Here is a 66,021-nt window from a genome sequence, read left to right as displayed (position 1 = left end):
TTCCTATAAGGATAAAGATGGGACCAAAAACTATTGATTGTGTTTTCATCGGTTATGCTCATAATAGTATTGCATATCGATTTCTAATTTATAAGTCTGACATTCCTGACTTACATGTCAATACTATTATTGAATCCAGGAATGCGTCATTCTTTGAGGAGATATTTCCTTACAAATCCACACAAGAGTCAAGTTCTCATAAGAGAAACTTTGAGTCTATGTCTAGTACCTCTCATGATCAAGAGTTAATGGAAGAGAGGAATGAGGTTAAGCCTAGATGGAGTAAGAGGGCTAAAACGTTAAAATCATTTGGTTTGGATTTTCTAACTTATATGTTAGAAGATGAACCTCAAAACTTCAAGGAAGCTATCTCTACACCTGAGGCGCCTTTCTAGAAAGAAGCTGTCAATAGTGAGATTGAATCGATCCTTCAAAATCATACATGGGAACTAGTGGATCTTCCACCAGGTTGTAAACCTCTAGGATATAAATGGATATTCAAGAGGAAATTAAAGGCTGATGGATCTATTGATAAGTATAAGACAAGACTTGTTGTTGGAAAGGGTTATAAACAAAAGGAAGGTGTGGATTATTTTGACACATATTCACATGTTACAAGAATAACGTCCATTCGGATGTTGATAGCTATTGCAGCGTTGCATAACCTAGAGATACATCAAATGGATGTAAAAACAGCATTCTTGAATGGTGAATAAAATGAGGAGATTTATATGGAACAACCAGAGGGGTTTATTGTTCTTGGTCAAGAAAAGAAAGTGTGCAGGCTTGTTAAATCTCTTTATGGATTAAAGTAAGCTCCAAAGCAATGGCATGAGAAATTTGACAATGCAATGATGTCAAATGGGTTTAGAATCAATGAGTGTGACAAATGTGTGTATATTAAAGATATTGCAAATGGCTATGTCATTGTGTGTCTCTATGTTGATGATATACTCATTATAGGTAGCAATAATGATATCATTAAAGCTACCAAGAGAATGTTGACTATTGAGTTTGACATGAAATATTTAGGTGTTGCAGATGTGATACTAAGAATGAAAATTTTTAGAAAATCTAATGGACTTGTCTTATCTTAATCACATAATGTTAAGAAAGTTCTTGAGAAATTCAAGAAATATGATGACAGTCTAGTGAGAACACCTATAGATGTAAATTTACATTTAACTAAGAATAAAAGGTAAGACATATCTCAATTGGAGTATTCGAGAATAATAGGTAGTCTTATGTATATAATGAACTGCACTAGACTGGACATAGCATATTTTGTCAGCAAGTTGAGTAGATACACTAGTAATCCAGGAGAAGACCACTGGAAGGCATTAGTTAGGGTTTTGAAGTATTTGAAATACACTCTAAACTATGGGTTGCACTACACTCGGTATCCAGTTGTACTAGAAAGGTATACTGATGCTAATTGGATATCCGACACAAAAGACACCAAATCCACGAGTGGATATGTCTTTACGCTTTGTGGTGCAGCGGTATCTTGGAAGTCTTCTAAACCAACATGCATTGCTAGATCCACAATAAATCAGAATTTATCGCATTGGACAAAGCTAGAGAAGAAGCGAAGTGGCTCGTCATTTCCAGGAGGATATGCCAATGTGGATGAAACCTGTGCCCTCTATTTGTATACATTGTGATAGCAAATCAGCTATTGGTAGGGCATAGAGTCATATGTACAACGGTAAGTCTCGACATATACGTCGAAGACATAATACCGTGAGGCAGTTGCTCTCTAATGAAATTATTTCCATTGGCTTCATAAAGTCGAAAGAGAATATAGCGGATCTGTTAACCAAAGGTTTAAGTAGAGAGTAAGGAAACTGCTCATCGAGGGTAATGGAGTTAAAGCCTATAACTTAAAGTTTCCATGACAGTAACCCCACCTAGTTGACTGGAGATCCCAAGATCTAGGTTTTCAAAGGGACAACAAAATTGTGGAGACTAGTTTTTATCACTATGGAGATAACATCTCCCACCCATTTGTATGATGAAATAGTGATTCCCGTAAGCGATGTTCAAGGTAAGCTTTGCTTTTAATGATTCTTATATCTTGGAATTCCAAGTGGGGTATTGCAAGATACTCTTAATAAGAATCGCCTATATGAGTGTGAAGTGGGCCGCTTCTATGAGAGTTTCAAGGCTAAATTCTCTAAAGCACTTCATGAATTTACTAAGATATGTTCGGGGCCAAAATGAACACAACTATAAGAATGAAATATGTCCGAAAATGAGTTGTGTGAATTCTATTGTCCTGGTATACACAAACGGTTGAACAGTTCAAAACATCATATTCACTGGTTAGTTAGTATATCCGATAGTCTTTCACAAAGGAAAGTTCAAAGTCACAAGCTACTTCTCCCGTTACAGTAACTTTTCTTCTACTCTTTGTGTGTCTGTATCATCATTTGTATTGTGTTTATCAATTTCTATTCATGTGGGGAACTGTTAAAAAGAATAGTATGGAGTGAATAAGAAATTGAAGTTTTCTATGTTCACTTGAAAATGTTATTATAAGTGGTAAAAATCTTGAGTTCCACATAGGAAAGGAAAGAGATAATATATGAGTTTATATGCTCATGAGTTGGACATTAAGTTGGGCTTTTGACATATGTGGACTGTGCCTACTTGTCTAAATAATAATAATTTATTATTTTAATTTGTTGAGTTAATTAGTATATGCACAACAGTTATTACTAAAATAGAGTGTCTGTTCAATAACATATAATTTTTACATAGTCTCTCATTCATAAAACTACTTTTTCAGAAAACTCTCCTAGTGAGAATATTTTGTGCATTTTCATTTTGTGTCAAAGAGAGAGTAAGAGACATTAACTAGTTCGCAGAGCATGACCTTGTGTACTTCATTTTCGTGCTGTAGATCATTTTATCCTAGGAGGCACACGTTTGTGAGTCTTAAAGCATCATAGTGATTGTATGAGAGACGAAATTTGCTTTAAGGCGATTGTGTCAAATACAAGACTTGATCTAAATTGTTCATCCTTCACGCATTTGGTCTGTGAATTTTTAATTATTTGTAGATTTCTTTATATATATATATATATATATATATATATATATATATATATATATATATATTCAGTATTTGTTTATTGTTTTTGCCTTTTACATCTATTTGTGTTATTGCTTATTCTTAGATCTGTATATTTTCCTTTTTGCTTTATCACAAAAATAATTTGTTGAAATATCTCCAACAAATACAAAGCCCGAATAAATGGGATTCTTTCTGTAAATAAGTTATTGTGACAATCACCTCTCTTGCTTAAAATGTATCAAAAGAAAGAAGAATTGTATGTATATAATCGTTGCAGTAGTTTTATTTCAGGTGATGCTTTAATGGATTTTCACTTTTTTTCCTGGCTGTTCAGGGATTATGAGGCTATCTCACAGTGAAATGGAGGGAGATTTCTTGATATGTTGGCTGCAAGGTGTTAGTTTTATTCATTTTTCGTCAGTTCTTCCTTGTGTAGGTGAATTAGTTGTATTTTGTGCAGTTCTAGATGGTATAAACTATTAGCAATTCTTACCTAAATTATAAGATGGAGTTTATTTATATTTATATATTTTTAAAATTTTATATGAGCAATTTTCATCTAAATTAGATTGTTCGTAAAGTTGTTAGTGTGTGGTAGTGAATTAGTGATAGGTAATCACATCATAATATGACTCTCACATACAATAACATCTCTTGGTGGATGGTCTTGTTTCACAAATGCTATATTTGTTTTGGGTAGAGAGAAACCAGTTTTGGGTAAGGTTGTTGGTTTTAGGGTTCATACAGATTTGTATATTTCCAAGGGATGCAAATTTGGTTATATATAAATACTAGGGACTCTCATTTGCATCCTGACACGATTTATTTCCTCTGTAGACACAAGGCTATAGTATGTGATTATCACCCTAATGAGACTACCATTCACGTTTGGGACCAATAAAAGTTAAGCGATTGTAATTGACATCACTGCTAGCAATAAGTGAATTTTCTTGGAATGTGGATTGTAGTTCTTGCCATGGGGTCTCATTGCAATGCAAATTTGAGATTTTACAATACAAAACGAAGATAAGATTAGCGATAAAGAAGGGTTGATATGGGAATGTGACACATGAAAATCAGAATTTTGCAACAATAAAATTGAAAGACATAGGAAACTAAAGGTTAGGAACTTAGGAATCAACACCTAGACTTGCTTGGAGTTAGCATCAAGCGAGAAAAACCCACTAAGAGTTAGTACCTAGATTTGGTCAGAGTCAGTATTATAAAAAAAAAAAAAAAATTGTCATTCATCAAAATCATCATTAGAAAGGAGTATAACAATTTGCTTATACATGTATACTAAACTCTAATTTTTATTGGTGTAAGAAACCTTACTTATTAAATTATAAAAATACCCAGGACTTTTGAAATAAAAATAAAATGGCCTAAAATAAAAATACAATTGATATCCAAACATATATTAACTGAAATATAATAAAATCTTTCTTGTACATCAAGCACCATAATGGAGCACATATTGAAATAAATGTGGGGAATGAATTTATGTGTTGTAAAATATCGTGAGGATACATGTATAACATCATATTTGTTAAATTATGAACGACATCAGTATAATTACCAATAGTTTTTTCGTTATCAATTCTCATCATGGCTGCCCTTTTTGCTCAGTAGAAAATTGATTGGTTTGAATAACCTTGTGCATCGATGGGTTTTGGGTAACAGTTTATGAACAATAAAATAAAATAGGCAATTTGATCAACTAGATTATATCAGTGGTTTTTTAAAGTGAACTCCAAAAATAATTTGCTAGGGGACCTAGGCAATTGTAATTAGTAATTATGGCTCATTAACACATCTAAAATTGAGTAATGAGCACTCACTCCACTTAACAGGGCTTTGGAAACCCACCAAGGGAGTTCCTTGTGAGGACTGGTACATCAACATAATAAGATAAGGCCCACTTTACTAACTAATGGGCCGTGCTATTGCTTCTTCTTCTTCTTCTTCTTCTTTGGTCTTTTAATCTCAACTAAACAAGGCACTAGAATTCTTAGTTCTTACTTCTTAGGGGATTTCCTAGGAAAATTCAGGTATTTACAATTAAATTCGATTATATATTGTGTCACCTTATTAACATTTAGATAAATACATATATGGACACTATTTATTTTAGTATCTATTCCATTTAAGATATTGAACAAGTGATTAAGAGTCTTATAGCTCAACTAATCCCCTTCTATTAAAAAAAAAGAAGAAGAAGAAGAAACTCAACTAATCCACCTCTTCCATTGCAACTATTAAATTATTAAAAAAAATTAAAGATGTGATAAAATCTCAACCATTTATCTAACTATTTTTTTTAATAAAAAACTATAAATTGTTAGTATTGTAACTTGTAAGAACTTCTAAAAAATCTTAATCCCAAAACTCGTCGTTTCTACAAGCTAATTCCTTAATTTCTTCAGTAATCACCATTGTGTCCCATTAAGGATTCCTGTAGGGGAGTACAATGAGATTGATTGTCGAAGCTGCATCTCACTCTAATTAGAGAAAGCTGGAAATTTCTAACTGGAGATGAGTTGCTCCCTAAAAAGTTAGATGTGGAGCATTTTTTTTTTCTACTCAACAATTTAGCTAAAAGAGCATTTGTAAACCCAGAGTAGTGAGTGCTCTTCAAATCATTTCCCCTCAACCCCGTCCCCAAATTTTAGGGACCACATTTCAAATATAACCTACATCATACTTTTTTATTTTTGTCAATTCTACTAAAATATTCATTTTTTATTCCATTTGTTGGAAAGTAACTTGTGCTAGCTCCATGAAAAGGATATTGCATATCAGGCATATATAACAATTCTCTAAAATAGGGTGGATTCTACAAACGTGAAATCCACTCCATATGAGAGGAAGTTACTTATACCCATTAGAGCATGCCCCTTACAAAGGATATGGATCTCAAACTTGTGTAGGCCACATGTCCGTGAGAGGCTTGTTACATAAAGCAGGTACAAGAGATAATTTTTGCAATTGTAGATCCTACAGAACATTGGACAAAAAAATGCAATTGGCCAATTTTATAAGAAGATGATATTGTGTATATAAATCCGGCCTGCCTCGAGTAGTACTTAGGCTTATTCTTTTAGCGTGATGCTGTCACATCACCTACTATCCAATTTTGTGGTGGAGATTAAAATACACTGCCACTTTTTTTTTACTTAGAAATTCACGGAACAAAGCACCTTATGCTGGTTAAGGTTTAAATAGTAAGACACATTTTTTTCCTGCCCAAGTTCTCCCCGGTCTTCTTTTTTTGGCCCTGACCGCCAAATCGTGGAACAACTAGAACTTAAAATTGCACGAACTAAATACAACCATGGTTGTAGACTAGTAGCATATTCCCATTGGAAAACACTTTTTTTTTCTTTGGTAATCAACAAGATCAGAAACTTCGCAACTTACCAACAAAAACTGATGATTGCAGCGTATTAGACACAAACCATGGTAATCCAAACTATCTCGCTCTAAAACAAAGTGCTGTAGTTGCAACAAGAACTCTTCACATCTTCCTACAAAAGCATATACGATATTGCTATAATCAAGGCCAAAATGGTAAAATGCACCTGGTATGCCTTTTTTGTAAACTCAAATTAGAGCAGCTGGCAATAACTTAAAAGTGCAATATTATCTTAATTTTGGTCAGCATTATCACATCTATTTGTATTTATTCTCATACTTACATGTAAATATGAGAGTTCAATATATTCATTATGTATATTTTTTTCTCTTGTAGAAGATTAAAACTAATGAGCTAAGCATGTAGACATGAAACCAAGAGAATTCAAAGGTGAAGATCAATTGAGAAGTGGCTTTCGAATAATTTAATGAGTCAAAGATGTGTGGAAACATAAAAAGAAAGAGAGAAATTCGTTTGAACTAAAGTTGGAAAAAATCCTGACATGGAAATATTCTGACCAGTTTTGGTATTTTGGTCTATCTTTTTACTCCGATATCGGATTGACTTGATTCTTGCAGCCACAGAAAGAGGACTTGAAAACCTAAAACTTTGTAGTTTAGCAAAACTTCAAAATCTTCGGTATTCAAGGCCAAAACTGACCTGGAAGTTGACCTACCATTGAAAAACGGAAATTGACTTTTTTTTTTTTTTCCTTTTTAGGGAGCATGTGTTTTTAGGGTTTTGAATGTAATATATATTAAACGGGTACAAGAGCAGCCACGTTTTTTGCTGCTGAGAAGCCTTATTTTTCATAAATTTTTATTGTTTTTATTTTCTATGGAAACTTAAGAACCTAAGGTAGGGTTAGAGGTAAATCTCAGTATTGTAAATTGTCCACTATTCAATCTAAACATGTTTTTTACGTTTTGATTATTAAAATCAATTGTTCTCTTTTCATAATTGTTTTTTCAGATTGATACTTAATTTCTAATTCTTTCATAAGTCTATTCTTGAATTTTCTTATTGTTAAAATAGAGTTTTACAATCTCTCTAGTAAAACATAATAATCTTGTTAGATATTACTTTTGTCATAGTACTGCCCCTAAGGTATGTGATATTCTTGAGTTTTTCTAGCAAAATTATTATTTTCTAGACTAAATTATTGGAACAATTGATAAATATAATCAACTAAAGAGAGTTTATTAATAAAGCTTATTTCTAAATCTTCCAATCAAATAGCATGTGTTTACTTATCAAGATTGTGTACTAAATTGGATTGGTAGTGAATGCTTCACAATATTGGTGGACAAACTCTAACACACTAATGATTTTAATTATTGAAATTTTACCAAACTTTCTTTGTACTAGTTTCAATCATATATTCTATATATTCTTCTTTGAATGTGTAATTACATTGTACCTATGGTGTTCCCTTCTTTATCATTTTTATTTTATTTTATTTTTGAAACGAAGAGGGAAATTATTTATTTGTCAATTCCTAATCTTATATCTATCTTAGGGTGTAATGAAAAATTATTTCACTACACATAATACTCATCACACCTATAGATTTTTTTTTTTTTTATGATTGAAAAATGTAGTACTCTCAAATTATTATAAATAAATAATCTAAATTAACCTTTGCCCAAATAATACTAGCCCCAGAGGCTAGTATTATTGGTGCCTTTGACGTTTTCTTTTTTTTCTTTTTTTTGGTGGAACGACAATTTTAGTTATATTACAATTTCAATTACAAAATTGGACGACATCAGCCCGCGCTTGCAAAGAGGACGCTACCTCGTTACAAACAACCAAGGAAGCCGTCATCATACAAAATAGACTATCCCATGTTTTTGGTTCTAACTTGCAGTTACATTACAGCGAAATTGAATCTTGAAGTTTCGGAAACCGCATAGTCGGCATTCTTTGAGGAGTGGATATCGGATAACGTGAGTGAGTGGCCCTATATATCCGCTACACTACCATACCATACCGCTTTATAGGGGTGCAAATAATGCGATATTAACTGCACATTAACAAGCCTCACAGTGCCCGACTCTCTACTCCTACCATCATAAAAACTCTTTCTTATTTTTACAGTTAACAGAGTCGAAGTTGAAAAGTTGAAAGAAAAGAGGAAAGGGGATAATCAGTATGGAACTCAGTTCCTCGATGCTGCCTGACGGCAACACAGGTCAGGTTAATCAATAATTGTTCTATGCTTATATCAAAGTCACTGTTTTTCATTCTTGTCAATTTGAGTTTTGCTTTCCGGTTTTGCAATTGATATGTTTTTTATTTTTCCTTGTTCTCTTTGACTGCGGTTCAAAGTAATTTTTTGAATGTGACAGTTTTTAGTGAGATTAGTTTTATGTCAAGAGTCTTGTAATTCAACCAATACCTCTTGATGATTCTAACGAAACGATTAAAGTTCAGAATTCAAATTTCTCTCCCCCTTGAAAAAAAAAAAAAGTTGCGCTATTCTACTACTAAATTAGAGAAGAATTAGGAAGTCAACCTTGAACTCCAAGGACTTTATGAGTTTATCATGAAGTATGAACTCCTAGGTGTAGAGCAACAATTGGAGTTAATTAGTATCAATTGGGACTCTTTATCAAAATCTACACTGAGAAATACACCTATTACATGTGTTTGATTACGGCTTTTATGTGAGTGCATGTGTGCAGATTTCTCTTAATGTTGATATATACATGATGGCCTAAACCTTACTTCCACTACAACAAAATGTATTTTTAGTGAGGAAAAAATTCGTTATTTGATACAACTTATTTTTTAGTTCTTTGAAAATGTGTTTTTTGAAATAAGTTATACCTAGAAAAAAAAAGTGAGGATTTTAAAAATGCAACAGAACTGAAACAAGAAGATATCAATTTATAAAATACATTTGTGGGAATGCCTTGATGCCCACAAGCACAATAAGTGTGTATATAGTATATTCCTATTGATTTGTGAGATTGATTTTGTTTTCCCTTTTTTACGAAACATTAGCGCACGCCTTAGCAATGATGAGTCATTTTTCTGCCATGAAGACTTTGGAGGATCTGAATTTTGAGAGCTGGACAAAGTGGAAAACTGATTTGCAAATTGTACTTGGTTTATTGGACCTAGATGTTGCCCTTTACAAAGAAAAACCAACCGATGCAGCTGAATATGAAACATGGGAGAAAAGTAATCGCTTAAGCCTTTTGATGATGACAGCCAAGACTGATTTTGGTATTCGTGGTCTTGTGTATGACAGTACTGGCAGTGCCAAACAATTTTTTGATGCTCTTGAGGCTTTATTTATGAAAATGGAGAAAGATGGGGTCTATTCACTGTATCGCAAGTTAGCAAGTATGAAGTTTGATGGTGAAGGGAGTGTCATTGAACACATTAAGGAGATGGCCGGTATTTACTCAAGGTTGAGAGCTGTGAATTTTATGGGTTTATCTGATGATTCTTATCTTGTTTCAATGGCTGTGGATTCTCTTCTTCCTCCACGTTTTTCATATCTGCAACATGAATATGAACTTAGTAAAAAGGATTGGGGATTGCGCGAACTCTTATTCTATTGTGCAATACTAGAAATGGATCATGATAAAGCTGAAGAGAAAAATGTTAGTGATGCATCTTTTGAAAGAGAGCAATCAGGATATACAAGTGACAATGACCGTAGGAAAAGGGCTAAAGCTCGATGTTTTTCCTGTGGGGAGATAGGGCACAAGAGGTGGAATTGCCCCAACTGATGGGAAAAAAGGTAACAGTTTTTACATTCTATTATATGTGACATGATGCTCAATTTCTCTAAATAAGTTATTGTGACAATCACCTCCCTTGCTCAAAATGTATCAAAATTAATGAAAGAAGAATTGTGTGTATATATATAATCATTGCAATAGTTTTATTTCAAGTGATGCTTTAATGGATTTTCACTTTTTTTTTTCCTGGCTGTTCAGGGATTATGAGGCTAGCCTGCTGACAAATGGAGGGTGATTTCTTGGTATGTTGGCTGCAAGTTGTTAGTTTTATTTAGTTTTCGTCAGTTCTTCCTTGTGTAGGTGAGGTAGTTGTATTTTGTGCAATTCCGGATGGTATAAACTATTAGTAATTCCTACCTAAATTATAAGATGGAGTTTATTTACATCTATTTGTTTTTCAATTTCTTATAGGAGCAATTTTCATCTAAATTAGATGGTTCGTAAATTTGTTAGTGTGTGGTAGTGAATTAGTGAGAGGTAATCACACCATAATATGGCTCTCATATACAATAACCTCTCTTGGTGGATGGTCTTGTTTCACAGACACTATATTTGTTTGGGTAGAGAGAAACCGGTTTTGGATAAGGTTATTGGTTTTAGGGCTGATATATCTATTTAGGGCTAGCCAAAGGCCTAGGCCTAAGGCCCCACCCAAAAAAAAAAAAAATCTTCTTAGGAAAAAAGACCCTACATCCCATGGTTAAAGACTCAAATTTTTATAAAATTATATATAGTTTTTAAAAGGTTGGGCATTTTTTTTATTAGTGATGTTAAGAATACTACAAATTTTACTATTGACTTAGAAATTGTCATGTTACTAAACACAAAAAAGTGATTTAAACATTCATTAGTTAGATTGATGAATTTCATCAATGAGAATCAATGTCACATCATATTGTGAACATTTTATAGTGCTTCTAGCACATTTTTCCTTTTCATTTATATTAAGACTCTCAATGTACGAGACCAATAAAACCCTAACCCAATTGAAACCCTAATATGTTTCAAAAAAATGTTGCGAATGTATTAAATCATCAATTATAGATTAATCTCCCCTAACAATTTGAGACTTTAATTTTGTAAACTCATATCTTACAAAGCCACACACCAAATAATATCTATTTCTTTCTCTTAAAAACAAGATATAAAATTAAAAATTAGATTACAACTTTACTTAACCATGCATCATCGTATATTCAAAATAAAGTATCTTTTTTAATTGTAATATATTTTTATTAATATTTATGGTTCAACTATGATATTCACTTTTCTATATGAAATTAACATTAGTTTAGTTGGTATTATTCGTCAAATTATATATTTAATGTATTTAATTAACCTTGATTTGACTAGTATTAAATAATTTTTTTAATTAATATTTACATATTAAAACCACTGCATAAATTTTTCACTTTAAGCCCCAAGCCCCAAATTACATTTGTCTATTCCCAAGGGATGCAAATTTGTCTGCTCCTAATGGTACTACCATTCGCGTTTGGGACCAATAAAAATTAAGATTGTAATTGACATCACTGCTAGCTAGCTAGCAATAAGTGAATTTTTTTTTTTGGAATGGGGATTGTAGTTCTTGCTATGGGACCTCATTGCAATGCAAATATGAGATTTTACGATGCAAAATGAAGATTAGTGATAAAAAAGGGGTGATATGGGAATGTGACACATGAAAATCAGAATTTTGCAACAATAAAATTGAAATACATAGAAAAATAAAGGTTAGAAAAATAGGAATTAGCACTTAGGCTTGCTTGGAGTTAGCACTTAGGAAAATAAAGGTTAGCAAGAAAAACTCAATAGGAGTTAGTGCCTAGAATTGGTTGGAGTCAGTACCATAAAATCAAAACAAATTGTTATTCATCAAAATCATCGTTAGAAATGAGTACAATAATTTGTTTATACAGAAATACTAAACCCTAATTTTAATTGGTGTAGAAACCTTACTTATTAAATGAAAAAAAAAAAAGACCTAAAATAAAAATACAATTGATATCCAAAAATAAATTAACTGAAATATAATAAAATCTCTTTTGTGCATCAAGCATCATAATGTACCACATATCGAAATAGTTGTGGGGAATAAATTTATATGTTGTATAACATCGTGAGAATACATAACATCATATTTGTTCATTATGATTAACATTAGTATAATTACCTAACATTTTGTTGTTACCAGTTCTCATCATGGCTACCGTTTTTGCTAACTATTAATTGATTGGTTTGAATAACCCTGTGCATCGATGGGTTTTGGGAAACAGTCTATGAACAATAAAATAGAGTAGAAAATTTGAGCAACTAGATTATATATCAGTGATTTTTTAAAGTGAACTCCAAAAATAATTTGCAAGGGACCTTGGCAAATATAATTACTAATTGGGCCTCATTAACACATCCAAAATTGAGTATTGAGCACGCACTCCACTTAACGGGGCTTTGGAAACCCACCAAGGGAGGTCCCTTTTGAGGACTTGTCCATCAACATAATAAGATAAGGCCCACTTTACTAACTAGTGGGCCGTGCTATTGCTTCTCCTTCTTTTTTGGTTTTTTAATCTCAACTAAACAAGCTGCAAGGCACTAGAGTTCTTACTTCTTAGGGGATTTCCTAGGGAAATTCCGGTATTTACAATTAAATAAATGATTATAAATCTTTTCACCTTATTAATATTCAAATAAGATATATGGACACTGTTTTGGTATTCATTCCATTTAAGATATTAAACATGTGAACAAGAATCTTATAACTCAATTGATTCACGTCTTCCGTTGTAACTATTGAATTATCAACCAAAAAAATATATATATATTAAAAATGTGATAAAATCTCAACTGTTTTTTTAAGTAAAAATTGTTTCTTTTTTTTTAATAAACAACTATAAATTGTTAGTATTGTAACTCATAAACACTTCTAGAAAATCTTGATTCTAAAACTCGAAGAAGCTAATTCCTTAATTTCTTCAGTAATCACTATTGTTTTCTATTAAGGATTCCTGTAGGGGAGTACAATGAGATTGATTGCCGAAGCTGCATATCTCACTCTATAGCTAGCTATCCTCCCTTACTTTCACCTCCAATTTCACAGTAGCCATCGCTTTACCACCTCTAGAAGTGGTTGACAGCTTCATGATTCTCATTTCCACCTACACTAGCCACTACAAGGCATTTTTATCTGGACATTGATAGCTTCATTGACTGGCCTACTCTATCTTTCTATTTATCATCATTTTTTTCTTGTCTTATTTTTGGTGGCTTTGCCATTGATGAGCCCCTGCAAGACTTTGCAGTATATTTTGACAAGTGGTGTGTTATGGGGAATGCCACGTGGTAATTCCGCTTATATAAAAAAGTTTCATTTTGCTTTTTCAACACAATTGTACTTTTACCCGAATTATTTTTTTAGTAAAATAAAGTAATCTATAATAACAAAAGCCTATGCATCCTCAATAAACAAATCAAAATCGCTCATTTGCATCCATTCGTGAAAAGTGTCTAAATTTTGCTTTAGTGGTCAACCTATCAAAACTTTGTTTATTTGTTTGAGCTTGACATTCACTGTGAACAAAAAAAAAAAAAAAAAAAAAAATGATAGTACTAGGCATGGCACAAGTGGATTTTTTTTTTTTTTTTTTTTATGGCACTTATTTCTGATAATAGTCATTTATTATCAGACTAAGACACTAATCGATTTTTAAGTAAGCAGGAATTGAACTCCAAATTACACAATACACTGTTTTGTTTTTTTTTTTTTTGGGCATTGAACATGCTAATACAATATAATTATCTATGATATACTGCCACGAAAGATTCCACCTTCCAGGTGGGCTTTTAAATCTTATACAGTTTAACCTCTTTCGTCAACTTCATTAATTATGTATTTGGATGAGTTTTTTTTTTTTTGAGAAGCGGATGAGTTTGTTTTAATTGGTTTTTTCTGTTTGAAATATATTTTGTTTAAATATGGTTATATGTTACAACACGTACCTTAAAAGACGGTGAAGTTTTATAATTAAAAAAAAATTGTAATTAGTCAAATTAACTAAATAAGTTAGATTCTTCTAAAAAAAATAAAGAACTAAATAAGTTAGAAAATAAGCTTGTCCAAACATAACCTAACCTAAGTCAAATAATTTTTTTTAGTACATACAAAATATAATTTCAATTGTTGGGCTTTATGGAGCCTAGTTATGTTTGATCCGGTTGACGACTCGACCCGAATAATGTTGCGTGATTTTTAATGGGAGATTTTTTTAGGCTTATTTTTTGTGAATCCTGTGCGCAGGATGTAGAAAACTTTGTTTTGTGATTAGGGTTTGTAGTTGTCGTTTTTTTGAGAGAGAAAAAAAAATTGTCTTGTGTGTGTAATTATTTTTCTTTGACTTGTGTTTTTTTTAATAGTGTCTCTCACAAGTTTAAAAATTCGTGAAAATTCCCTACATTAATAAGTTATTATTATTTTTTAAGTTAAATATTGTACGGAATTTAAAATGAGTTTTTATTAATTTATTAAATTGAATTTGCACTATAGAGTCTATAGTTATACAATGGCCTCTGGGAGAAACTTGGCTGGTTGGGGATTTTTTTTTTTTTTGAGGAATCTATTTTTTGGAAACTACTGTCTACTGGTTGAGGAAAATTATGAATTAAGTCATGAGTCATGAGTCATGAGGAATGAGTCCCCACTCCCCACCAGGTACCAGCCATTTTCAATTGAATAATGTAGTCCTAGAAGTGTGCGCACAAGGCCACACAGCTCGCCTCAACCATCAATTTGATGTAGATAATTAAAGATTTTTAACAATAATAATTGCTTGTGGGGTTTTTTTTGGTTGAGAATCCTTTTCGATCTGATTCAATTCGTACACTACTTATTCCATGGCTTCAGATAGATCATTAACATGGTTTTTACTCCTGAAAGAAAACATATTCTAAATTTATGATTTTGTTAAGATCGATAAAAGTTTGAAAAAAAGTGAAAGATTTTCACCAAAACTGTACAAAATTTATTTGAACATGAAATTCCGATAATAATTTCATTATAATTAATTATTAAAGGCGAGTTTGGACAAAAGCTTCTACAACATATATAATAAATTTTTAGTTTTTTTTTTTAATTTTTATATATTCATATTCACGTAATACTTATATACTGGTTCTCATGACATCAACTAAAGTACTCAACCATAATGTTTTTTTTTGCTAAATACTCAGCCATAATGATATTTTATTTTAGAACACAACTTTGATGTTACCCTTGAACAAATATATATATTTTTATAAATTTCCACAATATAATATATTGGTCAACTTGAATAGTTATTAATACTTTGTGTGACGTTTAGCAACCAAATTTGTGGGTCTAGTAGTCTGGTACCCGAAGGTTGCCAACTTCTCATTTGTGAAAACAATACCTATACAAGTGCAATTCCGATGACCATGCCCATGAGATTTACTGTATTTTTCAAATTTCACAAATGGGAAGGGAAGTTTTACTGTATATGATTATGAGTTTTAGTTAATTCAATTGAGAAAGTGAAAGTTTTAAAAATTAAAATGTCTTTAGCTTTTTAATTAGCTAATTAGTACTTTTTTTCTTGGTTAAATATGGGACTTAAAAAGTTAAAAAATTGAATTTTGCTTGCCTAATAGTAATTAATGTTTAAAATTGATGGTAAAGAAAAATAATCACGAAGTAAATGTCACAAATTTAAAACATATCTATCTATAAATGAATAAATAAACACATTCTCAAACAAATAAACAAACAAACACGAGAAATTCTTATGGACGAAAGCATCAACCTAATTTAGGTCACTATTTCATCTGCCATTAAAATTTAAAACTAATGAAGCTTGCAATTCGTGAATACCGTGTGTGCTACGTGATACTATTTTGATTACAATGCATTTTTTAAATAGAAATCATGAACAAGTGTCACGAACTCACCCACCTCTCAATCAAAACACACACAGGTTTATTTAATTTAGAATTTGTTAACAGGTGACCATAGGACAATTATTAATAAACTATTTTAGAAAAGTTTTAATACCACTTTTATGAAGAATAAAAAAAAAATGTAAAAACAATTAGGTTATGTTTGGCATTAGTTTTTATTTTCTATTTTCAAAACCTTGTTTTTGGGAATATAAAGAAAAAAACAATTTTTTTTTTATCAAAAACATGTTTGATTAGTTGAAATTAAAAAGATAGTTTTTTGGAAAAATAAAAAATAAAAAATATTAAAATATGTTGTTACTAGGATTTGAACTCTAATGCTAACTCATTAAATGAGACAGATTCATTAAATTAAATGCGTATTTCATTGGCTTTTGAAAATTAAAAACAGAAAACAACATTTTGCATGTTTTCAGTTTCTTTCACAATTTGAGTTTTGAGAATAGTTTTTGTTTTCTATCCATTTTGGATTGTTAAACAAGTTTTCTAGTCTCAAAAATAAAAAATTGTTTTTGGAAACAGAAAATAAGGCGAAATAACAGTTACCAAACATACCCTTAATTGCTTTTATTATTTTCCCATAGAAAATTTCTTAAAATAATTCCTAAACTAATGTTCATAGGACATTAGTTAATATTTCCCTTTTATTTAATCAATGCTTCAATTCATTTTAAGACATTCTCTCCTCTTTCTATACATGCGTTAAAAACATTTAGTATTCTAAAAAAATGCCTCAATTCATAAATAAATAAATAAAAATCTCTCATTTTGACAAATTGTGAAAAAATTTGTATAACCATATATATATATATAAAACTTTAATAACCTTTTCTTCCAAGTTCCAACACCTATTCCTAAACAAATTTGTAGGAGTTGTTGATGAAAATTGTTTGCATTAATCACATCGTAGAAGTAAACGAAGGAACATAAAACTATGATAACCTTCTTCAATTGTTCTCTGCCTCCCAGCACATTCTATTCTGTCAGAATAAAATGTTGGTATTTAATATATTTTAGTAGTATCTGTAAGTGCACAATTGCACCTGGACCCAAAGAAGGTTATGGGCTCAGGCCCAATGAGCCTTAAACAATGAAATTTGTAGAGTGTGGGTTTGAAACTTAGGTTAGAAGCACTGGGAACTTGATAACAGGCTAAAAAATTACAAACACTTGTGATTAATAAACGATAATTGTAAATAAACCTTCTCGGACGTGAGCCGATGACTACTTCTGTATTATTTATCTTTCTTTCTTTAAAGGTTACAATTCTTAATTTCTTTCTTAGTTACCGACCTCCCCTCTCTTTGGCCTTCACTCCCCTTAAATACTTTCTTCCCTGATGCTTTTTGGACAGTGACTAGAAGTTTCAGCCCTACTGTTCAGGGGTCACTTCTCCATTAATGCGGCCAGGGAGGTAGATGCAGAGCCTTTAATGCGGAGGTGGCAGCCTTTGTACTTGATATTTTCTCTAACACTGGTACATCTAGAAGGTTCAGGGTATCCCCTTTTAACCATTAGTCTTTCCAGAGTTATACCTTGACCTTCATAATGAAGTTTTGAGTTCTCTTAGATTTGTCCGCGGAGAAACTCGTTCTCGGCTGTATCCTCAGATCCTCGGCGTATGGGCCAATTCGTAGAGTTTAATTCTGGAGTAGGTCAGCCCTCCATGCTACAGTCCAAAGGCCCATATGCCCACTTGGGTCCTTTTACCCCCCACAGTATCTTTTTTTTTTTTGTTGAATTAATATTTTTTAGTAGTATCAAGTATGTTATTCTAACATGAGATATATAGTGTGCGTTTGTTTAGCATTACGTCTGCGTTGAAGTTGTATTTGCATTTTTTTTATTGGTCATATGGTACTGTTTATGTACTAATCAAAGCACAAAAACGTGTGAACAGTATTTTGCATTTTAAAAAATATTTTGTTATAAAAAAAAAAAAAAGACAGACATCTTCAATGATTTATTTTTAGTATCTTTTATTTATTTATTATTATTATTTATAATTAGACCTTCCAAACATGAGGCGGATATACTTAGAAAAATCTTGATCAACACAAAATATTATAGTATTTTTTTTCAATAATTAGAATTCCTAATTGAGAGGGGCAGAGGAATCATTTTATTACGTTACTATCATTGGGTTCCAAGGCCTATTGAGTAACAAAGTCTAAATACATAATAAATTTGACAGCATTTTGTTACATTTGTTGAAGTAGTAATTGTGATTGGGGTACAAATCAACCAGTGGTTTCAATAAAAATAATATTACTCTAATTACAAATTAACCCCTCATATATATATATATATATATATATATATATATATATATATATATATATATTTTTAAGTTGTAATTTTGTGTGTGTATTCGTAGCATTATTGGATAAATAAACAGTAAAGATGAAAAATCAATCAGAGAAGACATATTTGACATATACCAGATCCTGTCAACTTCATATGTGTGTACTATTATAGACTAAACTGATGAACCTAATTAATGTATGTTGTGTTCTTTCACGCATCACAATCTGTATGTGCGAGTGCCAAACTGCCAATTATGATATCTCACTTCTTGGACCCCTATCGACATAAACAATGAATACACGTCTAATCAAAACACCTGTACTGATTGAGTGAGATAAGGATTCTACCGACCACAATTTTTGTCACATTGTTTTACGGGAAAAATTATAATGGATTGTTTGTAACTTTTATATAAATTCGTTATTTTTTATTCACTTGTTATAATTAATTATGTGGGTAGCTGTGATAAAAATTGTAAATTATTTTGTGTTACTGGAATTTTTGTTGGGAGATAAATGTAGATAGAAAATGAAATGGAATAGTATAGAACAGTATTTGAAACCAATGTTTACTTTACTTTGAGGTCCTCCTCGTGAGAGTGATAATGACACTTGCACAACTACACAGACACACCTCTCAATTTTTTTTGGCTCTTAAAAACTCACAAATTAAAGCAGCATGAAATGAACAAGGCCCTAATGGGCCCACCTCATCTCAATGGCCGTTCTGTAATTCCATCAAAATACAAGCCCTTAACGGGAGTAAAAGAAAATTTTAAAACCAGCTTTTTGAACAACTGGTTCCCCCTGCCTCTGCAAAATGCAAGTGCAACTTTCCCGTTTTATTTCACTTTCTTTCTTTTTCATGACTCCAAAAAAAAATAAAAAAAAAAAATAAAAAAACTAAAGTGAAAACAGAAAAAGCAAACTCCTAAGTTAACCTCTCGTACGAGAACTCAATACTCAAAGTCAGATAGAAGAAGCACTTCCTTCAAGAAAATTCTCTCTTTTTCTCTCTAACCCTTTTTATATTATAACTTCATCAACATCCTTAAAATTCACTCTTTGTCTTCAGCTTCTTCCTTTTGTAGATTCTCATTCCTTTTTTTTTTTTTTTTGATTCTTTAGTCAAATTCTTCATTCTGCTTTAATGGGTTGTTTTTATTAAGCAGTGGCAATGGGTGGTGGTGGTGGTGGTGGTGGTGGTAGTGGTAGTGGTAAAGTAGAGGTGGTAGAGAGTAAAGGGTGTTCAAAGCTATTGATTGGTTTGTCAACTCCAATGTCTTCTATGAGAAGTCTACACCCATTTGAGCCAATGTCTCCTGCTTCTTCTTCTCTTGCCTCTGAGCCCTTCACTGCTAGATCAGGCGCTCCCTTTGCTGGCCTTGTTATCTGTGTCACTGGTCTCTCTAAAGGTATCAAATTTTTATTTTCATTTGTGTTTTATGATTTCTCTAATTGGTAATTCTTTTTTTTTTTTTTTGTTGGTGCTGATTCTGTGTTCTCTGTTTCTGTTAATAAAAATAGTATCTTTTTTGTTTGTTTGTATCTTTTTGGTTGCGTTTTGCATTGGGGTTTTCTGCTTTTTTTAGTTGGTTAGTATCATCGAAGCAAATTGGCCATTGACCACGTTCAGGTACAAGAAGTCATGTCACAGGTATATCTTAGTTACAGCTCTACCTTAGGTTCCCCAAATTAAATTCAATCATGGGTTGCATTGACCAACAAACTACATGGTTGAATTTAATTGTCCTTAGAAAAGATAACCATATGACTAACTTCAATTAGGGAACATATGGTATAGCATCTAAGGAACTCTACCTAAGTTTTTCTTTGTTGTATCTTTTCTTCTCCCTTCATTATAAATAATTGCGACCGTACATATCAATTATATGTAATAAATCAATGTTACAAAGTAATGGTTTTGAGAGGGAAAACAACTAATTGAGGTCATAAAAATTTCTATTAATGGTTTTTCACATATAATCTATTATGCCTAACTCACTTCTCTGTGAAAATCTTGCTTCATCACTTTTTGTTTTGGGGGGTTCATACTAAGGAAGTAGTATTGTTATTATTTGGGTAGCTAATGTCTGTGGTTCTTGTTTTGGCAGAAGCAAGGAAACAAGTGATGGAAGCGACAGAGAGATTAGGTGGCCAATACAGTGCTAATTTACATCCTCAGTGTACCCATTTGGTGGTTCAAATATCCTTTATTAGTTTTTCAAATTGTTTAAATTGTCTTATATGAAGTGGCTGACCTCAATTACATTGGATTAAGATTTAATCATTGATGTTGTTCTCTCGTCTTGTTTAGTATACATGGATAAGCAACAAGTAAATGTACCCAGATGAAATTTCCCAATCTTCTTTAGTTGGTTAACATGGAATTTTTCTAAAAAGCATAAAAATAAAACTTCAGTTTTATCATAATTTATCTCATTGCATCGTTCGTGAATGATCTTATCTGTACACACTAGATGCATATCAAATACTCAATTCTACTACTGGGATGGCTTTGCATCATTTCCTGATCCTAGCATGTACATGTGATATCCTTCCTGATGTAATGCTTGTGCAAACTCCTTAATGCTTTTTACAGCTTTGGTGGACGTAAGTTTGAGCATGCTTTGAAGCATGGATCAAAAAATGGTCTTTTTGTTGTCACATTTGGGTGGTTTGTGGATAGTGTCAAGAGGAATGGTAATAATAAGACTAAGAAAACTATAGAACGAAATTGACATATGATCTTATTAAGTACTTCATATATGGTTTGTTTTGCCTGCTGCAGTGAGGTTGAGTGAATCACTCTACAGTGTTAAGAACTGTGGAGAAAATGGTATGCGCTTGGATGAGTTGAATCGGCTTGCTGGGTTTTCTGGCACTGAAAATTCTTGTCTGCCTGTTGGTACTCTTGGAGCCAAGAAATTTGACATGATTGAAAAATCAAGGTTTTCTGGAAGAGAGTTTAATAGAAGTACAAGCTCAACCCTTTCTGGTCACTCCTTGTATGTCGATCCAGACATTTCAGCTGAACTGCGTAATAAGGTAAACTTGAATATTTAGTGGGATATAGTGTGTTTTCTTTTGAACCAATGAGCCCTAGGTCAAATGGCACTATTGAAAGTGTGCGTGGAGAGTGAGATTGTGGATTCAAAATCCATTGGGTGCATGTATAACTTATCTAAAAAAAGTATGTACTTTTGAAATTTTGATGCACATATGTTGTATCTCTTGTTGTGATGCTAGCGTTTAAAGGTCTTGCATATCATCTGTCTATTATTAAGTGGGTACACCCTGCATCAATTAAGCCAGCATCTCTCCAGGTACCTTCAGAAACTCCCTGAGATGATTGATATCTTTGGCAGGTTGTTGAGGCTGCTGCTAGAGAAGGAGCCAAACTTGTAGAACAATGGTTTATTGGTTCTGGTGCTAGTCATGTGGTTTGTGAAGGGACTTCTGTGCAAAGATATCTTGGCCACGCAAGCAACATCATCACAGTGAGTCCCCGTTGCATTGCATTTTATATTTATGTGAATGAATATTTTATATCTCTAGTTTTACAGAGAATGGATATTATTTATGTCATAAAATTTCCTGATTCTCTTATTGTTAGGCATGTCTCACTGTACCAAATTTTGGCTGTCTTCATCTTCTTGTATTTTAACCTTTGTCCCATTGGTGACATTGTCTGCAATGTGGAAAATATTGATATACCTGATAGAGATCAGAGAGTGCTCTATGTAATTACTTTCATCTCAAAGAAATTCATCTGATATATGATGTGTCTCAGCCACTGTGGGTTCTGAAAACAGTAAAGGAGAAATATGTACAACGGCTTGTTCACATGTCCGCTGACTTGGCCAGGCAGGTTGGTATGATGCTTGAAGATTCTCAAAATGGCATTGCAGGGAAGGTAAATATTGATTCTTTATTTTCAATATTATGAAATGCCATTTCTATTCTTTTGCACTTACTGGTACGAATGAACATTAAATACAGAAATATTATGTTTGATTTAGTGTCTTTCTCTTTTCTGCCCCAAACCTCAGGGTGATCAACGGGTGGGGTGAGGTTGGACTATGTTTAATGTTCAAATCTTGCTAGCAGGAAAAGAAAGGGGGGTAAGAGGGGGTGAATGCTGTTGAGTAAAAACAACCAAATCTCGCTTTGGTTGTTTTTTTCTTATATCAATATGGGTGGGGCAAGGGGTCTTCAAATTATAGTATGAGATTAATAGTATAATGGAATGAAACATTAAAACTAGTTGTAAATGCGGATGTACATGAGGATTTTTCATTTCAGGAATATGCCGGGATGAATGAGAATTTGGAGTGGTTAGAGGAAGTCTATGGTGGGTAACATGATACTGACACATTTGAACTAACAAAATTGACAATCAGCTATAGCTTGGATTTCAACCTTCTGAATTCTCAGCTCTTGTTCACATTGTATTCCTATTCCATGACAAAAAGCCTTTGGCATTCTTTAAAAGTGTGAAGTTGATATTCTTTCATTATTTATTCCAATATTCATTTAATTTGTATTGTCTCATATGCTTGCATTTCTCTCTAAAGTTTATACACACACACACACACACACCCTCACACAAAGTTTGATATTGTTATTATTGACATTTCCTAGGAAACAAATGGGCAAAATGTCCCTGAAGATGATCAGAGTTGTAGAAATAAAGCAAGCCTCAGTGAAAGGCAACACCTTGTGAAATCTGCTAAAATTGGGGTTAGAAATCGCCGTGATCGTCGTATGCAGGTAATCATATTCAACTTTTTTTTCTTGCCCCATCCAGGACTCTGTTGTTAAGAGTTAAGACACCATACTTTGCTTTATTAAATTCAGAAAGCTACATATTAGTTTAAGCTGGATTATAATTCATATACATTCTAGAGGCAAGAGAAATACAATTTACTTTGTTTTCACTCAATAGAAAATATAATTTACTTACTCTGCCGCAATAAATTTTTTAAGTGGACGGACGAAAGGCACTATTGTGTGATACTGAAGCTATCTGGCTAGCACTATCCTGCCATTTATTTTTTGCTCTTTGTTCACTCCCATAATGGTGAAAGAGCATACTAGGAAATTTAATAATGATTGGTAAAACTTAATTAGATTATCTTAGCTATCTGATGTATTGACTTATGAATATTTAGAAGAAACATGAAGGGTGGTTTATGATAGTTGAATATGTCTGACCGTTTGACAATTTTTACAGTTAGTAATTTTTGAGATGAAAAATCCTGAGTCTTTTTTAGTAAGTGCAAGATCCCAATGGAAGGTCTTTGCATGATTTCTTTACTTTCACTCAAGTGCAGAACTGCTGGAAATCTTTGTAGTGAATCTTCAATGTATCCTTTCTGAGTGTCTGTTTAAGCAATTGGTGGTTGGGGAAGAGGGGGGGGGGGGGGTTGTTGATCTGTCTTAAGATGGAATACTCTATCAATGGATTTACAAGTGTTGATGTGAAGTCATCTAATTGTGAATTCTGTTGTTATTACAGACCTGTCAAACCCCAATACATCCAATAACCCCAACCAGCCTTTTGGATTCAATCTGCTGGTCAATATCCGAGCCAACTTCAACTGCTTCTATTTACACAGACTCTTTCAGTGTTGATGGTACTAGTGAACATCCCTCATCTGTGTTCCTAGATGCAAAAGGGGATGGCAAGGATTCAGAAGCTTCATTTACGAACTTAACCCGGCCACTTACAGAAAGGTGTTTGTTCTCCCTCTCGCTCTCTGCTAATGTGTAGATTTCATCTTTTTCTGATAGGCATGAGTTTGATGGATGGATTTTACGCTCTACTGTGTTACTTCATCTTTGTTTATACGTGTGTGCATCTTCCTGTAAAATATAAAGTGGTTCAACAAATTTTTATGTTGTGATGATCTGATGTGATGGAATATGTGAACTCTGATCTGTTCATATGGCATCATTATCCAAATTTTGTGAATAACACGTGTGCTTGTTATGCTGTGTTTCTGGTTATAGCAGTGTTCTCTATCCATGAGGAGTTTATAATCTCACTGCATTTAATTTTTCTGTGGCCTGTTTGCAGTGAGAAATCCGAATTGATATTTAAATACCACTTTCTTACCATACTGCTTCCCATTGACCGATTTGCTGAGATGGGGCCTTCTTCAAGAACGTTTTTCAGCGATAATGGCTTTACATGTTTGCAAGTGTTAGATCATATCTATGCATTTTATCAGGTAAGTCTTGAAGAGTTTCCTTCATGTGTCCGTCTATATATATTTTCTTATGCATAAGCAATGACTTAATAATTTTCTTTTTGTCATAAGAATTTCAAGTTAAATCTTTCATAGTTGGTTTGGTTATCAAATTTCAATATGGTATTGGGTTTGGCATCCTGTAGTTTTTAATAATTTATTTGCTAAAGGTAAGACAAAAAGCAAAGCAAAAAGTTGGAAGCAAAACCAAGTTTGCCAAACAGAATCTGGTGGAAGGGACTATATTAATTATTAATTAAAATTTTTTTTTAATACGAAGAAATACAAACCTTTTGTCCTTTTGACATGTTTTTAATCACCATTTTGACACGTTCTGTTACTGCATCAAGAAAAAATTCAACAGAAAACGTATGTGGTGTATAATTAACCCCTTTTGTATAATTATGATGGATGTTTTTGAAGCTTAAAGGGGGCTGTTAGTTTAATCACTTTTGAAGTTTATGTGATTCATTTACCAGGGACCTTGATGTTTATGTTTGCTCTCTGGCAGGAGAACATGTCTGTTCACGAAATAGAGGCTGCAATTCACACTGATTCGAGGCATGCAGACCGGCTGCGATCAGCGTACTCTAGTAGAGAAACAGCAGAATGTGGTTATGTGGTTTTTAAACGGATTGATTTCTTAGGAAGTCGAAAAAGTTTTGAAGTGTTGAAGCGTGTCAGTGGGGACAACAACAGCAACGTGTACGAGCTGTTGGTCAGGGCATGATGTCATCTTTTCAGTGGCTAATCCCTTTCCCGTATTTTAGTTTTGATTCAGTGGCAGTTCAATGGCCTAGCTGAACTATTAGTTCCAGGTCAAGATGCATTCAACCTTGCTTCTTTGAGATCTCAAGAAGAATGGTAATGGTTTCTACCATGTTATAGAACACGTAAGAATATATGATTTGCATTTACCCAGCATAGTGAATGGTAAATGAGTGAAATATTTACAAATAGTCTTTTTGTTCAAAGCCTACAGATTGATAGTATACACCAATTCAAATGGCAGTGCCTTTACACAGCAGCTTTGAATTTCAGATCCCTTGTACATTGACGATGTATTTGATGGTTAAGGTTTTTTTTTTTTGGCAAGTGTATTAAATAGTAAATGAGTGATTGAAATAGTTGCAGATAATCGTTTTGTTCATAACCCATACGCATCCAAAGGGTGGTGCCTTGATACAGCAGGTTTGAATTTAAGATGGTTGAGATGTTTTCAAATCTGTGTTAGCTTCGACTGTTCAACAAACTCCACATGTAATGTAATCTTGCACTGGATGGTCTTGTAATCAAAGTTCTATTCTTGATCTATTCTTGAAGGGTATCAGCGGGGGTTCAAGTGATAGCTTAGTGGTATTAGCATCATTTGTGGTGTCCTACATCTGCAATTCAAATCACACCTATCCCCCCCACTATCCACTTTTTTTTAAAATAGAGGTATCAAGTGGCAATTCTTTTAGATTTGCATATCAGGGAAAATTTAGGTGGGGCATCACTCTGGATTTCTTAGGATGATATCAGATCTCAGCTGTATCCCACAAAGCGTGGATTTAGTCAGGATACAACTTAACAACATAGTCCCACACATGTTGTGAGGGGCTGGCTGCATTATATGCCTGTCACACGACAATTTTTCTTAAATTATTGAGGCAGATTTGCTTCAAAAATCAAAATGACTGAGTTGATATTTCTGCATCCTAATACATCAATGTGACCCATATAAGTATAAAGCCAAGTACAATAACTGATGCGTGTCTCATGTTTGCACGAATCTTAACAGATTCCACTGTTGGCGTTTGATATGTACTGAGGTTCAAGAACATGAAGCAACTTGTGATAGAGAGAGCTTCAAAACCCTGAGAATAATGATCATGAAAGTGGTGCGTACGGCTACAAATTTATTTTCTTTTCAAAATGACACGGTTGGACGTCGTTTCTGGAGTACTGAGTGCCAACATAGTTGTCTATTGTAGCACTCGTCGTTTTCAGGATATCAAGGAAGTCATTCCAATAATGCTATGCGACACAAAAAATTTATAATGCCAAATTTCACCCACCCAAGTGGTACTGATAGGGAAAAAAATGGTGAATCTATGAGGGCAGTGTGTTCATTCTGTTGTGAAATTTGTTATGAAATAATTTGTGTTGGTAACATTGTTGCAGTCATTTATTTTTAGGTGCCAAATTGCTGATATGATTGGATGTTTACAGTTCAAAGATCAACCAGTATTTAGTATTTATTATATATATCAAACTTGAAATTGGTACATGACATTCCAAGGCAACTGTCAATTTTATTCCAGGACACCCTTATGCAAATTCTATAACACAATTGATTGGCATTTTATAAAAAAAGTTAAAGTCACTTTCAATTCAAAGGGCATTTGTTTATTAGCTTTAATTACTTCCTAATCCAGGTAAGACCCTTTTGAAGCCTCTTTAACAAGTGCACAAGGATATCCATTAACAAAAGTCTTTTTTTATTGATAATGACTAATATGATTTACTCATAAGTTTATCAACACTTATAATCACGCATTGATTTTAGTGGCCTAACTCTTGTAATATACAAGTGCCAGAAGATAGAAGTATCGTATATAGTAAAAAAAAGAATAGATGACCGTTATTATTATTCTTTTGTATTTTAGCATCTGTTTTACAACAATGACATTTGTTTAGAGGTTGTAACATTTATAGATGATCATTTTGTAAGCAAGGACACATTGTCCTTAGAAATTCCTTCTTATCTTTTAGTTTGTCTTCTTATAAAACACTCTTTACTAGATATAGGCACACACACTTTTGTAAGAAAGCAACGAATAATAAAACTTCATCTTCCCTTTAGTTTTCCTCTGTGTAACTGGTATCAAAGCACCGTAAGGTTGCTAAAAAATATAGTTTTTAGCAACTCAAAACACTACTTTATTTATTTTTACACTCCGCTTTATAATACACCCAACATCAAAATTTTTATTTTAACATTCAACACATTAAAATAATATATTCAACATAATAAATAACAATTACAACCGTCACTGCATTAAAATACTATTTTTTTAACACTACACATTAAAAAATTAGTTATTGTTTTGAGTTTTAAGCTACAGAGCTGTTAGAGATACAGTGACTAGCATTTTTGTAGCTCATACTCAAATTTTTTAAAGTTTTCCTTCTTGGCTGTAGAACACATTTTTGGGGTATTGGTTACTAAATTGACTTTTTAATCAATTTTGCAACCTTATTTCAGATGCTCTTATCCGCTTATAAATACACTAAAAAGCCATTTCTCTTTAGTCATATGAAAGATGATAACCCAATTTTTCTATTCATCAAAAAATGAAAGATGATAACCCTTTTTAGTGTTTACAGTGCTTTAAGTCTATCATTCCAAGCAATAAAATACCCTTTTTTTCCTTTAAAAAAAAAAAATCTTTGAACATGTCATTCTTATTTTTTCCTCATCCCTGATAGAGAAGTTATACCATGCTCCGGGTGTATGTTTCCTCTCTCTCACAATTGGTGGGTGGAGAGGAAACATATATCCAGTGCGGAAAACCTGGCTCCGTAACATGTCAAAGAGTAATCCTTGACCACCACAGTTCTCAGATAATTACAGCATGTCAAAGAGTAGTCCTTGACCACCACAGTTTTCAGATAATTACAGCATGTCAAAGAGTAGTCCTTGACCACCATAGATTTCAGATAATTACAGCATCTTTTCTTGGTCACTTTGTTTTGCTTCTCGGTTGAGTAACTTCTCCTCCTAAGTCCTAATAGCTATTACTTTTGGCTGTCAGATTAATGACATTATTATGGATAAAGATGATTATATAAAATTCTAAAAGGATTTGTAACTTAACTGGTACTTTCTGATATTTTCAACAAAGATGTCTAATGTTCAAACCTTCTACTTCCATTGTTGTGATCATCAAATTATCAACCAAAAAGGAAAGAAAAAAGAAAAAAAGAAAAGAAAAGATGACTATACAAAATTATTGTTGCTCTGACTGAGAATTGGAGACTGAGATTTATGGAAATATGAGTTAGATGAGATTCTGGAGTTGAGTTAAACACTACCAACATTATCATTTTTACCCTTGAAATTCTATTTTCAAAATCTTTTACCTGACCACATAAAGTTATGGATTTCGTATTTCTTTGTTCTCATTAACAATTAAAGAAAAGAGGAGAATCCCCAATGTCCGCTAATGTCAATCAGACTGTAGTCCGTCACTTACAAATAATGTTCATTATTATTTTAACTTTTAAATGAATCAAATAGTTAACAAACATATGAAAATTGATGCAAGTATTTAATGATAAAAGCAAACTACAATCTCTTGTAATGTTGCAGCATAATAACATCAATCTCGTAAAAGTGGAATCCTAAGTTCTACCAAATTATGGGCAAAGGATTCATTGGGTTAGAACTTAGAATTATACAATCCTTTAATTAGAAAAGAGAGGTTTCTCAAAAAAAAAAAAAAATTAGAAAAGAGAGAATGTAAAAGGCATAGCTTCATTATGAGTATGTATTCATACAAATAATTAGCAGTAGTGTACATGACTTTAGTACATTGACATCATAGCTAAGCTAGATTCATGTTTGATACATTACCTAAACTAGTCTGTTGCCTAATTGCTCTATAGGTGCTCTATAGGTTTAGGGAAGATGAATAGGGTGGTCTACTATACAAAAAAACATAACATCATCCCATTTTTTCAAGTTAAAGAACCACTACTTGACACCAATAGACACAAATTAGGAGCCACCAATGACAAGTTTTCCCTGTCGTTCAAGCTCATAGAGCATGACAAGCGCCGCGGAGTCAAGTGCACTCTTCTTATCAGCTCTAGCATCTCCTGTGCATTCCATACTGCCGAATTTGGGAATGTGCAAGCTTATCCTCGATACAAAACTGTTAAACCCATTTCTTATTTCAGAGCCTTCTCCAAATTCAATTGGAGATCTGAGGGAGAAGATAACAATTAGGTCAGAAACTGAAAAGAATTAACAAATTTTCTAGCAGCCATGAATGCAAATCCACATTTATATAAGCATTAAATTATTATACAGAAAACAAGGCTGACCTTGATTTATTTTCTGTTGAATTGAATGTAGGCATTGGCCACTGCACTTTCTTACATAATTCGAAAAGAGTGGTCCGGGGTCCTCCTTTCTTTGTGTTGATTGTGGCAATAACTACAAACAAAAAGGCATAGTAGTACTAATTAATATAATTTATCATCTTTTTTTTTATTAATGTATATAAGGATTTAGAAAGTCATAATAAAGGATAAGTTCAAGTATGAAAGATTACAAGTAGCAAAATCAACAATTGTATCGTTAAAAAATATATTAAAAAAAAAAACAGAAAAAAGAAGTCATAAGTGCACAACGAGAATAATAATAAGATGCCGAAATGTTTGAAAAAAAATACAGTCAACCATGACATATCCAGCAATTAAATTTTCTTATTGAGATCACATCTTACATTTAGCTTGATAATTAAATTCATGATTCTCTTCCAAAGGGAGCAGAAGAGATATTCTATCAAGAATTTGCAGCTGTTTACTTACAACTGACTGCACTGGGTCCAACTCATAGCATTTTTATGAGCTTATCCAGCACGTGGTAAAGCCAACTTGGCGGATTAGACTCTCTTTCGGGTGAGGATCCCTTTGTCACCATATAAATATATAAAGCTCATTTAATTCTTTCACCAGATTATAAATCCACTGAAATTTTATTTTGATCAAACATAAAAGAGAATGTGACTGTTTATATATCATAAACCTAATTCATCCAAACATCGATGTGGTTATTGTGGGACAACATTGAGTGTTAAATGGCCAACACGTTTGAATTTGCACCCATTGTCATTTGATGAACTATTTTAGTAATTTAAATAAAAATATTAAATGAATATATGTGCAAGTTCCAGAAAAGCAAAAGCAGCTGTGCGAACAATTCTAAACACAATCATATACACAATCATATACGGACAGTAAGTAGTCATCAGTTTTTTAGAAAAAGGATAGGGTATAGAAGGAAAGTGTAATAAGAAGAAAATATCAAAATGCAAAAGCTGAATGCCACACACATTGACTATCTGAAATATATAATGCTCTGGCATTGTTTGGATCCATCACTCTCAGTATCAAAACGAGAAAAATAATGCATGGATGGTGCAAACCTGGGGTGCCACTGTTGGGACTGCGGTCTTTGTTAGAACAATCATTGGTTGGAGAAGAAAAACTAGTCGACTCAGGAGGCACTTGATCTTCGGTTGATTTTCGCTTTTTATTGATTGCTAGCTCTGAAAGATTTTCATCAGTTAATTGATCACATACATCAATTTCCATGTATGAAGCAGTTGAACCGTCAATATGGTCAGCATCCAGTTTTCTCTTTTTGGAAGCATTTCGGGAGAATAAAATTCCTCTTTTCTGTTGCATTTAAAAGTATTACATTAGCTATGATGAGTAATGAAAAAAGTTGACAGGTTCTGAGATGTGAAGCACATCAGCAAAATCTACTTGTGACCAAACCGCTTAACACTGAGCCTCATTCATTACGAATGAAGCATTAGGCTAACTTTACAAGAAACTAAACTTGTGCATGTCTTTTTCAGTCCGAACTCATGATATCATTCAAAATATAAATTCTATCACCAAATTAATTATTTTTAGGGCATTAAGTTCCATTCCATAACCATTCGTAAATAGTTCAATTTTCATTCTGATTGTCTATCTACTTCTAAAGTAATTCTTGCTTAAATAACTGCCAAAAGGGGGTATGGGGGGGAAAAAGGACACCTAAGACAACATTTAAATCATCATCACAATTAATTTGGAGAGCGGAAGAATTTTAAGGTGACCATTATTTGCACAGGTTTCAGAAGTTTTTTTTTTTGGGGTTACTTTTATTTCTTAAATAAGAAATCAGAAAGGCGAGAATGAATATAAATAATAATTTTTTTAATTAAAAAAAAGTTTCCAATGCTATGTCCATTTTATACATTTGAAATTGTTCCCACGCAAAAAAACATTGGGTGATTTATGACAACAATGAGATTGTACATGCAAAATACTAGAAAAAGACAGATAGCTAATAAAGTAACCCTAGAACTTTATATTAAATAAAATCTTAACATTTCTAAGAAAAAATTGAACTGCCCAATAATCTTTAATTAAAATGGTGATCTGCATAGTAAAGTTTATGAAACAAGACGAAGCAGATATTTAGAGAAGCACCAACAAACCTCAAGTTCCTTTAATAAACGACAAGCTGCTTCTCCTCTTGCAATTTTTTTCCCCCCCTCATATCCCTCTCCAATCAAAAGGACGTCTTTCAGTTGTAAACTAAGCTCAGCATGCACCATATCTCCCTTCTTTATAAATTTTTCTTTTATAAAATACCCAAGAGATGCACATAATTCATTCAGTTTTCGAAATGGATGCAGTTCAAGCTTATCAGGGGTCACAATTGGAGACAACAATGGCTTATATATTCTCCAAACTTCATTAAGATTAAGCTTGGTGTCAAGTAGTATTGCCCCTGCAATACTTTCCACCATATCTCCAAGAGCCTGTAACAAAAAGAAGATGGTCATACAAACAAACTAATCATAAACAGAAAAATAATGGCAATCAAACCACAAAGAAGCAAGTCAATGTAGAACTCAACAACCAAATGACTTACACCAACTGCAAATATTTAAGAAACATTGACTAAGAATCATGGATATAAATGGCAACTGTCAAAATACACAACATCAGGAAGAAAGAAAAGGAAATGAGCATAAAAACTAACCTTAGGACCTTTTGGGCGTTGGAGTGATCCATCAGTATGAGATTCAGAAATAGACTTCACATATTCTGTTAGCTGACTTAGAAGTAACCCTGAGCAGTGTTGAAGATGCTGGTGAAGGTTTTGTCTTACAGCAGCTTGAGCGAAATTTTCATTATTTACTGAAGCCGAACGCAAGTCAGTCAACTCGCCTGGATCAATATCTGTGTAGCACTGATAGAGATGCCACGTAATAAGCAGGTCCAACACCGAGTCACCAAGATATTCAAGCCTCTGTCAAAAAATTCAAGAAGTTTAGAAGAGAGATTATATAGAGCTCTTGCTTATTGTGTGTTCAATTTCTTGCCATTTTCAAAATTTACAAAGACTTCTTCAACAGACATTTAAAAAGGATATTTTAGGAAAAGGAAGAGGGGGTGAGGGGGCAGAAAGAGAAAAATTCAATCAAGTGATTCAAGTCTGCTGAGAATGTCCATTGATACCTGGTAACAATAGCCAACTCCCAGTTCTTGCTGGGATGCATGTGTTATGGCCTCTTGTAAAAGACCCTTAACAGAAAATTCATAACCAAGCTTTGACTCTAGGGTTGCAATCTCATTATCTTTTGGGACATAGGAGCGTAGAGAAGCAGTAGTAATTGCTTCAACAACTAATGAGGGATCAAGTTCAGCATCAATTCCAAGCCACTTCATCAGATGGAGTGCAGCAATTATTCCACCACCCACATAGTATGCTCCTATGAGGGCTTCAACACAATCAGCTATGGTTTTTGAACTCATCCATCTATGACCTTTATCACAGCTACTTCCAATCATAACTTTTGGGTCTTCAGTATGGAATTTTGCATCCAACGGCACTTCTGGAGTATCCACCCCGCATTTACAAGGAACAGGCCGTATGGAACGCTGTCCTGGAGCAACCCAACGACGAGGATCAAATGCACTGTCACGTATATATCCCTGTCAAAGGAAAAATGCAAAGCATCATAACTCAATGAACTCATAGACTCATTAACGTACTAAAGCCTGTTAAAAGTTACAATTGTACCCAAATTACGGTCTCCTAAATGAGTGCAGGCAGGAATTGCAAAGCAGCGTGTAACAAAATTTAAAAAAACAGAAATAACCTATGTTCATATATTGTGGCATGTTCACAAAACATTAATTTCATTTTTCTTATGTACATAACAAAATACCAGTGATCATTAATCCAGTTCCGGTGCCTGAGTTTTATTAATCAGTCAAAGAAAGAAATTTATATACCAACATGCTGCTGAGTATTACATGTTCATATTGACTTATTGGAAACAAACTATTTTATCCAGGATGCCATTTCAATGTGCCCATATTGTATTGTAGCTGAATCCTGAATCCTGAATCCTGAATCCAAATTTACAACTCAACTTGGTATCAAAGTGTCCTGATCCAACTCTACTCCTTACTAAAGCACGTTGGAGGCTATATTCCAATGATAGGGGTGTGCTAACGTCAGCACCGACAAGGTCACCAGAATCCGAAGAACACACCATCTGACTTGCCAGAATCTCCTGATATTTGTGGTGTTTTTCCCAATTTTTTTGGAGCCATCTGCAAAGTCTTTTTTCATTTTCCATTGTTTTCTTTTACCCTTGGCACCAATTCAACCCTAGAACCCACTAAAACGCATTGGAGGCTGTGTTCAATGATAGAGATTCCATGTACTTGACAAGGTGAGCTACTACATGGAGATTAAGGGTGGAGTAGTGCAAGGAACCCAGTTTTGTGAGGCAGGTAGGTGCATGATTGAGAAAGCTGTAGTCTGTAAATGCCTTGTTTGATGTATTGTATTTAGCTCAGATTAAGGATGGGATAGAAGACAAAGTGTGTTGGACACTTAAGAGTAATGGTGGATTTTTGCTTACTCATAACATGAAGTAATGAGAAGTAGGGTTGTGCAGGTTCCGACCGGAACCGATGAAACTGATTGGGGCCAAGCTGACTGCACTGCCACATATATATAGCAGTTGCTCTATAAAAATAAAAATATAAAAAATAAAAACCCTTCAGTTACCCTACAAACCCCACCCCCGAGATTTTTCTTCCTCATCCAATTGCCCCCCCCTCTTTCCTCAACAACTCAGATCTTCCCCAACTCTGGTTGCCATCTCTACCTTCCTCAAACTCTGGTCATCACCCCACAGCCAAACTCAAAGAGCAAAGCTTCCAGACTACAATCAAAAAGATTAGCTTTGATCAATCAAGAACACAGAAAAAGAAAATGGGTTGCAGTTGCTCTAAAAGGTAAAATTTTTCATATCTTGAATCTGAGATTCTAAATGCAGTGGGTTTTTTATTTGCTGTGGGTTAAATTTTTTTTATTGTTGTGGGAGAACTCCTTGTAATTTTTGGGTTACTCTCACTCTGATGGTTATGCATTTTTTGGAGCTTTTGAAACAGTATAGAACTTTTCCCCCTCTTTTTCTTGCCAGTAGTTGGCATCCGACTACAGCACCAATAGAAATGGCTGCCAATGTAGTCAGAATTTTGATCCCTACCGTTTGGTAGCGGTTTGAAGTTTAAGAAAACTGATCCACATGGTGCAGCTCGGAAAATCTGTTCCAAAATTGGCCACACCAAACCATGTACACCCCTAATGAGAAGCACCCCCAGCTTGGATTTCCCTGGAACTGGAAGGCTATCAGAAAGTAGAAGGCTCCAACAAGAATAGCTTTCTATATATGGACTGAAAAGGGAAATTTCTCACCGTACATAATCCTATCAAGCAAGTGATAATCATTGTAAATCAATGTTGTTGTGTTGTGTAAGAGGAGTGGTGAGAATACGGATCATTTGTAGATTGAACGACAACATCAAGATGCCATAATGACTGAATCCATGATGTTTTGTGTTAGATGGATAATGACTCAATCCATGCACATATTGCTCTAATGTTGGCAAAGGAAACCAACTTCTTTATCATTATGTTTAATGTGGACATGGAGGGACAATGTTAGAAATTATCTCAAATTTCTAATTTAACAAAATATTCTTTTTTGGATTTTTTATTTTTGGATCTTCTTTATATGGAAGGAAAGTCTCTTCCTCATCAAGGAAGTAATTAAAATCCCTATCAGAGAAGAAATGTTGTAAACTTAGTCCATCAAGGAAGTGAAGTTGGACTCTTATATATAAGTAGTGTTGTAAAGGTTTGGAGGTTTTGGTCCCTAATAGAGAGAGAAGAAGACTTTCAGAAGAACATTGAAAGGTTTTCTTCTTAGAGTAGCCTAATAGTTCCTTTGGGGTTGAAAAGATACCTATGTGTCCAACGCAAGTTGTGTGGCTGATAGAAAACAGAGAATTCTTGCTCCTGGGCATGAGCATAAACTTCTTAGCCCATCAAGAGTGAATGCCCCTGGACCAGGAAATTGACTCTGGTGGGTGGGATCAATTGCCCTTAGGTTTTACTAGCTACAATCAAGTCCAAAGGGCTCTTCTTCAAGAAGGTCCCTACATTATCAAAAAGAGAATAGACCAATCTCTCAAGAGTGAGCGATTGAGAGGTTGAGCGTTGTAACCTTCCTTGAGTATAGTAGATTTCACCTCCCTTTCCGTGGATGTAGACAGTTTGTTGAACCATGTAAATTCTTGTGTCCCTTTTGTGTTTGGATGGGGGGAGATGGGGGAGAGCATAAGAAGGAGGACCAGCATATAATGCAGGACAAGCCAGAACGATGCAGCAAGAATAAATAAAAAAAAAACAAGAAAACAAAAGATAGGAAACCTAGAAATCAGCACCTAGGCTTGCTTGGAGTCCACGCCAAGCAAAGAAAACCACTGAGTCAGCACAAGTGGAAAAGAAAAGGTATAGTTCATCAATTTTCTGATACAACTATATAAAAATTGATACTATGCATACTGTTATTAAAGAGAGATCATGAAGTTTTAATTCATATGCACCATGATGTGCCTAATAAAGCCACTTAAAGAGATGATAGCCATAGAAAGGAGATATATGTTTAAATACCTGTAATTTGAGATCTGTTCCCAATTTATGTAGGGTTGCATTACAAATAACCCGTACACGTATATCAGTTAATTGCCCTTCATGCTTCTTAGGATATTTAAGAAAGAGGTGACAACCCACTGCATACTTTAGAACCGAATCACCAAGCAATTCCAAACGCTCCATTGAAAAATTCTCAGAACATCTTAGCGTTGTAAGAGCTTCTAGAATCTATTCACAAAAGATCTTGATTAGTATAATCATAACTGTATGATTCAAAAGAACATAGACAAATCAAGAGAATAACCAACTAATAGGACAGACCAAAGCGCTTGAAATACGAAAGTTGCTAGAACAACAAATCTCTTCTCTAAGCTGGCTGGCTAACATAAGGGATTCCAGCCGATGCATCACAGATGGTAATAAATAAAATGATCTTAAAACTCCTCTGGAAACATCAAGCCTGATTAAAAGCTCAGGAGGCATATGAACATGCATTTGTGCCTTTTTGACAAGCACACCTGCTTCCAATGTCTTACCAGTAGTGCCTGCTTAATCAGAAGAAAATATTAGATATATACACAAAGTTCCACAGCATTACTAAATCAGATTCAAGAACTTTATTAAAAGAACTAGAAACAGACATCCATCTAATAATTGTACAATAACAACTTGTGTAATACACCCAACCGGTAGGGGAAAACCCTCATCTAAGACGATAAAATGTGTGCAATTTTTGTATGCCGACACATGCTCATGAAATTTCCCTTTTCCCCCTCCTTACTGGGCATGCTTCTAAGCCGGATTCTATTACACTATAGAAATAGGGAACTAATAGTTGACTGCAACCTGTTTTATAAAACATGCCGGTCAATTATCAAGATCCTTAAATTAAACTTGAGAGAAGTGTTTAGCAATGCCTAACCTGACTCTCTTTTCGCTTCCTTTTCCAATTGAACATGGTGTACCACATAGAGAGATCTCCATATACTCCGTCTGTAACTATCTTATCCAACTAAAAACTCTTCCCTACCCCAACCCCAATTCTCTCCCATCTAGTCTACCCTATGAGAACTGGGAATCATAGTAGTAGTAGACAAAGCTGAAAGCCATGACTTAGTTGAGGGGTGTTGATAATGGATGATTAGGGTGACAATATGCATTGTTCAGCTAAATTGTTTCAATTAGATTATCAAAGTTGGAAAAATGAAATAAAATCATCTTTCTTCACAAAGGCTAAATATTATGAAAGCATAACTAGCATATAAATTTGCCAAAAGGACAGGAAAAAAAGACCTGAATACCTATAAACAGAAATGTGCACTACATATGTTGCAACAAAGCTCAAGCATTCAAATTAACAAACCTTCCTCATCGAAGTTTACAAGAAGGTTGTGTGGGTTATGACTTTGCTTTAACCGCAACAAAGGCTGTCCTGGATACATCAGCGTTATCCCATACCTGATCAGGACAGGCGTTATCTATGGAACTATATAGAGGAATCCAAAGAAGAAAATACACAATAAGTACAAAACATCATTCAGGATAAGAAATCACCTACTTTTTGTTGAAGTACTCTGAAAATGTCATATATTTTGATGAGGCACTATCAGTGTTTCCATCAAAAGGACTCTCAGCAGAAGTATTATTCACAACCTCAACAACAGAGTAGATTTTTCCAGTGTGAATTGCCAAAACTACCATATCTTTGAGATTGTTTGTGTCAGCCATACTATAAGCAAAGTGGATAACATTAGTGCTGCATGAACCATTCTTATAAGGTGATAAATTTCCTTTCTCACCATTACAATGTTCAGCACCCAACAAAGATCTTTTTTTCATGATTTCTACCGCAGAAATGCAAGAATTGATGCCTATCCAATTTATTTGGCAAGGCTCAGGACTTGAAGTGTTCAATGTTTCGAGAGGTAGAAGCAAATACATGTTTGATGGGCTCCATAGTGATCTAGTTTCATTCTTAAGTAAAAATTCTCTGCATGTTCCAGCTGATTTAGATCCAAAAAACAGTCTCCCAAACAAACCATTAAAGAAAAATTCTTGAAAGCACTTTGCTTTTGTCATCTGATAAGGAATAATGGACAGCATGGAATTAGAAGAAATATTCCCAAAAAAGAACAAGAATGATAAATTAATTAACAAGCTGATGTGTGCACCTGTTCTGCATCCAAATGCACTTGCCCGCAAAAAGATACAGAAGACTTAACCTTCTTTGAGACCAAGTAAAGCTCCAATTCAATATTTCCCACATCATCATCGAGCTTTGTCTCAAGCAAAAGAACAAATCCAGAATAAAGCTCTCCAGGGATATTACATAAAAATTCAAATTTATAGGCCTGAAAAATGGCTCCATCAACTTTTTCTCCCCAAGTTCCCAGCGCGCGAATGCAAGTAGTCCCATGTAACTCCTTCCTCTTTGTTGTGCCTTCGAACACCAAAATAATAGGTATAAGGAAAATAAAAGGAGAAAAATAAAATGCCTTGGCACATGCCAGATATGATACAAAAACAAAATGCACAACATATAAACTCAGACACCTAATGTATATTTTTCTGCAGTTGAATTCAAAAGTAACTCAAAAATAAACCATGAAGTCATCCAAAGCATCAGACCGATGTATATTTTTAACATGTTGCTTCAGGATCAAAAGTATTCTCTCATGAAAAGTATCAACATTGCTAAATCTTTTTTTTTTTTTTGCACATACAAAGGCAAAATAAGAGAACAAAGAATTTATCAACAAGTAATTTTTTATAAAAATAACATCACAAGTTGACAATTGACTTGTAAACGAGTAGTTTACCAAGGCTTGCTTTATTGTTCCAACATATTCTAGATTGGGTCAAATTCAAATAGAAATGCATGTCTTTCAATATATCTACTACCCCAATTAACCTTAAATAGGGACTACAGAACCATTTTGTGAACACTACATATCTAACAACCAAAAATCAATTGGTCACATATACATACCTGCACCCGAAGCTGATTCTTTGCTTTTTGCAATGAGATTTTTCTCTGGAAGCTCTTTGATAGATGGGAGAAGATGATCATCCAAAGCACCCATTTGATGCAACTTCTTACATGCTTCCAAGCAAACAAGCTGTTTTGCTAAATGAGAATTCCTACTTGAGGGACCAACTATGGATTGAAAAGCCGCATTAGGGGGTAATGTCATTTTACACTCATAAGACCCTTCGATAAGTGAAATATGAAATTTTGGCTTTGGGACAAAGTACCTAATTAAAACAGTAACAAATTATGACTGAATAAGAGATAACTGGATTTAATGAATAGAATCATAAAATAAAATTGGAAATTATATTAAGTATAACTAATCAATTTACAAGGAAGACATATCCATACTTGTCACCAGGAAGTTTTTCACAATATCGATGAATGAGGTTGACACTAGAATCTGCAGTAACCGAGGCCCCAGTTGCTTCCACATGATATGCATTTACTTCCTCAGTAGTACATGCCTTCAGAATGTGTGCATCAGGGTCTCTATTCATGGCTGTATCTGTCATTGAACGCTCACTCCTAATTATGTCAAACAGTTGATCCCTTTGTTTTGTGTTTCCCCTTTAGATATATGCATAGTTAGAGCAACAATATATTTGAGATTAAAAATAGCAACAAAAAAAAAAAAATCTTCTGAATTTCAAGAAACAGAAACTATGTAAAGGCTAACAACAAAGAGGAGTCCTCACCTCTCCAACATCATGACAAATTGAGAGTTATCCTGTCGAGCTCGTCCCCGAGATTGGACATAACTACGGACTGTCTTGGGGAGGTCAAAACGTATCACACAAGAGCAGTTTGGCACATGAATTCCCTCCTCAACTACATCAGTAGCAAATAATAAATTGACCTACATAGAAGGGTTTGCTAATTTAGAATTGGGGTTTCAAATAACAGAACTTCTAATAATTCAAATTCTATATGTAAAAGATTAGACACCTTGCCAGAGCGAAATGACTCCAATGTTTCCTTTTGCTTTTTTGGCGGCAGCGAGTCCACTGATGTGTTACTTCCAGTCAAATATGAAACCGTGAAATGCGATAAATAGGTAACTTTCTTCATGAATCTCTCAATTACCTTAGCTGTAACAATTCTCTCAACAAAAATGAGACACAGTACTTGCTCAGCTCCTCTGCAACCACAAAATATGATGGCATATCAACCACATAACATTATAAACAAAAATTAACTGGTGTAGTTAAATTACCCAAATGATTGGAAAAGTTGAAGAAGTTCATGTAGTTTAGGAGATACATAGCCCAAATCTACTGCTTTTAAATAACCAGACCCTAAATCCAGAAGATTTTCATAACCTGAAAGAGACAAAAAAGATATTATCAATAAGAAATATCATATTTAAACCAGAAACATAACATAACAGATTTTAATTTGAAATATATTAGCATATGGCCATATAAAAGGTGCATTGAGCGAAAAAATAAACCCCAAAATAATGAGATACCATAACAACTAACAACTAACAGGATATACCACTAACAACTAACAACTAACAACTAACAACTAAATTGCACCAAGTAAAAATAGGTTCAGTAATTCATTTCCCACTTTTGCCCCAACAAATAGAAAATACAATCTTGTCAGAAAATTGTTGATTTACGCCACATTGTAATACGAATTAAATTGTTACAACTTATGGGTGAGGGAAGATGGGAAGAAAAGTACATTTGTGACTGGGTATTAACATACAGAGTAACAAAATCAGAAATTTTGACAGTAGTGCAAATGCCTTGGACATGATGTATCACAACCATAGGTACACAACAAAGAAACAAAATCAGTTTGCAGTACAAAGGTGCAAAAAAAAATAAAAAAAAATAAACGTTATGATACTGCTTAAACCAGGATAAGAATAAAGAAGAAATATTCCAAGCAGCATACCATGTGGGAAAGATTCCCCAATTATACACAAGACTTCCTCAAGAAAACGTTTACACAGAAAGTAACTTTCTCTATAAACTTCACACTCTGCATTGCTGATTGGAACATTCTCTAGACAGACTTTCACAGCCTACAAACCAAATAACATAATACAGAAAAATTAAATTAGAAGAGAAAGGTATGACCATGAAACCATCGAAAGCTTTAGTGACCCTTTGACTGTATTCATATAGAAAAGAATAAATAATAACATTTTTTTTGGTGAATATGTAACATCATATAGAAAGAATGAAATTAGAACCAAAGGTATGATCATAAACAATAGTTATCCTTTACTAAGGCTATGAGGTCTGCAACAAGAGCTGCTTGAATGTCATACAGTTGGAGGGAACCCAAGGACAAGGGTGTAATAAAGATAACATATGTATGTATGTATGTATCTTTCCTTTTAAGACACAACTCTCCTCTACTCTTTATTCTAAATATAGAGTCCTAGCATACCTCATAAGCACACATGAGTCCAAGGTCGTCCAGACAATACAAAACCTTTGCCTGATCATTAGACAAACGCTTTCGCAGCATATTAAATTTATCATCCGTATCCTTGTAATTACTTTGCAACGACCCTTGCAACTCTAACAAGGACGCATCAAACTGTCAATGCAGGTAAGCTTTTATTAGTATCCTGACAAGTTTACTGTTTAAAAATAAAAATATAAGCATGGATGGGATGGGTATGTATATGTATGAATATGTGTATTAAATGGCCCAGAAATACCTTGGAACACAAGGCCTCTATTTTCCCCTTTAAATCCAAACTGGGAAACAGTGCTTGGTCATAAAATCTACAAGTTTCTTTTGCAGAGGGCACATACACTTCAATCTCTTCCCTGTCTCCAACAGTATAAATCTAACCCAGAAAGGATCAATACTTGAGTTTAATCCATGATAAGTGCAGAATCATCACTATTAAAATTGTAAAATACCTGGGAATCCAAGATATTTTCTAGTTCTGAAATTTGACCCTCACAGTCCACGATGGATGAGACACCTGCTACACACATTTGTAAGTAAAAGTATGCAAAAATGATTTTTAATATAACGACAGATCTGATAACTAGACACTTGATAATAAACATTTAGCAATGGGCCTTGTATAGCATTTCTTAAACACAAGCATAAAGATAAGAAAAAGCAAAATAATTAGACCACAACAGACTAACTGGAAAAGGCTTAAAATACGCTAATCATTCAATGGCAGCCAAACAATCCATACAAAGAAACTTCAAACTCTATGCAGAAAAACTTATGTTAAGCTAATTAGCTTTCCAGTTCTAATCAGCCTTAACCTTAACTCCCCAGAGAGAAAATTTAATGAAACTTAACATTTAAGTACTAATGGCACTGAACTGTACACATGAAGCACATCTAGACATGTACAGTACAAAGTACATCATTTAAAGGCAAAAAAAAAAAAAAAAAAGGACCAACCTATCGTAGCCAATGACATAGCAGTATACAATATCTTACCTTTTCTAACTACAGGGGATGCCGTCATTCCAAAAATCTTTGGCTTGTTATTAGAATTGTGATAAAATTCCTTCACCAAAACAACACAATTATTGAGATGTTCATAAAAATAAGAATGAAAAATCAGCTTAAGATGGTGTGCAACAACAAAAATGGAAAATAATAGATATTCACCTTCATTATTTTTGTATATGGATGGTTACCAGTAGCACGATGACATTCATCAATTATCATTAAGCATACTACTTCTGGACTCAAGAATGCCTTTCTTAAGACATCCAAAAATATCTGGGGTGTCATTACTAGTACCTACAAGATAACATAAAGAATTTGCATTAACATAATACTAGCAAAGGTAACTTGTGAATAGAAATTTAAACCTAGGATTTTAGGAAAATTATTTCCATGTAATAATTAGTAGGGAAGATTGATTTTTTTTTTTTTTTTAACTTTGACTACATAAATATATTGTTAAACTAGCACCAATTTGGAGTTCTCAGAGACAATCAACTTACTGGTGTGTGATGAATAATGACTAAACAAGCAATATAGGAAATAGTAACTAACTCTTTTTTTATATATATACACGAAATAGTAACTAACTTACTAACGCTAAAAGCCAGAGCAAATAAAAGTGCATAAAGAAAGAAAATTAAAGCAACAATTAAAACAGAGGAAGCTCAAACTGAGATTTTAACAGTAACATGCCATTAAGAAGTAGAAATTAGAACTGCCCAAATAAAAACATAAAGAAATAATTCAGTATACAGATAATCATTAATATACTTGGAGCTATTTAAGAATCAACCTTACATCATTCTTATTAACTTCCCTTTCCCAGGTCTCTAAGCCCCAATTATCAACTCCCATGACTCCGTAGTACTGCCCCACTTCCATATTTGTATGGTTTTTTATAAACTCAAATTGCTGCAGACAGAAAACCCATTTGTTTCAGTATGTGAATAAATCAACTAGCCACATTACATGTAGATTCACAAGTATACTTTATTAGCACTAAAATTCATTCTTTTCATTCAACAATTGAAGAGAAATACTTCATTAAAGGACAGAAAGAATTCAAAAGAGTACCAAAAAGGAAATAAATTTTTATTAAAAAAAAAACCATGCCTGATTAACAAGATGGACGGTGGGAGCCAAGAAAACAATCAACTTTTTATGGCCATTAGACTTGATAGCTTCACCAATGGCTTTGATAAGCATAACGGCTACCAGAGTCTTGCCAGCACCTGTCTCCAACACTGCTATGGTGTTCCTCTTCTTTGCAACTTCAAACACTTGCAATTGGTACCTACACAACCCAAAAAATACACATACATATTCACACATTATTAAAGTCTCAAAACACACAAATTGATCATCATCATCATCATCAAGATTCAAAAACAAGAAAAAGAAAAAAAGCAGAAACAAACCCTCTGGGCTTCATGCACTTGGGACTTGAAGAAGAGGGTGATTCTTGGACAGAAAGATCATGATCAGATTCATTCATATCACTGAAGCTCCGCTTGAGAGGAAGAAGATCCTGGGTCTGATTCTGCTGCTCCAAGCAAAGCATGTTGAAAGTAGTCTCTTTGGATTGGGAAAAGGCCTTTGATTATCTAAATAGTGCAAAAAAATTCTTTCTTTTCCTATATTGAATGGGAATTTTTTAATGGGCCCCTAAGAATTTAAAAACTATTATTTTCACAGAGTGGTTGAGTAGAACTAGAGAGTACACACTAAAAAACACTTTCAGTGAATTTTTACCCCCAAAAAAAAAATATTTCTGGGAAATCTTTATTTTTATAATAAAAAAATAAACAACAAATTTCTCTGTTTCTTGTGCTTTGAGAAATCCGAAGTGCAGGACTGAGAAGATTTCATGTTTTTTTTTTTTCTTTATAAACAGTACTTTGGGTTTGGTCGTGTACTGTTATAACATAAGTGATATTCGTGTGAGTAACCTGTTTGAGTTTCAAGATTGAATCCCACGCGGCGCGTGCATACACGGTCCAATAATTTAGGAACACGAGTACTTTTATTTGTAACGTGGGACCATTACAAGTCGCACACGTGAGTGAGTCTGCCCTGATTCCTGAACAAGTTGACTGTGTGTTTGTTTGGGAAAAAAAGTACTGAAATAGAAGTGTTCAAGTTGAACAGTGTTTCCGAAACATACTCTCGTAAAGTGCTTTCTTTAGGCTACACGTCGTTTTAGTCCCAAAATTTTTTGTGTCATAATTTAATTAGACCTTTTTTTTTAAGAAAAATAATTTAATTAGACTTGTTTATGAAAACTTCTTTATATAATGTACATTTTCAAAACATTTATGGTGTTTATCTTTTACTTTTTTATTTTAATAAAATAATTATCAAAAACTTTGTAATTTAACTGGTTGACAACCAAAAAACGTAGTGAAATGAACAAATAAAAAAACTTTAGTGAAACAAAAAAAAAAATCCACCCCCAACTACCGAATTGTCAAACAAAAAATTTTAATGAAACAATAAAAATAAGTTTTAAAGACTTCTTAACATTTATTGTGTTAACTTAGTTTTTTTTTTATATAGAAAAATGATTACTCTCAATTGATAACACAATTAATTAATATTCAAAAATAGAAATAAGAGAATCATTATTAATACCCTTTTTTAATTAGAATTTTTTTGGTGAAAATCAAACTTAATTAAATCATTTTCAATATTAGGATATTTGATTCGAAAAGGCGATGAATTTTAAATAGTTCAAGCTAATATAGTTTAGCATTTTCGGTAACTCTAAAACAAAATTTTCAAAAAAAATGAAATTCACTTTACTCTTTTTCTTTCTAAAAATAAAACTTGATAATTATGGTAGTTATTAATAAGCATTTATTATGATTTTTTTTTAGAATGAACATTTATTATAATTGTATTTATTATGAAACTATTTATTCTACCAGACTAACACTAAAAGAAATTATGATATGTCAAGTATCAAATGAATGGTATAAATATAAAAGATTTTATAAAGAATTTAAACTCAATTGAAAATATATACTATAATAGGATCTCAATATATAATATAATAGGATAATGACGGGTAAATTTGCCCCTTCCAAATTACTAGTCTCATATTAATAAGGATATATATATATAGAGAGAGAGAGAGAGAGAGAGAGATATATATATATTTATAGAGAGAGAGAGAGAGAGAGAGAGAGAGAGAGAGAGAGGGGTTAAATCACTCCATTTGTAAAAGAGAGATGCTATGTCCGCAACATTTTTACAACATTTTCACAACAAATCACAGATGATTAGTTGTTATTAGTTCAAATTTGAACCTAACACGAAAATTACTTTTTTACCCCAATAATAACAACCAGCAACAATTTACCATTTAGGATTTGTTGTAAAAATATTGTGAAAATGTTGTGGACATATCATTTCTCTTTGTAAAATAATCTCACAAACAGTACACAATTTTTTGAAGGATGTAAGAATAAGATGAGATCAAATCATTCTTATAATTTCAATAGTTAAATTGATAAGGGTAATCACACTCTTCTCTCTTAACATTTTGTGGAATTACACCTCACCCTAATCTTAAAGAAAAAAAAAACACTCCCCTTCTTGAAGTTTGAAGAAAATAACACTCATTTTTTTACTTATATTTTTATTCCTTTAATATTACTAACAGAATATTCTAAATTTTTTAAAAACTATTTTTACCAAAGTTTAACCATGGTAAGTATTTTCTTTTTTTAAAAGCATATTAATTGTATGGATTGTTTATTCTCATGTGAGAATAAAGGGGTGTACATTAAGGAAGGTTTTGGAGTCCTTTAAAGCCTAAAGTAAAAAAGTCTAAGTGGCACAAAATATGGGAAAGTGTTTGTTTGACATGAAGGTTGTTTGATATGAAGGTCCTGTCAAAAAGAAGTTTAACTTGCAACTTGTAAATTAGAATGCAGTAATTCCTAAAAGGACACGTGCAATAGTCAAGTTTTTTGGGTTGTGATATATTAGCCTTTTGGGCGTTTTTTCATAAATAACTAAAGAATCCAAACTATATCATTAGTAAGTAAAGGTTTGAAACAAATTTGGTTTCTAACGAATCGAGTCCATTGGACTCGATTTTGGGCTTATAAATCAAGTACCTTGTACTCGATTTTCCTATCGTAGCACCAGCTGACCTGGACAAGGAGTCCATGTAGACACAAAAATCGAGTTCATTCAACTCGGTTTTTGGTCAGAAAAATCGAGTCCTTTGGACTCGATTTTCAATTTCCAAGTCTACCACATTTCACACTCAGGTCACGTGCACACGTGAAATCACTTTAAAGGAAATCGAGTCCAGTAGACTCGATTTTGGGTCCCCACCGCTTTTCGGGCACGTGGACATAACTCAAGTAAAATAGACTCGATTTATTTGCTTTTAAAAATCGAGTCTACTAAACTCGATTTCTGTGAATGGTCCCCAGCCCATCCACGTGTCGTGTGGGTCCCAACTGGGACCTTTTTCCCCCTTTACCCGGCTCACATGTGCTCTCTCATTCTCATATCCTCTTCTACTGACCCTCAAGTTCTCACATTCCTCAAGCCTCACACAATTTGTCACCTCAAGCTCACACTCACATTCCTCAAGTCTCACACAATTTGTCACATTAACAACAATCTCTCACAGGTAACACAATATTAAAAATATTTTTTATTAGTTAATATTATGATGAGTTGCTAGGTTTTTTTTTAAGAAACAATTAGAACGTATTAGGTAATTTTGTTTTTTGTTTGTTAGTGGAAATATTGTGATTAATTTATTTGTTAGTATATTGTGATTAGTTTATTTGCTAGTATATTGTGATTAATTGCTAGTTTTTTTAAATTAATATTATGATTAATTATTGGGAATATTTGTTTTTTTTTTGTTAGTGTAAATATTGTGATTAAATTATTTGCTAAGTTTTTAAAATTTTTTTTTAATATTGTGATTAAATTATTGGCAATAATTAGTATTAGGGGAATATTTAGTACCAAATATTGTGATTAATTATGTTATTACAGCATATTGGGAATATTTTTTTTTTGTTAGTGTAAATATTGTGATTAATAATGATGATGCAAGGAAAATCAGTAGGCTGGATGCTCTGGATTTGAAAGGACCACTTGCTCTCTAATGGCCTGAAAAAACAAAGGAAAACGATCAAAGGTGACCGGGATCGCCGGCCAAGAACCCTCCGATGGTAAAGTCAGTTTTTTCTCTATATCTTTTGAGTTCCAAGTTCTTGGAAAAATGTTAACGTACCTTCCATCGGTATGAATGGCTGTTTATATAGTGTCCTGGGGGCAGTTATTGAAATTGTAACCTCCCCTGAATTTCTGGAGGTCCGGGGTTCTTGGATAACTCCCATAACCACCTGACAGTTGCATTTTCTCACACAGCAGTCATCGGAAGTTATGCGTGTATTATGGAATGGTAAAATGTGCTTAATAATTCTAAGTGTAAAAGCCTCGTCCATGAGTCTTTACGTGGACGAGTCCTCTCGGGATGGGCTGTGCGCATCCTTTGGACGAGGGATGTAGCTTCGCTATCACCCAAGGACGGCCTTGTGTGTTATCCTCGTCTTGATGATAACTCCTGGACGGCTGCCGAGGTGATGACTGTCCAGGGACGGTCTGAGCGTCTTTATCCCTCATCAGTTACCCCCTCGTCCAGGGGTTATGCAGCGTATTGACAGGCTTTAGGATGAGTCTCTTCTTTTCTTTTTCTTTTCTTTTTTTTTAATTTTATTTTTTAGAAACGTTCCACGTGTCACACATCCATAGGGGGTTGGTCATGTAGGTTTACTTCTTCGAGGCATATGCCACGTGTCGCCTTCTGATCGGTTCCGTCATTGCGATTACCGAGACTTTTTTACCTATAAATAGTGGTTTCCCTCTCATGCCCCTTTCACTTTTTCAAATTTTCTACTTTGACACTCTCGTCCGTTGCTTCGTCTAAGAGTATCCTCAGCGTCCTTAGTGTCCCTCGTTTAGAGCCAGGTAATCTCTCTACCTTTACTCCAGCTTTCCTTTTTAAGAGTTAGGATGTTTTCAATGGCCTCCTGTTCATCTAGCGACAGTGTGGTCAAGGCCATAGACGAGTATCACGACTCCTCTAGTTATAGCACCTCCAGTGATGGTAGTAGTAGTAGTGGCCACACAACCGAGGAATACACATCTAGTGTTCCTGGAGTTCCTGTAGAAACCATCCAAGAGAGTATTAGGACGAGGACAGCCTCGGGGGCTGATACCTCGACAAGCGTCCCATCGTCCTCTCCTTTAGACGAAGAAGAAACAGTATATAGTTGTGCCATAGAAATTCCTTCAAAGACGGACGAGAAGAGGTTAGACGCTCTTAGGAGTTGGTTCCAGATTCCAGATGATCTGAACCCTAGGTTGACCGTCAGAGGGGAGAATGTTGTCAACCCCGTTTTAGGATAGGTGTATATGAAGCCTACTTGTTAGGGGGACTTAGATTTCCTTTAAATGCCTTTACGAGGAAGTTGCCTACAAGACTGGGCTTGGGGGTTTGTCAATTTAACCCCAATGTGTGGAGACTTATTGTCTCTATGCAAGTCTTGTGGAGGGAGGTGTTTGATGGGAACCGTCCTATCACCGTGGACGAGTTCTTGTATTGTTATAAACCCTCCGAGATAAGCCAATCTCAAGGCTTTTATCAGTTTAGAGCCAGGGGCAATGACTGTAGGCTGATTAAGTCCTTACCCTCGTCTGACAGAAATTGGAAGACAAAATTTTTCTTTGTCTCTGGTTTCTGGGCGGGGTCTTCTATCGAGGTTGGTAGAGATACATTCCTTCCTTATACCGGAGAATTGGGGAACCTTCATCAAGAAGGTATGTTGTGTTTTTCCTTCACTCCTTTTTTTTTTATTTATTGATTTTGTTGTTTTATTTTTAAACAGTGGTCTAACCTTAATTTTCCTCTTCTTTTTGCAGCTGTTAGGCGTCCTTCTCTGAGTAAATTCCACTGTGATTGCCCACAGGGCTCGTCTATACCCCGAGAGAGATTTTCACTCGTTGGTGACCCTTCAATGTCTACATAGGTGGGGACTTGGTCCTGACCCATTCGTGATGCCCTCGCACACGAACTAACCGTCCGTAGACGTGAGTGTTTTTATTCTTTAAAACGTGTGTATTATATATATATATATATATATATATATATTTTTTTTTTTTATAAATATTTTGTTACTATAATTCATTTATTTGTTTTTATTTTTAGGAATGACAACCATGAAGGAAACACAAGGGGAAAGAGGTGGTCGAGGAAGTGGCCAGACCTGAAACTCGTCCTGCTGCTGGGGATAAGAGAAAAAGCTTGTCCAAGCATGTGGACTTGGCTAGCTTGCCCAGTCGTCGGGGGAAGAAGGCCAAGTCTGGGTCGTCTGTGCCCGAGGATCGCTAGGCTCGATCCTCCTTCCCAGCCCGCCGTCCCGTCGTTGATATAGACTCGTCCACGCCCTCGTCGTCACTCCGTCCAAGTCCCTGGGCCTCCCGATTCGTCCCCCCGAGGCCCTCCTCGAAGGATTTCTACTAATTTATTGGAGAATGAGGATCTGGCTTGGGAACGATTCCAAGAGGCTGTGGAAGGCGAAGACGTGGCTGCGTGCTATGACATGTCTTTGAAGGAGTTCGAGCACTCTGGCGTCCACGATCTCTTTAAGGTGACCATCTTGGACTCGTCTTGGTTTAACCATGTTACCCAATGTTATTTCTATCTTTTGAACTTTATGTTCTTCCATGTAGGCAATGTCGAAGTTCATAGCTACGTCCAGGCAGGCCACAGAGATGGACAGGACGAGGATCCTTCTAGAGAAAAGAATAGAAGAGATGAGATCAAGAACGACTGTAGGACGTGGGCCGAGGTGGCGAACAAGGCCAAGGACGAGGTTGAGGAGTTAAAGGCTTTGGTGGGGGAGCTGAAATCCGATGTTGCCAGGAAGGATGACCGTCTCGACCTTCTCCAAAAGAAGAATGACGAGCTGAGTCTTCTTCTTAAGAAAGCTAAGGACGAGACAGTCGAGGAATTCAAAGCGTCCAAAGAGTTCACTGACCTGCTGGACACGAACTACGCAGCAGGGTTTGAGGATTTTAGGATGGACGCTATAGACAACTTTCCCGGAGTTGACTTTAGCGCCATTAAACTCAACCTTGGAGCTGCTACAAGTTCTCTCATTCACACAAGTTCAGACGATGTCAACACCGAGGATGACGCTTCCACCAAACCAGCTCAGGACGACCCCAACATTGATGCCCCCCCTTCTTGAAGAAAAATCTTTTTAACTAGTGTTATTGTTGTTTGGCTTTTTTTTTTTTTTTTTTTTTTTAAATGTATTCAAGTACAATTACCTCGTCTAGAGTGTTCTGGACGAGTTTATTAACAATTGCTTTTTAATGCTTAATTTATAAGGGTTTTTGGACGGTAGTCGTTTACCCTCTTTGGAGTAAAGAATATTTTCTTTATCTGTTACCTATTGTATGGACGAGCTTATACATTTGTTATCATTTATACAATTGTCTTTTAAACAATGTTCCAAGTGTTGAATGACTGTCTACATGATTTTTTTATGGACGACCCATTTACGCCGATAATGACGACTGCATTACTTTTGCTCGTCCTATAGGCATTATGACTCATCTTCTCGCAAGGAGTTCATAACGTTTGTTTTACTCGTCTTGACTAGCTGCTCGTCTTTAGAATGCTATGCCTTAATGCCTACTTTCTTTCTTAGACGAGTGGGCCTTGGCCTTTTCTTTTTGCTTTATGCTCAATAAAAGGAAATCTTGGACGAGCATGCCTTAGCTTTTTCTCTATGCTTTATCCTTGTTTCAAGGAATGCTTGGACGAGTGTACCTTAGCTTATTTCTCTTTGCTTTACCTTTATTTAAAGGAAAGCCTTGGACGAGTGTGCCTTATTTCTCTTTGCTTTACCCTTATTTAAAGGAAAGCCTTGGACGAGTGTGCCTTAGCTTTTTCTCTTTGCTTTATCCTTGTTTCAAGGAATTCTTGGACGAGTGTTTCTGCATCCAAAGATTTCTATTCGTCTTAGGCTTTTGCCCCTTCTGTGGGTATTATTATGGAAACTAGATCTATGCATCAAATACATAAGAAATCCAAACCATATTATTATATGAACATTGTTCACAAGCGTGGCACATGCTTATAAGCTAGTGCCTTATTAAAATACTTAAGAGAAATACATAACCTCGTCTTTCATAAGCTGATCTGTAAGCGATGTAAAAGTTTGAGAACTAATGCACTTTTTATTCACAACACCATAATAGTAGTAAGAACACAACAGTAAATATAAGCGAACATGCAAATCATAGCTGTAACTTTGCCACTGACTTCCCTCGTCCCTGCTTATCACTGATAGTACCTCCTCAGATGTTCCACGTTCTAGGGATGCTCTAACTTCCGCCCGTCCAGAGCTTCCAGGTAGTAAGACCCCTGCCTCTTGCAATTGATTACCCTGTAGGGTCCTTCCCAATTGGGTCCCAATTTTTCATGAGCTGGGTTTCTGGTCGCCAAGGAGACTCTTTTGAGGACAAGGTCCCCCACACTGAACCGTCTGAGTTTCACCATGGCATCATGCTGTCTGGCCATAAGGTTTCTGTACCTTGCTGTCCTTTGCTCTGCATCCATTCTTACCTCGTCAATAAGATCGAGTTCAAGACGAAGTTGTTCCCCGTTCTCTTTCTCCAGGTACTCCATCACTCGGTGACTAGCCATATGAACTTCCGCTGGTATGACAGCTTCACTTCTATAGGCTAGTTTAAAGGGGGTCTCTCCCGTCGGAGTTTGTACAGTTGTCCTATAGGCCCAAAGAACACCTGGTAGCTCGTCTGGCCATATCCCTTTTGCCCCCTCGAGCCGAGTCTTGATGATTTTCAGCAGGGATCGGTTTGCTACTTCTGCTTGTCCATTTGCCTTCGGATCGGAGGGTGAGGAATAGTGATTCTTGATCCCAAAATGATTGCAAAAGTCCCTAAAGGGTGCGTTGTTGAATTGACGTCCGTTGTCCAATACTAATACCCTGGGTACTCCGAACCTACACAGAATATTCTTCCATACAAAATTCTTCACGTTTTGCTGAGTGATTGCTGCAAGAGGCTCGGCTTCTACCCACTTGGTAAAGTAATTGATTCCTACCACCAAAAACTTCATTTGCCGGGTTCCCATGGGGAAAAGGCCTAAGATATCTAGTCCCCACTGTGCGAATGGCCATGGGGCCATCATTGGGGTCTGGTACTCTGACGGCTGTCTAGGTACATTACTGTAGCGCTAACACTGGTCATATACCTTGACATAGGCTTTAGCATCTGCTTGCATTGTAGGCCAGTAGTAGCCTGCACGGACGATCTTATGGACCAACGACCTTGCTCCTGAATGATTTCCACATGCTCCTTCATGAACTTCCCTTAGAACATAGTTTAACTCGTTAAGAGCCAAGCACCTTAAGTAAGGTTGGGAAAAACCTCGCTTGTATAATACTTCATTTATGAGGACGTACTTGGCTGCCCTGACTCTTAACTTTCTCGCTTCATCCTTGTCTTCGGGAAGTCTTCCATCTTTGAGATAAATCATTATTGGACTCATCCAATTTTCTCCTCCTTCTATCTGCTGTATGTCAGGGATGTCTATGCTCGGCATATATTGGATGTTGTTGTACTCGTCTGTAACCCCTGCCGAAGCTGCTTTTGCCAAGGCGTCCGCTTCTGTATTTTCCTCCCTAGGTAGTTGAACAAAACTTACAGCCGAAAATTTTCGTGCAAGTCGCTTCACTTTATTGAGGTATTTCTTCATTCGATCTTCCTTAGTATCACACATTCCATTTACTTGGTTAATGACCAGCTGAGAATCTCCTTTGATTGTTACCGACTCCGCCCCTAAGGACTTAGCCAATTCCAATCCCTTGAGTAGAGCCTCGTACTCAGCCTCGTTGTTGGTAGTTTGATATTGCAGACGGCCTGCATACTCCAGCCTGTCACCCTCAGGGGACTTCAGTATAACCCCAATTCCTCCTGCATACAGTGTGGACGACCCATCGACATTGATCACCCATTTCTCAACACTTTCGTCCTTGTCCAGCTCATCCTGGCTGGGGGTGAACTCTGCGATGAAATCTGTCAATGCCTGCGCCTTTATTGTGCTCCTCGGGAGGTATCTGATATCAAACTCGCTAAGCTCAACAGCCCACTGTACTAACCGTCCAGCAGCTTCCAACTTGTTCATTGCCTTCTTTATGGGATGGTCTGTTAGGACGTTGATGATGTGAGCCTGAAAGTAATGCCTCAGCTTCCTGGAAGCCGTGATCAGTGCAAAGGCTAGCTTCTCCATCATCGGGTATCATCCTTCTGCTCCTCTCATTGCACAGCTCGTATAATAAACCGGTTTTCGGATTCTCCCTTCTTCTCTGACCAACGCTAAACTTACTGCGTGTGGGGACACTGCCAAACACAAATACAACACTTCCCCAGGTACAGACGGACTCAATAGTGGGCGCTGTCATGAGATACGTCTTCAAGTCTTGGAAGGCCCTTTGACACTCGTCCGTCCATTCAAATGCCTTCCTTAGGACTTTAAAGAAAGACAAGCATTTATTAGTAGCTTTCGAGACAAACCTGTTAAGGGCAGCGACCCGTCCGGTAAGAGACTGGACTTCCTTGATATTTTTTGGTGGTTCTATGTTCAGTATCGCCTGGATTTTGTCCGGATTTGCTTCAATTCCTCTGTGCGACACCATGAACCCCAAAAATTTTCTTGACGAAACTCTGAAAGCGCACTTGCTTGGATTTAATTTCATGTTGTACCGCCGCAATGTATCAAAAGTCTCTTGAAGGTCGTCTAGATGTTTGCCCTTGTCCTGGCTCTTTACCAGGATGTCGTCTACATAAACCTCCACATTTCGCCCGATTTGAGGACAGAACATATGGTTAACCAGCCTTTGGTAAGTTGCCCCTGCGTTCTTCAAACCAAAGGGCATTACCTTGTAACAATACAACCCTTGGCTCGTAATGAATGAGGTCTTCTCCCGATCCGCTTCATCCATCCGTATCTCTGCTGTAACCTGAGAAAGCGTCCATGAAGCTAAGCACTTTGTGACCTGCCGTCGAGTCAACCAACTGGTCAATGCGTGGCAATGGGTAACTATCCTTGGGGCAAGCTTTGTTTAAATCAGTGAAGTCCACGCACATTCGCCACTTGCCGTTAGCTTTCTTGACCATGACCACGTTCGCCAACCAATCTAGATAATAAACTTCCCGGATGAACTCCGCGGCGACCAACTTCTGTACTTCTTCCTTAATGGCATTGTCTCGCTCAGGAGCGAAAATCCTTTTCTTCTGACGCACTGGTTTTGAGTAGGGACACACGTTTAGGCTATGGGTAATGACACTCGGATCAATGCCAGGCATGTCCTCATGACTCCATGCAAAGACATCGAGGCTTTTCTTCAGAAACCGAATCAAAGCGTGCTTTGCCCCCTCTTCCATGCTCGCCCCAATTCTAGTAGACTTCTCAGGCTGGTTATCGTCCAAAGGGACGTCTTCTAATGCTTCAGTGGGCTCCGCTACGATCCTTCTCTCGTCTATACTCATTGCCTGCATGTGCTCGTCCATGGCCAGCATAGCTAAGTAGCATTCTCTGGCGGCCAGCTGATCTCCTTTAACTTGGCCTACTCCGTGCTCGGTTTGATGGACAAGTGGTAGGTAGAGGTAGAGGTTATATGACGATGCACAATCAACAACGAGAAAACTTACCTCCTTGGTTATCTGCTGTGGATATGTTCCAACGACCACTGGTAATGTGATGGTGCCCACAGGTTGCATTTTCATTCCTTAGAATCCTATTAACGGCGAGTTCACTGGTCGAAACTGATCTCGTCCTAGCCTCATTTGCTAGAATGCGGGGTAGTAGAGAATGTCTGCAGAGCTGCCATTGTCTATCAACACCCTCCTGGTCATGTAGTCAGAAATAAGTAGGGTGATGACTATTGCGTCATCGTGTGGGTGGTGAAGTCGTCCTGCTTCCTCGTCCGTGAATGTAACAGCCTGCTGGTCTACTTCCCTCGTCCTAGGAGGTTGTCCAGACAGTTGGATGTTCTGCACCACCTTCAGGTACGTCTTCCTTGACTTGGATGACTACGGTGTTGAGTTTTCTCCTATAATTACCCTTATTTCTCCTAGTGGGGGACGTGATGATTCTTCCACCTTGGCCTTCATTTTCTCATCTCTTTGGTCTCGTCCAAGGAAGTTCCTTAGTTTTTCTTGTCTAATGAGATTTTCTATCTATTGCTTCAAGTCAAAACATTCGTCCGTATCATGCCCATGGTCCCTGTGAAAGCGGTAGTACTTGCTCCTATCACGCTTGTTGGGGTCTCCCTTCATTTTATCCGGCCACTTCAAGGATGGATCATCCTTGATCTGCATAAGAACCTGCTCTAGTGCCATAGTCAAGGGCGTGTATTGCTGATTCCTCGTGGAGGAACTGGCCTTCTTACCATCCTTATCTTTCCTTTCGTTTGGCTGAGCTTTCTTTGGACGAGATCCTTGATCCGAATAACGATGGTAACTAGCTTCCGAGCGTTCTGTCCTTTTTCTTTTCTGGGCCGAATGGACGAGATCGGCCATGGTCTGTGGTTCTTGCTCGTAGAGCTTATGAATGAACAAGTCAGAATTGACCCCATTGTGGAAAGCAGCCAGTAATAACTTGTCATCCATCTCGTCCACCGTCAAGGCCTCCCTATTAAACCGGGTGATAAAGGATCGCAAACTCTCATTTTTCCCTTGCTCTATGGTCAGTAGACTAGAGGAGGAACGCTTGTGACGCTGTCCTCCAATGAAATTGTTGACAAACAACTTACTCAACTCTTCAAATGATCCCACCGAGTTTGAGGGTATCTTACCGAACCACACTCGCGCTAGTCCCTTAAGTGTGGTGGGAAAAGCTCTGCACATAATCTCGTCCGGGACTCCTTGTAGGTGCATGGTCGTCTTGAAAGTTGCAATATGGTCGTAAGGGTCGCGATTTCCATCATACGAGTCCAGAGAAGGCATTCTGAATTTTGGAGGTAGGGGGTGACTGCTGATGGAAGCCGTGAAAGGGGAGTCCGTTCGATGAACCATATCATCCACCGGGTTCGCTCGCCTCATGTTTTCCCTCATTTCATCCATGGCTTTTCTCATCTGGTCCATCTCTTTTTCCAAGTGTGGCACCCTTCTTGAAGCGGTACCCCTTGTTTGATCTTCGGACTCGACGTTTTCTCCTCCACCTTCCTGACTCGGTGCCCGTCTATCCGCGTGCCCATCTTGGCGCTGCCTCCTGAGGTTGATCTCCCTATTCAACTCCTGGTTTTGACGTGTCAGTTCTGCCATAGCGGCGGCCATGGATTGTATATGTTGAATGGAAGGCGGTTACGTGACAGGCGCTGACCTGCGATCGCGAAGGGGGTTGCTAGAAGCATCCCTACTCTCCTGGTGGCCTGGGCTTGTAGCCCTTGATCTTGTTCGAACCATTCAGCCTTTTGTCTGGGAAAAACTAATCCTTGACAACGAAAACACAGTCGAATGAAAAGAACAGTGAACAGTGCTCGTTTGTTGTTTTTTTTTATCTTATTTTTCCCCATAGACGGCGCCAACTGATGATGCAAGGAAAATCAATAGGCTGGATGCTCTGGATTTGAAAGGACCACTCGCTCTCTAATGGCCTGAAAAAACAAAGGAAAACGATCAAAGGTGACCGGGATCGCCTGCTAAGAACCCTCCGATGGTAAAGTCAGTTTTCTCTCTATATCTTTTGAGTTCCAAGTTCTTGGGAAAATGTTAACGTACCTTCCATCGGTCTAAATGGCTGTTTATATAGTGTCCTGGGGGCAGTTATTGAAATTGTAACCTCCCCTGAATTTCTGGAGGTCCGGGGTTCTTGGATAACTCCCATAACCACTTGACAGTTGCATTTTCTCACACAACGGTCATCGGAAGTTATGCGTGTATTATGGAATGGTAAAATGTGCTTAATAATTCTAACTGTAAAAGCCTCGTCCATGAGTCTTTACGTGGACGAGTCCTCTCGGGATGGGCTGCGCGCATCCTTTGGACGAGGGATGTAGCTTCGCTATCACCCAAGGATGGCCTTGTGCGTTATCCTCATCTTGATGATAACTCCTAGACGGCTGCCGAGGTGATGACCGTCCAGGGACGATCTGAGCGTCTTTATCCCTCATCAAATAATATGCTAGGTTTTAAAAAAAAAAATTAATATCGGGAATATTTAGTACTAAATATTGTGATAAATTGTTAGGAATATTTAGTACTTTTAGATTTTTGTCATTGGTATGAAATGGATTTTGAGTTTGATACCTAAGACACCCATTTGTAGTCTTTTTAGCATAAATTATTTTAAGATATAGTTGTTTAAGAGTTGTAACAAAGATTTCAACGAGTAACTAGTTGATATAATATTTTTGTTCATCATATCTTATTTGAATGGGTTTTGAAAGCATGGGACTTCATCTAAGTTTTTTTCATTAGTTTGAAATTTAATTAACAATTAGAGTCTAAAGCTAATTTTCCCACTCTACTTCAAACATCCAAAATCTAAAACAGAAGCTCATACTTCTGGGTATTTGTTTCGTTTACAATAATGATGCACTAGAGTTCAAAATTTTTGTGTAGTTTAATGATTTAACCATTGGATTCTTATAGACCTTCAAATCTCTATTTTAAATGATCTAATATTAAAACCAAAAGAAGAAGAAGCAAAGCTATTTTATCAGCACTGCATATAAAGGTTAACTTATCCACAAGAATAGTGTGGCTTAAGGGTCAAATATTAGCATTATTAAATCTATGATATGAAACCTAAATAAATATCTTTTGGTTCTTCAACAACACTTTCATTTTCTATAGAATCAACCCACCAACTGAAAGGTATCATCATGGGATACAAAATAACTCTTTTAAAATAATGGTATACTCATAGCACTAGAATAGCTAATGATTTTCACAATTTCACCCAGCAATCTTACAAGGTGAGAAGAGCCTATGAACAAACACTTTGTTAGGATCACCATATTTTCAAATTTCTCTTCATTTGCACCATTTGGTTCATTATATAAGAGGCAAATGGAAAGAAAGAAAGAACTTAAATTTCCACCCATCCCCAAAATTATCTATTGAAACTTGAAATTTGAAAGTAGGAGAGGCACAGAACAAAAAGTAACTAGAACTTCCTTCTTCCTTTTGTTGTCCCTCCACTTTCCATATAACAAAAGTTATACAGGTTTCACCTTTTTTATTTCCTACTCTCCATTTTCTCTAAATACTAAGTTAAGCAAATGGAATGTAAAATTTATCTAGAAATGACAGTGGAAAGAAATGAGTGATGAATGTATCTTTTGTCCACAAACAGTAGGATTCTTAGCAAGCTTTCAAGTAAACAGAGAATGAAATTTTCTACTTGTCTATGTAGAGGCAAGACTTGCTTCCAGCAGACTAATCACCCATAAGAGTGTGGCATGTTTTAGTAAAAATGACATGAAGATTCCTTTCATATTGGCGACTCAGTTATATCTTGTTCGTCATCTAGACAGATATGACTGCATATCTTGAGCTCAATAGAGGAGCACTTCTCAAATAATTATATCTCTTCTTTTTATTTTTGTGCAGGAGTCCATTGCTTTTAACCAAGCCATGACACTCTCCCAGGTTTTTTTGCCTTAAATCTACATACTAAAGTTAATAAGGGCAACAAGCTTCCAGCCAGAATACATCCTTATCTCAGCTTTCAAGAACTTATATATACTTGTTAAATAAGAGAGGATTAAGATTTGAGAGCATAACACATTGAACTAACATACCTTTAGAAAAGCTATCCAGTCACTACAAGAACCTACAGAGCTTTACTACTTGTATACAAATGCAGTTATTTTAACTCAGAAGTCTATTGATGGAATCTTATTATTGACCATATTCACTGCTATTTAATTCAATGAGTTGCTTCCTTTTAAAGTTTGTCATTACAAGTTCCCTGGGTAATTACCTTTATCGTCTCCAGTTGGTCAAGAAAATGTTCAAATAAGCTATATGTACAAAACCCTTTAAAAAAAAAAAAAAAAAAACCCAAGGAACTTAGATAGAATCGATTACCTGAGAGTGAGAGAGAGACGGTGAATGACCTAACAAGGCTCGAAAAGATGCTGGGCTCGCAGAGATGGTGGGTCAGAGAGATGGTCAGAGTTCGACGAGGAGAGGAGCCAACGACGACAGAACGAGCCACCGATGAGGCCGAGCCACCGATGAGTTGAGAGGAGAATGACAGAGAGAGGGATAGTCTCGTGCTTGAGTGGGTTTGAGCGTCTGGGTGTTTGAGAGTGAGAGACTGTGAGAGAGAGAGTGAGTGTTTGAATTTTTGTGATTTTGAGATTGAGAGATGAGTGTGATCTATGGTTTTGAGAGTGAGAGTGAGAGACTGAGTGTGTGAGGTGTTTGAGAGTGTTTTGGTGAGAGTGATCTGGGAGTTTGAGTGTTTGGGACACGTGGACGGCTGAACACAAATCGAGTCTATTAGACTCTAATTCTTAAAACGACTCCAATGCACTCGAGTTTTAAATCTACGTGGACATTTTGTCCAGCTCAGCCAGTGCCGCGATGGAGAAATCGAGTACAATGTACTCGATTTGTAAGCCCAAAATCGAGTCCACCGAATTCGATTTGTTAGAAACCAAATTAGTTTGAAATGTTGCCTAACTAATAATATTGTTTAGATTTTATAGTTATTTAAAAAAAATTTCCAGCCTTTTGAAATAAGTTGTGTATGTTTTATTATTATGTGATATCATTACTTTTGAAATCTATTTGTTACTTTTTTTACATGATTCACATTTTTAATATATTTACAGTCTCTACAATACTATGTCTAATATCTTTATGTAATATAACAGGCTGGTGGAAAATGCAATTTGGTTTTAAATTGAAACAGAGAGGAATTAAACTCATATATTTAGTTATTTGAGGATACAACTTTACTTCAACGTTTTTTTAATATAATGAATGCATTAAATATTTAGTGGAAGACATGAAATAAATGAAATTGAAAAAAAAAAAAAAAAAGCCATAGCAAAAAGACATGGTATTGGTAGCAAAAATAAATAAAAATTAATTTTTGATGGCTATTATATTTGATGGCTGTTACAATTCTAATGTCACATCATTTGGAGGTTCATCTTAATTTTTATTTATTTTTAATTAAAAAAATTGGTAGTATTCACGTGCATCGCACGAGTTAGCGACTAGTTTACTTCTATTTTTATTTCTTTCATATTACTAATGGAATATTCTAAATTCTTTAAAAACTATATTTACCAAAGTTTAACCATGGTAAGTATTTTCTTTTTTTAAAAGCATATTAAAAACTCAATTCTATTAGAGCATTCTCATCAAGAATGCTAAAAAATATAGCATTTAGCAACTTAAAACACAACTTTATTTATTTTAACACTCTATTTTATATTGCACCTAACATCAAAGGTTTTATTTTTTTACAACTTCATTAAAATATTCATTCTTTATTTATTAATTTTTATTAATCATCTTCTTTTTTTTTTTCTTTTTTTCTTTCTCTTCATTTCCTTCTTTCTCATCCATTGTCTCTCTCTGTGTTCTTGGAAGCAATAAGAACAACCACTTACCACCACCACCACCCACCACACAAACCCATCCACCCACCAAAAAAAACTCATCATCCATACCACAACCACCACAAACCCCAATCACACACCAAAAACCCACCACTCATACCATGACCACCACAAACCCACCACATAAACCCAACCACCCACCACAAACCCACCACCCATACAACAACCATCATAAATCCCACCTCCCACCAATTGAACCACTGCAAGACCCACCAAAAACTGCCGCAGCCATCCACTCTCACAACCCCGCCACTTCCTCTTCCACCACCATCACAAAACCCGGTTCCTTGCTCTTCCACCACCATTAAAAAAAAAAAACCAAAAACATTTCTCTTCCACCACGAGTGACGGCAGCATCAATAGAGCCATGAAGAAGAGATGGCCATGAAGCTTTGGCTTAGGTTCAGTTTTAGACAGAGAAGGAAGGGATTGGGTGAGAGGGAGAAGGGGAGCTAGGGAGGGACTAGAGCTTTGACTTGGCGTTAGAATCAAGGAGAAAAAATAAATTAAATAAAAGGAAAAATGGGTAGTTAAAGTTAGAAAGTAATAATTTTTTTTTTTGGTATAACATCTCGCTACAGTGTGGTGTTAGAAATGAAATCTTACTGTAGCTAGATGTTAAAAATAAATAGCTTTAGCAACTTTGATGCAGAGGAGTATTTAGTGTGCGAGGTGTTAAAATTGTTAAAAATAGCTTTTATTAGGTGTGTAAACAAGTCAAATTTTTTTTTTTTTAAAGAAACAACAAGCTGACTTATTAAATTGAAGACTGGCCTCCATATTCAACTAAGAGCTTAGGTTATGTTTGGTAATAGTTTTTTTTTTCTATTTTCAAAAACTTTTTTGTTGGGAATATAAAGAAAAAATAATTTTCTTGTACTTTTTAAATTAAAAATATGTTTGGCTAGCTAAAATTAAAGAGATAGTTTTTTGAAGAAAAAAATAGAAAATACTAAAATATGTTGTTATTAAGATTTGAACTTTAATGCTAGCTCATTAAATAAGATAAATTCATTAAATTAAATGCATGTTTTCATTGAATTCTAAAAATTAGAAACAGAAAACAGCATTTTGCATGTTTTCAGTTTCCTTCACAAATTGAGTTTTGAGAATGGTTTTTGTTTTTTATTCATTTTGGGTTACCAAACAATTTTTTTAGTCTCAAAAATAGAAAATTGTTTTAGAAAACAAAAAATAAAAGGAAAAAATAGCTACCAAACATACCCTTACTATCTCAATATGCTAAGGTTTGGTATGTGTATGTGTTTTTTTTTTTTTTTTTTTAGTGATGATTGTACAATAAAAGTATTTAAGGAGAGAGAAAATGAAAAAAAAATAGAGAATGACAAAAGGCGTCAAAGAGGTGAGACCGTGGAAGAAAAAGAAAGAAAGAGGTTAAAACGTGCGAGAGAGTTTTAATTATGTTTGGTCATATCAAGTGAGTCTCATGATTTTTAACTTATTTACAAAAATGCCACTCAACAATGTTACCTAAAAACTAAAAAAATGATATGAACGAGTTCTCACAATACATGTTTAAATCATCCTAATTTGAGAATTGAAATTCAAATGCTCTTAATAAAGCATCCTTACCAAACCCAATTTTCAAAGTTTAAACTTTGTTTGAAATATGCTACCACAGAAACTTCAGCAGGGCAAGGCTTTCAACAGCAAAACTCAGATTAATAACTCAATGGGGTTCATTTCATTACCCTCCACACTGTCCACAATGGCATGCTCACCCAACATATCATTCACAAAATCATAAAGGAGGCCTTTCCTTGAAATGATGACTGTTCACAATTTGTCTATCCTAGGGCTTAGTTGACATGCACAGAAAACTAGGCGATGACAAAACTTCACCATAGGATGAAGCAAAAAATCTTAGGATCTGTTTGACTATGTTGTTTAATAACGGTTTTTGTTATTTAAACAACATAACACATATTTCCACAAAACCTTTTCACTCACATGTATTTTCACAACACCTAAACAACGTTATTAGAACAACATTACCAAACAAGCCCTTAACTTTCCAACAAAGCTATTACCATTAATAGTGTGTGGACATCATTCTTGCTGCACACTTAAGTACTATCCACTGACTGCAGAAGCAAAAAACTTCAAAGCTTCACCATCATCATGCAAGGACAAATCCACCAAAGAGAGGTTCCCAATACCTTGAGACTCATCTTCTCCCATGACCTTAAAGACACAGGTAAAATATTGTCGCGAGCTGGTGACACCAGTATTGATGGGCCTCTTTATCAGGAATTTTTGAAACAGATGACTCTCATCTCTCTAGCCCTGCTTTTCCTAAAGTTCCCAAATTAGCAAGCCCTGTCGTGGCATCCGCAGTGCTGGTGCTTCCAGATGATGATCTGAGGGTAAAGGGAACAAACTCTACTACATTTGGATTTAAAGTTGTTACCTTGCTTAGGTCGCTCAACTTTGTGGTGTTGGCTTAGGTTTCTTTCTTGACTAAGCTCATTATTTACTCAATGAAAACGAATAAAGCACTATAATATCAAAACTCTTGCTATGAACAAAATCCAGTGTTTGCCCAAAATAAACTCAAATACCATATCTCATATACCACATACTACTAAATCCGGATAGCACTCAATATCAAAACTCTTGCTATGAACATTTCAAAAAAATAATAATAGCGATAACTTTTCGATTTAATGATAAATATAATATGTAACAAATAGATAAATCATTTGAAGGGTGCAACTAAAAGATCCGGTGTCGAATGTATCCATGACCAAAGTAACCCGTTAGGGTGCATCCTAGTAATTGGAAGCTTAGGATGAGCTGTAGACCCAAACATCTTGAGTTTGATGATCCCTATTAGAAAATCCCCTGTAATACATGATTCACGGTTCTAGCAGGTGGGGTCACGAATTTGTGGTTTACTCCCTAGGGGTGGATCCAAAGGGTCTTGCTTTGGTGAGGTTCCACTTCTAAGTAATCTCAGTACTTTAGGAAAGCACAAAACCAAATTTCATTAAAGGGATAAAATTGACACAAAGAAATGCTTGACACCCGATAAGCTATATGAATTCATAAGATCAAAATTTTCCAACAGAAACAACAAAAGCGAGATAACACAAAATCCTTGCACAATTATCATTAATGAGGTTGTTAAATTAAACCCTAACCACAACATTAAAACGTGAATTCTTTACCACCAAATCTAATAAAATAATAACTGTTAGGATATATGTGTTTCACTTGTTTAGAACATATGTCATTCTTTTATGTAATTGGCTAATCCTTTGACAAAACACACTTTACTTGTATTTGGGTAGATTTAGGATGAGTTTTATGCTTCAAGAAACTGTGTTTCAAGATCAAGTGTTGAAGTCATCAAGTCTGTCCAAGAAACAAGCTGAAAAGTGTAAGTTTATTAAGGCTCAACAACTAGCATGTGTCGAGGTTTAAAGAGCTGTTCCAGCCCTGTGGCTCGACAGCTGCTCGACAGCATCTCGACACCTCTATCCGTCGAGGTTTAAGAAAAACAAATTTTGAGTTCTGTTTTGATTCTAATATGTGGATGTGTCTTTTAGCCTTCTTTTCTTCTAGCCCTAGACATATAAAAGGATTATTTAAAGAGCCGTCAAAGTGGTCACAAGTTGCACAAGTATTGAGAAATTCTTGTTCAAGCAAGTTGTGACTAGAGACAAAGTTCTTGCCCTAGTTCATCTCTCTTGTGAAGAAGTTGCTGTGTAATGTGCACCGTAGGGTTTTGTAACCAAGCATCTTCTTGATCTTCATCGTGTGGATAAATTAAACAACTTTGCAGCCAACAATCTTCTCTAGTTGGTGATTGAAGTCACGTATTGGAATCCGCGCAATTGGTTAGTCACGTACTTGGGAGCCGTGCATTGAAATGAGAAATTGTCATTACAGAACAAGTCCAATTGAGTACTGGGGTAAGGGTTCAACTGTAGGTTGGTAAGGTACTTGAAATTCCTTTACTTGTAATCGCTTGTTGTGATAATAGTGGAATTTCGAGAGTGGTGACCTTAAAATCATCCGGTGAGGTTTTTGCCGTGTAGATTTTCCCCATTCGTAAACAAATCACCGTGTAATTTAATTTCCATTACATACTTAGTTTAATTGGTGATTTGTTTGTGCTACCATGCGCTTTGCATGTTAATTTGGTTAATTAATAACTTTGCTAATTAATCAACTTAATCTATCACAAGGAGTCAATACGTTTTTGGC

At 35.3% G+C, this 66,021-nt stretch overlaps 4 protein-coding genes across 5 annotated transcripts; 3 read left to right on the top strand and 1 right to left on the bottom strand.

Annotated features, from left to right (window-relative positions):
- Positions 1-1,253: 1,253 nt before the first annotated feature.
- On the top strand, positions 1,254-1,664 carry LOC142621636 (secreted RxLR effector protein 161-like). Its single transcript, XM_075794950.1, has one exon. The coding sequence runs from the start codon at positions 1,254-1,256 to the stop codon at positions 1,662-1,664; it is 411 nt and encodes a 136-aa protein (XP_075651065.1).
- A 6,883-nt stretch (positions 1,665-8,547) lies between these two features.
- Positions 8,548-10,635, top strand: LOC142637947 (uncharacterized). The gene is made up of 3 exons (XM_075811937.1): positions 8,548-8,688; positions 9,504-10,251; positions 10,451-10,635. Exons 1-2 carry the CDS (start codon positions 8,649-8,651, stop codon positions 10,238-10,240), a joined length of 777 nt encoding a protein of 258 aa, XP_075668052.1. The 5' UTR covers positions 8,548-8,648; the 3' UTR covers positions 10,241-10,251; positions 10,451-10,635.
- Positions 10,636-19,403: 8,768 nt separating this feature from the next.
- LOC142624851 (uncharacterized) lies at positions 19,404-26,948 on the top strand. 2 transcript variants are annotated; one of them, XR_012842372.1, is made up of 11 exons: positions 19,404-19,943; positions 20,643-20,735; positions 21,130-21,231; positions 21,320-21,576; positions 21,897-22,028; positions 22,322-22,444; positions 23,173-23,301; positions 24,050-24,267; positions 24,611-24,764; positions 25,294-25,646; positions 26,566-26,948. XR_012842372.1 is itself a non-coding variant. In XM_075798608.1 (10 exons), exons 1-10 carry the CDS (start codon positions 19,706-19,708, stop codon positions 25,510-25,512), a joined length of 1,665 nt encoding a protein of 554 aa, XP_075654723.1. In that variant the 5' UTR covers positions 19,404-19,705; the 3' UTR covers positions 25,513-25,937. The 2 variants fall into 2 exon arrangements, 1 of the variants encoding a protein (XP_075654723.1); XM_075798608.1 differs by lacking the exon at positions 26,566-26,948 and having other exon boundaries at positions 25,294-25,937.
- A 2,340-nt stretch (positions 26,949-29,288) lies between these two features.
- On the bottom strand, positions 29,289-44,897 carry LOC142615226 (endoribonuclease Dicer homolog 3a). Its single transcript, XM_075787944.1, has 25 exons — positions 44,485-44,897; positions 44,180-44,360; positions 43,865-43,978; positions 43,226-43,360; positions 43,052-43,121; positions 42,508-42,572; positions 42,300-42,431; positions 42,023-42,175; positions 41,522-41,651; positions 40,830-40,935; positions 40,562-40,754; positions 40,312-40,472; positions 39,965-40,183; positions 39,572-39,837; positions 38,754-39,022; positions 38,141-38,661; positions 37,946-38,040; positions 36,904-37,127; positions 36,601-36,810; positions 33,081-33,557; positions 32,602-32,871; positions 32,051-32,377; positions 30,983-31,235; positions 29,877-29,988; positions 29,289-29,755 (listed from the first exon to the last, which is right to left on the bottom strand). Exons 1-25 carry the CDS (start codon positions 44,625-44,627, stop codon positions 29,548-29,550), a joined length of 5,034 nt encoding a protein of 1,677 aa, XP_075644059.1. The 5' UTR covers positions 44,628-44,897; the 3' UTR covers positions 29,289-29,547.
- Between the last annotated feature and the right edge of the window lie 21,124 nt (positions 44,898-66,021).

This window comes from Castanea sativa, chromosome 1 (assembly GCF_040712315.1).
Source record: "Castanea sativa cultivar Marrone di Chiusa Pesio chromosome 1, ASM4071231v1".
Classification (NCBI taxonomy): Eukaryota; Viridiplantae; Streptophyta; class Magnoliopsida; order Fagales; family Fagaceae; genus Castanea; species Castanea sativa.
This window is presented reverse-complemented; position numbering and strand designations above follow the sequence as displayed.

Coding starts and splice junctions, on each gene's coding strand:
- LOC142621636 (XM_075794950.1), top strand. CDS start 1,254: ATGAACTGCACTAGACTGGACATAGCATATTTTGTCAGCAAGTTGAGT.
- LOC142637947 (XM_075811937.1), top strand. CDS start 8,649: ATGGAACTCAGTTCCTCGATGCTGCCTGACGGCAACACAG. Junction 8,689..9,503: donor GCTGCCTGACGGCAACACAG/GTCAGGTTAATC, acceptor ACGAAACATTAG/CGCACGCCTTAGCAATGATG.
- LOC142624851 (XM_075798608.1), top strand. CDS start 19,706: ATGGGTGGTGGTGGTGGTGGTGGTGGTGGTAGTGGTAGTGGTAAAGTA. Junction 21,232..21,319: donor GGATAGTGTCAAGAGGAATG/GTAATAATAAGA, acceptor TGCCTGCTGCAG/TGAGGTTGAGTGAATCACTC. Junction 24,765..25,293: donor ATATCTATGCATTTTATCAG/GTAAGTCTTGAA, acceptor GCTCTCTGGCAG/GAGAACATGTCTGTTCACGA.
- LOC142615226 (XM_075787944.1), bottom strand. CDS start 44,627: ATGCTTTGCTTGGAGCAGCAGAATCAGACCCAGGATCTTCTTCCTCTC. Junction 43,361..43,864: donor GGGAAGTTAATAAGAATGAT/GTAAGGTTGATT, acceptor GTTATCTTGTAG/GTACTAGTAATGACACCCCA. Junction 42,573..43,051: donor ATCCCCTGTAGTTAGAAAAG/GTAAGATATTGT, acceptor TGTGTGTAGCAG/GTGTCTCATCCATCGTGGAC.